Below are 60,948 nucleotides of genomic sequence, written 5' to 3' on the forward strand. Positions count from 1 at the left end.
TTACATTTAAATGGACCCATTTCTATTAATCTGTGCATTGCCGCATGCTGTGATTTACCACTAATTCTCTGGCATCCCACTCCTCCAGTGGCTGGCTACACGGCATCTCCTAGACTCTGCCTTCCTTCTCTCTGTATCTCTGTTTGGATTTCCTGCGTAGCTATAATCTGCTGGACACTTGGCCAAATCAGCTTCTTTATTAAGCAATGGCAGTAAAACATATTCACAGCATACAGAGGGGCGTCCCACATCACACAACTGCATTGTTCCTGGCCTCTCGGGAAATGAGAACATTCAACAAAAGAGTATACAAAAAATAAGGAAATGCAAAGCAGTCTTCCTCTGGATTTCTTGAAACGTGGGTGATATGCAAAAATGATAACTGCACAGCAGAAATAATGTCCTCCAAGACATGTTGGGTCATTTTGTGGTGCTTTTATGTCTATTGTGGGTGTTTTGCCACTACGTACATGCAATTCTCAAAGTAGCCAGATGAGGGCAGTGGATGTCACCTGGAATGCACATTAAAGACGTTTATTTGCTGTCTTTGCTGTCAGGTGTGTCTTCTTGGACAGCCAAAAGAGCTCTTAATGCACAAGCCACCTCTCCGATCCCTGCTCTTAACTCTCTCCTCCCAGTCATATGTGCTCTGCTAGTAGACTGGATCACCGCAACCAAAGACAGAAGTTTCTTGAGACTTGTAGGGACAGGTCCACGGAGTAGGCATGCTAATTGTCTTAGGCTGCCACACATCCATGCAGGGCTCACAGAGGTTCAGGACCCAGCCCCAGCATCTCTGACTGTCAGACTGGAACGAATGTTCTTCAACTCTCATCTAGGATGACAGTGCAGGTTAGGACTGTCTAATCAAATGCAGAATTTGAGAAGACCCTGTTGGGGGTAGAGGTGGGGTAAGGAACCCCTCTTGATAGTCTAACTAAGCAATATTTGGAGGAGCCTTATGACTAGCTGGAGTAAAATGATCCTGTAGCAGGGGCTACATACCTCCTGTGGAGAGTGTTTCTGTGCAAGACTAGAAAAAGGGACAGAGATGGTAGATAAACGATAGATAGATAGATAGATAGATAGATAGATAGATAGATAGTAGATAGTTCACAAGACAGGAATCAAAGTCCAAGCTCAGCTGTGCTGTGAGGGAACCACACAGAGAGAGGGCTCCTGGGCCATGCACTGTTTTTCTCCTGGTCCCAGAAAGCACACCCTAACTGGGTACCACCTCTTAAAGATAATTGGTTGGCAAAGATTCCCCGTCACCTCCCCCTTTTGTCTAAATAAGAGCAATACAAAACTATATACAATAGGAACAGATATCAAGTATAAAATTACAACCAACAATGTTAAGCAAGGAACACATGAAAAATGTGAATAGATATTCTATTCCAAGAGTCTAAGTATTGCATTGGAAATAGGCTTGGCTAAACCATAAGAAGATGGTAACCATGACTATCTAATCTTCAACCCCATCGAAAGCCTGAGAAGGGAGATAATATTACTTGAGTAGGCAGGAAGTGCAATCAAGCAGCTTCCAGAGTGAGCAGTATATTTCAGAGACAATTGGCTACCTGAGCAATCACCCAAAGTCTCATTTGCTATGTTAAAGCAACCAACTTTGGCTAAGGCCTAGTGTAACTGACAGACCATTTTTCAGAACTGTCTTACCCTGTCTTGGCAGGGTTTGGCAGTCCTTTTCCTTGTGTCCTGCTTATCCAGCAGATACCATGGACTTTGTCAGTGGCTGAGGCATGGGCAGTTCCTTACCCAAAAGCTAATTGTGCCAAGAAGAAAACAAACTCAGAGTGGAGTGTCTTTGGTGCTCAACGTTCTCTTGGGCATAGATTGGTGCTATCCGGAGCAATCATGTCTCTTAGGGTTCAAAAGAACCCTAAATTATTTGAATGCCATGTTCTACAGATCCTTGAAGTGGTTGAAGATTACCTATCTAGGCAGAATACAATCTCTATGTATCTAAGGAACCTAATTATTCTAACTATATGTATAACAAACATGAACAACTCTTGACCTATAATATTTAATACCTATATAATTTAAGATTAAGACTTCATGTCAGAATATTAAATAATCTGTAAACAAATGTGCAACAAATGAGGACAATGACCTTAAAATGTAAGCAATATATAAGTATCTTGATCAGAGGTAAGAATAATATATAATGCAATATGAAAATATACCCTAAAATTTGTATCAATATACAAAATGTTCTAAAGAGAGATAGAAACATGCATGTATACAATCTGACAGAATAACTTTGCATATGGGTACAAATATTGTAAACAGAAATAACAAATATAATTTGAACTTGTATCAATATACAAAAAAGTATACCAATGTAAATTATCTATAAATAATAGCTCACAAGTATTCGCTCGATTACCCACTATTATTGTTAGTGAATAAGTTCACACTAATATCCCATTCAATTTTCCCCTCTTTTATTCTTTTGAGTCTACATAGCTTCCAGCCTAACCCTCTACCTTAGACAAGTAATAGTCAACAACCACTTTAACGGTATCCCCAACCCTGAGAACAAACTTTGTTGGGAGAGGGGACGTCATCTTCTAGAATTGCTTCCAGTTGTCATGGGAGTGATGTTCTTTTTATGGGATTTTGTAAAAGTAAAATGATGGTTAAGTTTCAAGATTACTGTCTAGTATAATGATTTCTGAGTAGTTAATAGGGCTTTTTACAAAGTTCTTATTTGGAGTTCTGGCCAGAACGTCATGAGAAGGTGCATCATTTCAGCAGCTGGTATTCAAAAGACAGTCTTGTAGTAGCGCTGTCAGCATCATGATGACATCTCAACCAGATGGAATTGTTGCTGTGGGGCTCCATCTTCTTACTGGAAACTTCAAAGATTACTGCAGGAAAAGCATCTTTAGTAAACTCTATTGCTCATTGTGAAAAACTTAAACATCATTCATATAAACATACATACAATATAGACAAAATAGGCATAGAAAGTAAACTTTTTCCTAAAATCTTCCTTCTGTCCCATACCAGATGGCTCCTGACATAAGACAGGAACTCTGAATGTTCCTTTTAACAACACACTTGTATTTAGAAAAGGACAGAGCCATTGTCCAACTCCAAATCCAGCTCTATATATTCATATATATATATATATATATATATATATATATATATGTTTTGATCATCTGTCCTCATAAGTCATATTCCTTTTTCTTGAAAATCTTTATTGGATAGTTATTTTTCCTTCTGTCAGCATCAAAACATCCAGGGTCTCTTGAATTTTTGAAGAAATGTATTTTCCTATAAAGACAAGAGCCTGCCCCAACCCTATATGATTTCCTCACCACCTATATAGTGGTTACCACTGTGGATGATCCATCATTTCTCTTTCTCAAGAGGTTTCTTTTTCAAAGCAAATCTTTACTAATTTTGATGGTTTTTATAGTTTTTCTTCTCCTGTGGAAACAAGGGAGAAACCTTTTCCCCAACGTAGCACATCTCCCAGTTTCCATTGTGAGGTCAACACTGCATTGAATCAATATACTGATTGATTCAATTCAGAAGTTTTTTTTCCCCATTATCTCTGCTGCCATTGTTCCTTTCTCATTAGTGTTAAGAAAATTCAAGGTTAATAAAGCATTATGCAGTCTATTTCTGGGGTATTTTCCATCCCTTTCTGTTTGTTTAGCATATCTTATATAATTCAATTTGACCTTTCTATAACTGACTGACCTGTAAGATTATTTGGCATACAAGTAATATGAATTATATTATAATTAGCAAAAAATGTTTCATTTTCTTAGATATATATGCTGTACCATTGTGTGTCTTTATTTGTGCAGAAATACCCATGATGGCCATAACTTCTAATAAGTGTGTAATTACCGAATCAGCCTTTTCTGAGCTCAAGGCAGTTGCCCATTGAAAACCTGAATACGCGTCTCTGGCGTGGTGCACATATTTTAATTTTCCAAATTCCATAAAGTAGAACACATCCATCTGCCAGATCTCATTTCTTTGAGTACCCTTTGGGTTACTCCCTGCAGGCAACGGTGTTTAGTTCTAGAAAGAGCAAATAGGACATTTCTTTATAATCTCCTTAGCTTGTTGCCAATGTAATAGAAAACTTTCTTTAAACCGTTGCTATTGACATGATGTTTGTCATGAAATTCTGAGGCCTGCAATATGCTTCCAATCAGTAATTGATCAATTTCTGCATTACCTTGTGCTAGGGGACCTGGCAGACCCATATGAGATGGACGTGTGTTATGTATATAGGACAAAGCCTATTCCTGATTTTTCCTGTATATGAATGAATAATGAAGTCAATTCTGTATCATCTGGTATAAATTCAGTGGTTTCCATATGCAAGGCAACTCTTTCTGCATATTATGAATCAGTAACTATATTGAGAGGTTCTTTGAAATCCCTTAGCACCATAAGAAGAGCATATAATTCTGCCTTCTGGACAGAATTATAAGTGCTTTGTTCCACCTTACTTAATTCTTCTTATTTGTAACCTGCATTCCCTGATTTATTTGCATCTGTATAAAATGTACAGGCTCTGGTTATTGGTGCATCACATGCAATTCTGGCAAGAATCCAAGAAGTTCTCTTTATAAGGTTAAGTCTATCGCTGTTGGGATAATTGCTATTAATTTCTCCCAAAATATTAACACAAACTCTTTGCTATGATTCATTGCCTACCCATAACTTTTTTATTTCATCAGTAGTGAAAGGCACTATAATCTCTGCTGGGTCTCTACCTGCTAGTTGATGAATGCTCAATTTACCTTTTATAATTAATTCAGACACTTTTTCCATATAAGTTTTTTTTTAATTTTTTACTTGATTTCTGTGGTAAAAAGATCCATTCTAAGGTAATATCATTCCCCTGCATTAAAATTCCTGTGGGAGAAATTCTGGAAGGCAATATGACTAGAATACAATTAAGATTTGGATTCACCCTATCCACATGTGCCTCCTATAATTTCTCCTCAACAATCATCAATTTTTTTTCTGCTTCAGCTGTTAACTCTCTGGGACTATTTAAGTCTTTGTCACCATCTAAGGTTTTGTTTAATGAATTACTAGATCAGGTATTATCCCAACAGCTGGTCGTAGACTGGAAATGTCTCCTAACCATCTTTGAAAGTCATTAAGAGTCCACAACTGGTCTCTCCTAATTTGTGCCTTTTGTGTTCTAATCTTCTGTAAACCTATTCTGTAACCTAGGTAATTAACAGAATCTCCTCTCTGAATCTTTTCAGGAGCAATTTGTAATCACCATTTAGGTAAAACTTTCTTTACTTTTTTAAACATTCTTTCTAAAGTATCTACATTTGAATCAGATAATAAAATGTCATCCATGTAATGGTAGATTATAGACTTAGGAAATTGCTTACATATTATTTTCAGTGACTGACTATGCATACCAAGATGGTCTCAAACTTACAGGGAGCCTCTTTTTTGCTCTGTCTTCTGAGTGCTAGGATTACAGGTATCTGCTATCCCTTCTGGCTCACGAGTATCCTTGCTGTACCCCCGGTGAAATTACTTTTGGGGACCAGGACCTCTCTCAAACTCCAGAGAGTCTACAGTAGTAAGAACAGGAATCATTGAATACCCAGCTGATCACTGAGTGATGGGAAGCATGGTCATTCCTGCCTATATCCCTTGGATGTTACCAGACACAGGTTTTCTTTCTACTTGAAACACAATGTTAAATAAGAGGCCATCATCAAATGCAGAAGATAGCAACAGTTTTCTCAGTGAGCTATTAACCCGAACCTCAGCTCTGCAGTCAGCAGGCCCTCTAATGCTACTGTGTGTTGTGGGTGTGGTATGTGATCAGAGGGATACACCAGCCTAGGCCAATTCCTGAAGTTCTTTTGCTGTCACAAGAATACCCTTGCCAGACAGGTTCTTCTGTGGACTGTCTTGCTGGAAGATGTGAATACTCTGAGGTTCTTTGACTCATGCTACTAACTAGGCCCATAGACCCAAGAGGCAAACACATCTCTCAAACACATCTCCTGTGGTGATAATATATATGTGATAATATATATTATATATCAATATATATCGATATATTATAGATCCATGATAATATATGACTCCTGTCTCTAGGTCAGATGTAGCAGGATCAGATGTAGTCAGCCGCTGAGTTGGTACTTGGTCTCTTTGATGAAGTGTTCCATCTTGTGGACACAGTATTAGATCTGTCACTGGGTTGAGCATTTGTGGATGGCAGTGGCTAAATAACCCATGGGTAACTACCATCCCTGGTTCCAAGGCCACAGCTGTGGTTTGCTCGTCACGCCAGCATTGGACTGACTGATGGCTGAGTCTGGGTGATATCAAATTGTCATATAAACAATAATGGTTTTTTCTCTTGGGGTGCTTTCTCGTAGATGCTGCTGTGTAAAACAAGAGACTTGAAGGCTTCATCCCATTGGCTTTTGTACACCCACATGCTTCTACCCCAGATTTCTTTCATGATGAATCTTTATGTTTTAGTCTAGAGAAGAAAGATGGTTAGGCAAACAGTGTAAATAATTCTGTATGTAAAATAATGTGTATCATATGACGTCCGCAGTCTCCCACCTGGACATTCTACTGTATCCTGGAGAGCCTGGAATTCTGTGATGTCACCAGTGTTGTGGCAACGCCAACTGCCCTTGAGGCATTCGTTCAGTGCCTGTGTGGTTCACCCACAGCCATGCTGAAACGACTGAACAGGCTGCTTGGGAGACAGGATGGAGAGCGCAGGGAGGCCAGAGAGAGGCACAGGGAAGATGGCCTTCAGTCTCCGAGTCACACATCAAGAAATAAATGGTTCCGGAGAAAGCGCAGTGAGTCCTGGGCAGGGGACAGAGAGATTCCTGAAGAGGAAGACTTAAGTTGATCCTTTCAGGAGTGGGACTCAGGAGGTGGGAGTCTTCTCTGCTTTTCTGAGTTACTAAAGAGCAGACCCAGAGTCGAGGATTTCTGATGGTGTGTTTGGCAGAGAGCCAGGGATGGTCAAGGCTTCAACTGCTGTGCTGGGGGCCCTCTGCTTTCCCTCTGCCTGTGTGAGGGAAGCACAGAAGGACCACCGAGGTTCCAGTTCCAGCCCTGCCCTTCACCGTCACTGGATTTCTTTGGTTTCTGTGTCACTAAAGACAGGGAGAGTAAAGTCCCCCGGACAAAGCAGGAGGTTCTCACATTTTACATCACAACCCCTTGCAGGGCAGGAGCCACCAATTATTGCTGCATGTCAGTGACCCCTAAGGTTTCTGAATTCCTCTCCTCTCGCTAGCCAATCATCTCTCCTCTGACCAGAGTGCAGGAATGGGCTATCACTCTTCCTGGAAATGTTTGTTCCTGGTGTCTGGGGGCTCCCCTGGGGATGCCCAGGCCTTAGGTATATTCAGCCTCACCTATGAACCGCTGATCATGCCTTTGCTAACACTGTGAGGGCTGGAAAGTATTCTTCTGAAGCTTTTGATCAATTTTTCATTATTACCCATGTGATTTATTATTGTTCTGAAAGGACACCCCCAATCCCCCACCGCCCCACACAATGTTTCAGTCCCATGGGTCTTCTCTGATGTGCTTGTCCACTGTATGGATCTGATCGTCCTTCCCCATCATCCTGGGCTAATGTCTTAGCATCCTTTATTTCTCATCTTATTGATTAGTCGTCTTAGGGATGGCAAGAGCCATTCCTGGGAAGTCTCTGGAAAGTAAAATTAGTCCTCCACCCAGGATGAGCTTGTGAATTAGAATGAACTAGATTCTAATCATCGGGGAGACCTCTGGATTGAAAGGAAGAGGTGCTGAAAGGCTTTGGCTGTGACTCAGGAAAGGCTCCTGGAAAGGGTAGCTTGGTTTTTTGTGAATTGGGAAAGAGTTATCTATCAGATAGGTGATGATCCCAAAAGTCTCTTGTCTGAACATTCTGTCGTATCCTGGAGAGCGCTTGGCATCTTCTATGGCAACACCAGTGTGGTGGCAATGCCAACTGCTCTAGAGGCATTTATTGTTTATACGGTTCACCAAGAGATATGTACAAGACTAAGTACACCAACTGGCAGAGCGATTTCTGGTTTTCTAAGAAGAAGGTGAGACTCAAATGGGACCTTCTAGAAATGGGGTTTGGTAGGTGGGACCATCTGAAGCAATGGGCCTGTGCTTCTTCTCTGGGTTCCTAAAGAGCAGACCACAATTGGAGGATTTCTGCCAAGAGTTAGGAATGGTCAAGGCTGCAGCCACTGTGCTGGGAGCTCCTTACTATAATTCTGAGTGGGAAAGAATGCAGCAGGAGACAGTGTCACTGTGAGTCGTCAAGGTTGGGTGTTCCTGCACTTTCTCCTCAGTGGATATCTGTAGGTTCCATGGGTGTCTGATGTGAATATCGGGAAGGGAAACTCCCCATCCCTGCACTCAGGTCTGAGACACTTGGTTGCTTTTAGTCTTGGACACAAGTTAGCTGGTCTGGGAGGTGAAAATCACGAGGGCATCAGGACCTTCCTGCATCTCATCAGACAGGAGCTGACATTTTGAAACCAGCATGACTGGGCTAGCCTGTACCTCCCAGGGTCAGTGGGGCTGCAGTAGGGACTGATGTGTTGTGGGATATTTTACTCTTTTGGCTTTCTTGGGGGACCCACTACCAAGATCCCAAATAAATCACACACAGAGGCTTTATATACTTACCTTGGGATGTTTCTTGTCAGCTTTTCTTACTTAAATTATCCCGACTACCTTTTGCCTCTGGGATTTTATCTCTCTTTTCTGTAAACCTCACTTTCACTCTTACGCCATGGCTGTTGAGTGAGTTAGTAGCTGGCTCCTGGAGTCCTCCCGTCTTCTTCTTGGGCTCCTCCTATTCTCCTTTCAGAGTTCACCTTCTGTTTACACACTCTGCCTGCCAGCCCCACCTATCCCTGTTCCTGTCTCGCTATTGGCTGAACATCTCTTTATTAGGACCCTCAGGTGTTTTAGACAGGCACAGTAACACAGCTTCACAGAGTTAAACAAATGCAGCATAAACAAAAGTCACACAGCTGAAAATAACATTTCTAAATATTAACGGAAATATCTAGCAATGGTGATTGGGGAAGGAGACAAGGCTTATGGGCTCCAACTGGAGGACAGTTGTTCTGTTCTTTGGGGGTCTTCATGCATTCCCTCTTCCTTAGGCCTCTTTTTGGGACTCAACATGATCTCTCACAGCCCCGTACCATCTAACTGGACAAATTCACTGATAAACGTCTACCTACAGGGAGTGCTGGAAAAACATCAACCTCAACCTCCGTCAGTGAGCAGGAGCAGAAGAAGATGAACAAGGTCGATGAACTGACCCTTCAGCTCCAGATGATGACCAATGAGAGGAATGAACTTCGTGCAATCCTGGCCAATTATACCAACAATGATTTGAACAACAGGTAGTCATTATGTCCACTTCTCTGGTGACTGTTTTGACCATCCTGTGTCCACCCCTCATTTCTCATGGCACTTGAGGCTGCACCTCCAAGGTGTCCTCCTGCCCAAACTACTTTTCCCATGTGCATCTGAGAGGCAGAACTGAAGCCTGGGCAGGAGTGAGATGGGGACACAGTCTGCTCTGCCTCCTCTTACTGAAAAGCAGAGCCTGCAGCCTGAGTCACATTTTATGGATGGGGCAGTAGTGTGTGAGCTCACAACATGCATTTCAAAGAGGCCTGGATAGGTGTTGGCTTGTGGGAGATGCTGGGGCTGAGTTCTTGGGGAGTCTTTGTTTTTGACTGGGTGATTTCTTGCTGGTTGCTTGGAGAGCAGGGCCTGGTCCACTAGGTCCATCTCAGTGTGTGATTGGGAGGCCTGCAGCTCATCTGGGAAGCTATCTGCTCTTGTTTCTTGTACTCTGAGATAAAGTCACCTACCTGCCTGTTTCTAACATCCTAATTGTGTATGGGTTTATGTGGGTGAAGGCTAAGGGGCCCAAACATTGCCCATATGGCAGTGGCAGGTTTTGCCTTTTTCACTTCTCTCTCCCTTGATAAAACATTTAATTGCATTCCTAAAATTAGTCCCCAGGGCTCATTCCTTCGTTGGCCACTGACTCATTCCTGAAGACAAACACTGAGGTTCAGAAATCAAAATTCATTATTTGGGTGTTCTGGCTTACCTGTCCAATCAGGTCTCACCAACTCATCCTAGCACAGACTTCCCCTTATCTCATTAAAACCCATGGCTGGAAAAAAAAAAAACAAAAAAAAAACAAAAAAAAAAACAAAAAACAACCCATTCCTTGCCTTCAGCCCTTGCCTGATTCAGAGGCAGCTCCCTCCCCCCCATTCAATGATTGCTCCTCTGAGTCACTAAATCTTCTTTGTGCTGTGATGTCTGAGTGTGTTCTGTACTGTCTCTGAGGGGTTCCCTTATAGTGTGTGTTTGTGTGTGTGTTTGTCCAGATGATGTGAGTCAGAGATTGGTAGTAGGGCCGATGATTTGTTTGTCTCAGAGTCTCAGGTGATATAAGTGCTGAGGCCAGAGAGTCCCACTTTGAGCATCCCTGCCCTCATTCTTCGAGGTTGCCTTGGTGACTGAATGGAATTCCCTGGGGAGTTTATAAAGTCATTGTACTATATGGTTTCCTCCATGGAAATCCTGATTATGAGTTCTGGGCATCCCTGTGAAAACAAGAACACAGAATAAACTTTTTTTTTCTGAAGACAGGAGACATGTCATTACAGGTTTCATGTAGGCCCAGACCCGTGGCACAGACTCCTGGGACATCTTAAAAAGAGCTAGTTTGTTCCTCCAGGCCTACTAAAGAAGCTCATGTAGCCCTGTCTGTCTCTTGACGCTCTGCCTTTCTGCCACTGGGGCAGCTTAGCAAGTCTAAGAAACATCAACAGGTCCTAGTACCTAGGATTAAGGATGTGACATCCAGTGGACTAGGATAATTCAAGACACAGCCGTAATTCCTGTGTTCATGGGGTTCTTTGTTCCTGGGCCCATGCTCTACGATAGGCTGAAATCTGAGCTTGAGGAGCTGAAAATGGATCATCAGAAAGAGATGTCAGAGCTGGAGAAATTCCACAAGGAAATTAGAGAGAGCTCATACAAGTCCAAGAAGCTGACTGAGGAGATCAACTCCTACCGGTGAGTGTCTGATTGGATGGGACCCCTGTACTTCGGAAGGATAGCTTCTTCCCCCACTTTGCCTTTGAACCAAAGTGAGGGCTGTGGATCTAGCTTGTTTACCTTGTACTTGTCCTCCCAGACTGATTTCTCCCAAGTGCAAGGAGTTCCAAGAGCCCCTCCCAACGTGATCCTGTCAGCTTCCAGAGCTTCTAGATAGAAAACATGGTTTGCACCATGAATGGTCTCTGGGACTCTGACTCTGGGACTCTGACAGGGGCTTACATAGCCTGTTGCTATGGGACACAGATGTGGAATGTATTCCCCTTGGGTCCTCTGTCCTCCCTCAGACCATGTTTGCTCTATACCTGATGATGGTCTCCCAATACCATGATCAGTGTAGGATCGGCGTGTGTTGGGGGTGCAAGTTCTTAGAGGTGCATCACCTAGGGGACACTGGCCTGGCTAATGTGGTCTGCAGTCTGGTGTTATCTGAGGACACGGGACCTTGCAGGGAAGGTGGTATTAGTAGGTAGGAGTGGCAGATGGAGGTGGACTGGAGCTCATCATTGCTTGTGATGGTTAAGCACCCTCCACAGCCAGCTTCTGGGGGAATGGACACAGATGAAGGAAAAAGTGGGCATGTTGAACGAAGACAAGAGAAAGCTGAAAGCAGAACAGATTTCCCTGCAAGAGTCCTGTGAGGAGACAAGGAGGCTCTGTGAGGAGGCCCATGAGAAGATCTATAAACTCTGGAGCAAGCAGCAGCGGGTAAGCTGAGGCAGCAGGAGCAAGCTGCCCACCTATCTAATCGCACATACACATATGTACACCATCATGTAACCGTCCACTCAGTTACCCAGCTGACCACCTCCATTCTGTCTAATGGTCCATATCTGGGATCCTTCACAAGTCTCTCTGGGGAGTAACCTCTTGGAACACACAACCTGACTGGAAAACAAACCATCCTGCTCTGGTAGAAGATGCAGTCCATTGAGGGAGATTAGTAAATCACATATCACACACCTACATGTCAGTACGGTAGGAAGGATTCTGTGCTGGGAGCTACATAGGGAGAATCACAGAGCTTTGAGTGAGTGTGTGAGTGAGGACAAGGGCCTGGGGATCATTTGCTTGCTAGAACAGAATATTTCTGTTCCGCTTAAGCTACCAGGCCAGAGCTCTTTGGATCTCCTGTCTCCACACAGGTAGAGCTTCCTATCTTTTTCTGCCTCATCATCTTATTGCTAAATGGTTCTTTTGGTAAGAAAGAGAAAGGACTTGGTGTTTTCTCTCAACTTTTACACATTTTCACTATTTTGGAATTAATGTGTTTTATAATACAAAAATTCAAACCCCAGAGCTTTCTTGAAAACAAAAAGTAGACTTCTTTCCTTTCACCGAACTGAGGTAACCTCCCAGGAAATGTCTGGTTTGTCTCGTTGGCTTCACAACACAGAACCTGGCAGGAAAGACCAGTTGAGGATGTGTGTCCTTCTCTGCTCTGGGTGAAAGGTGACTGTCCACTAACGACTTGCCTGCATCCTGTTTTGTTCTTCTTCTCATCATTGCCTGCTACCATTTTTCTCTCACCATTGTCTAATCTTGGTTCAGTTGGTTTTGTCCTTGGATCTTGGCCTGGATTTTATTCTTTAAGAAATTCTGAACTTAAATAAATCAATGAAATTCTGAACTGCAGAGGTGTCTCCCTCCAGCAGAAGTCCCATAGCCACGCTGAGCTGTGAGAACAGGCTGTCTTAGTGCAGCCCACTTAGGCTCATCATAGTCTACAGGACTCACTACATGTTGTGTCTGCAGCGCTCAGAAGCTGCTTTCATTCCCAGCTTCTTTACGCTGAGTTAAAGTTGGCCTGATGAACGTTGGCAGAAATGAGGACCCCCCCACCCGGCATTGCTATGGTGTGAAATGGTGTAGCCCTGGGAGAAGCTATGTATAATTTTTCAGAAACTTGGATTGCAGTCACAAGATGACCCTGTGATCCCAGAATGAGAAGGAAAAGTCCACAGAGAATCTAGGGGACACCTGGGTTATAGAAGCATTCCTCAGAGCACCGCCAAACCAGAAAATATTCAAATGTCCATCATTGATGAGTAAAAATTCAGTGAAATCAGGCCCTTCCATGGAATACTGTTAAGCAGGAAATAATACATGCACTCATTTGGCCATGAGTCAGTCAGCCTTCTGTTACTTAGAGAAATCCCTGACATAATCATCTTACTAGACGGAAAGGTTTATTTGACTCCTGGTTGTAGAGATTTTCTGGTTTTCTGAACTCATTCCTTGAACTCATTAGGCCAAAATTGAGGTAACCTGTGGTTCAGAGAGCTCCTTTTGGAAGAAGCTGCCCCCCTTGGAGTCACTGGGAAGCACTGAGTGAAAGCAGGGGGCTGGTCCACCACCAGGCAGTGGTCCTGTACCACGGAACTAAGCCTTCATTGGACAGTCTGGAAAACTGGCTATGCAAGCGTGGCTAACTGGGTGAAGGAACCCTGGCATCCACCATTTTGTGGCTTGGGTTTCTAAGGCAAGCACTACATTGACTGCTCTGTCCACTGTGTTCTTCTCCCAGGGACCAGGCGTGCATGTAGTGCCTAGACACACAGGCAGGCAAAACCCCCACACATGTAAAGTAGAAATAAAATGAAAACTTACCAAAACAGAGACAGAGTTCACAATTCTCACCACATCACCCCATCCCTGTGCCTGGGTTAGGATACAGATGGAGAGGGTGTGGGCTAAGGAAAGTAGTTAACTCTCTTCTCGGTACAATCCCAGGTGATCTCTTCCTCCATTAGTGTTAGCTAGGAACTACACATGTGGATGCAATGCAGTGTGCTTGTATGTGTGCATCCATGTACTTCTGTGTGTTCAGGAGTGTGTGTGTTTGTGTGTGTCTGTGTGCATGCATGCACACATGTTTACGTGGGTGCAGACAACCCTGTCCTAAGAACACAATTTTCTAATGATTAGGAACAACAAAGACTGGAGAAACATCTTCATTCCCTACTGAAGCCGAAGGAACTGGTTACCCAGCAAAAGGACACGGCAGGAAAGCTGCAGCATCACTTCGCAGAGTCCCAGACGAGGTAGGAGCACGGACTGGCGGAAGATGGAGCCTAGTGGATCCCCTGTACCTGGATCTCTGTCCTCTTTGGGTTTTATTCATTTGGCAAGGCTCCCAGCCACAGCCAGGGAAAGAATACCTCAGAGTATCGAGTTGGCTAATACCAGGAACTTTTGTCCAGGAAACAATATGTTTGGTTATTGGTCTTTTGAGGATCGTGTCCCCTTCTTCTCTTGTGAGAAGCAGGTCAATTGTGAGGGACGGTGTGTCCTCTGCCACTTTATTTTCCTTCAGGAACATCACATTGAGAGAGAAGTTTCTAGTCTGTGGCTGATTTGAATGCAGCCCACTCCAGCTGGTTGCAGGCTCTCTGCAGGGTTCATCAGTTTCCTGTGAGAAGATTTATTCTGGCCATAAACAGATTAGGAGCTGACAAATTAACCCCATGCAGGTTCTGAGCTGTAGGAATAATCAGAGCCTTCTCTGCAATGTTGTGTAGGCTCCACAAGAGGGCAGACATGGAGTTTTACAGGTTGTTCACATTGATCTGGTATCCAATCATGGCCCGGATTATCTTTCCTGAACTGTGACTCAGACATTGACATTTCTCCAAATTAATGTTTTTGGGCTGTTGAGAAAATATACTCTTTTTTTTTCTAGTCAGCACAGTGTATTTTCCAGTTCAACTTTTAGCAGTTTTTAAAAGTTGCGAAAACATCCAGCCCAGGGTCTCTGTGACTCTTTTTCCCATGGGGGAAACAGGGAATGAGCTCAGCTAAAAGGTGATGCTGGATTGTGTAGCTAGTGGGGGCTCAAAATCTGGCATGGCAGGGCCCCACCAGGCCTCCGTCCTTGCTGTCCATCTCCTCTAGGTCTGAACATCTCCAGCATGAACTGGAAGAGACCACAGCCCAGGAGGAGAGGCTCCTGCAGATGGAGCTGCTGCAGCAGGAGCACTATGTGCCAGGCAAGTGAGCCACCATGGAGCCCCATTCCCACCAACCTGGATATTCATGGTGTGGGTTTTCTTCCTTGACTTTATTTTACTAGAGTTGAATAGGTCCTGATTTATTTTTCGTGCCAGTGTCCCAGAGAGACAGTTTCTATGTCTGATTTCCACTTCTTCTCTGACAGCACCTCTTAAGAGAACTCAGAAGGCTGGAGAAAGCCAGAGACACCTTGAAGGCATGACATTCTACACTCCAGGATCCAGGCCTCCTCTGAAAAAGCCGCATACTTTCTGCTGTGAATTCAGCATTGAGGAAACCATCAACCTACCATCAGAGGATCCAGCCGCAATCTGATCCACCTCTGTTGGCTCACATCCAGAGAAAAGACTACATCATAAATAAGCTTGAGATTCAGAGGACACCCCATGAATTACACAGAAGCCTAACATCCATCACCTAGTGGCCCTGGTGTGGGTAAAACAACATGGAGGGAGTTATGTGGGTGAAGAAGAGTTAATCTGTCAGCTACTGTCAAGGGCTTTGGCAAGCTGACTCCATATGTGATGTGGAATCTGACAAGGAAGACTCTGTCACACTGCTATCCAGACAGACCACACCCAAAGCCTGAGATTCTCTCTCTAGTGCAGAGCTGACGCTGACCCCATATCACGCACACGTGTTGGTGACGATAATTCCCTACAGAGACTAATCCACTTCCTCTTGTCTCATGTTATTGATTTCCTTTTACTTAAAGAAAATTCCAAAGGAAACTGGGAATTTTGCTTAATTTTGTTTGGTTGGTTGTTTTTGTTATGTTTTAGATTGTTTTGGTTTGGTTTATATATTGGGATATCTGCATTAGTTTTTTTGGTTTTCTTCATCTTAGTGTAAGGTTTTGTTATCTTTTGTTATTTATTTTGTTCTTTCCATTGTTTTAATAGTTTGTTAAGGTTACACACTGTCTATAATGACCGCTGTCTTAAAGCCCCCATTGAATAAATGAATGTTTTATGAATAAAAAGCAATTTCCAACTTTCCACTCTTAAGACTCTTCTTTAGTCAGGTGAGCTGTCACACCCTTGTAAACCCACAACTCACAGGCGTGGATCTGTATCAGCAAGTTCCAGGCCACTTGGGCTGCACAATGATTTCCCAGCCATGGGCTACACAGGCAGATGGCACCTTGGGTATGGATACGGATGGCATGGCCTGCTCCGTCTATACCCAGCAGTCTACAGAGAAACTAGACATATCGCATCCTCGGGGTCATATATTCAGCTTCAGTAGAATGTGGTGCACACACTGTACAACATCATGACATCATCATGCAGAGAAAACTAAAGGGAAACACAACTAACGGTAGCCGAGGGTTTTCTGTGTTCTGCGCTGTCCGATTGATGCCTATAAATAATTACTCTGAGGCTTAATATTAATTATAATTGTTGGCAAATGACTCAGGCTTATTACTAGCTAGTTCTTACATTTAAATGGACCCATTTCTATTAATCTGTGCATTGCCACATGGCTGTGATTTACCACTAATTCTCTGGCATCCCACTCCTCCAGTGGCTGGCTACATGGCATCTCCTAGACTCTGCCTTCCTTCTCTCTGTATCTCTGTTTGGATTTCCTGCGTAGCTATAATCTGCTTGGCCCTTGGCCAAATCAGCTTCTTTATTAAGCAATGGCAGTAAAACATATTCACAGCATACAGAGGGGCGTTTGACATCACACAACTGCATTGTTCCCGGCCTCTCTGGAAATGAGAACATTCAACAAAAGAGTGTACAAAAAATAAGGAAATGCAAAGCAGTCTTCCTCTGGTTTTCTTGAAACGTGGGTGATATTCAAAAATGATAACCGCACAGCAGACATAATGTCCTCCAAGACATGTTGGGTCATTTTGTGGTGCTTTTATGTCTGTTGTGGGTGTTTTGCCACTACGTACATGCAATTCTCAAAGTAGCCAGATGAGGGCAGTGGATGTCACCTGGAATGCACATTAAAGACGTTTATTTGCTGTCTTTGCTGTCAGGTGTGTCTTCTTAGACAGCCAAAAGAGCTCTTAATGCACGAGCCACCTCTCCGATCCCTGTTCTTAACTTTCTCCTCCCAGTCATATGTGCTGTGCTAGTAGATTGGATCACCGCAACCAAAGACAGAAGTTTCTTGAGACTTGTAGGGACAGGTCCATGGAGTAGGCATGCTAATTGTCTTAGGCTGCCACACATCCATGCAGGGCTCACAGAGGTTCAGGACCCAGCCCCAGCATCTCTGACTGTCAGACTGGAACGGATTTTCTTCACCTCTCATCTAGGATGACAGTGCAGGTTAGGACTGTCTAATCAAATGCAGAATTTGAGAAGACCCTGCTGGGGGTAGAGGTGGGGTAAGGAACCCCTCTTGATAGTCTAACTAAGCAATATTTGGAGGAGCCTTATGACTAGCTGGAGTAAAAGGAGCCTGTAGCAGGGGCTACATACCTCCTGTTGAGAGTGTTTCTGTGCAAGACTAGAAAAAGGGAGAGAGATGGTAGATAAACGATAGATAGATAGATAGATAGATAGATAGATAGATAGATAGATAGATAGTAGATAGATAGTAGATAGCAGATAGCCCAGAGACCTAGGGCAAAACCTTTTTTTTTTTAGACCAGTAGTGTTGGTTTTACCCTAGGTCTCTGGGCTATCTATTACTGACCTATCTACTATCTATCTGTCTATCATCTACTCTGGTTCTTGGTTACCCAAGCAAGTGCTGGGTGTGGGTTCCTTCTTGTGGAGTGGGCCTGAAGTCAAATCAGACACCGGTTGACTATTCCCACACGTTCTGTGCCACCATTGTCTTTCATATTTTGTAGGCAGGACATTTTGTAGGTCAAAGGTTTTGTGACTGGGTTGGTTGGCGTCTGCTTTTCTCTTTCAATAGCCCACAGAGTACCTTCCCTCAGCCAAGAGTCTAGAAAGTAGGGATGCAGGCTTCCTGTATGACCCAGCTTGACTTCCCCATGTTCCATGTGTGGATGTTACCTCAGCAATGGGACCCACTTGCAGTTTTTGGAATTGAATGCAGCCCAGTCCTTCCACTGGAATCCTTGCCTGGTGAAGGAGATGGCCAGTTGAGACTCCATTACTAGGAGCCATCACTAGTAATGGAGAGGGCAGAACAAAGAAAACAAGCTTTCCCACTAATGGGTTATTACTAAGACAAAATACCAGATAGGAACATTCAGAGTGAGCCTGCATCAAAACCAGGGGTAGGGGTGTTGCTCAAAGATGGTGCTTACTATGCCCTGGTCTCAGGGTGATTGACAATGAAGGCGATTTTGTGTTTCCACCTGAGACAGCGTGATCGACAGTGAAGACTCCAAACTGCAAACTGTAATAATAGTGTTTGAGTTTCTCCATGTCAGCAGGACTTGAACTAGGGAGACTGGGAGACTGGAGTCTATGTCAAGATATTAGCTAGGCGTGGGGACACGGGGCCAAGAAAGCAGCACACCAGACGGGAAGGACAATAATTGCCGTGACTCGGATTCGAACCGAGGTTACTGCAGCCCCAATGCAGAGTACTAACCACTATACGACCACAGCGAGCCACGCCGAGTGATGTGCTCTATAGCGGATGCTCACCCAAGCCTCAGTCAAGCTCAGCCTGGCGCGGACCGGCCTGTTCTGCAGAAATGATTTCTCTAAAGCCGCTGGGTTGGGAGCGGCGCCGAGTGCACGCGTCCGTGCCTCGGTTGGGTGGTGAGGGCAGTCGCTAACTGAAGTCTGTGGGTCGATACCACTCCTGCAGGTGTAGTCCAAGCACGTGACAGCCTTTCATTGCCCTCCTCTCCGTGGAGGCTGGGGCTGGGCCACCTGGGGAGGGGGCGAACTAGCGGTCCAAAGCCTTCCCTAGACGCCGCCCACCAGCAGAGACCAAAACCGTCACCGCCAGTCCCCAGACTCCATACCAAACACAGCCGGGCCTGCCCGTTTCTGTGATTTATTTTGGTTTTTCCACATCCCATGGTTTTCGAAATAAATCGGTTCCAGGGTTTTGTGATTACGAATTAGGCTGTGGTCGCCTAATTCATATGCATATGAATTGTCATATGCATATCTTTAGCCATTGGTGGAAAGTTTACCTATTTTATTAAAATCTGGCCCGTTTCCTGTGCTTTGGTGACTTGTTGTCCATAATTTTCCTTCATTAAGGAGGATCCCCACTCTCGGTCATCCCCAAATAAAACAAAGACGGCAGGTGGGGGTTGTCCACAGGTGCCCCCTCAGCACTCCTACTCCCCCCAAAAATTAGCTTTGTTGTTTTTCCTGCCAGAGGCCAGGCCATAAAGAGACAGCGTGTGACAGGTAAGGAAGGTCTTAAGTACGTGAGCTGGGTTTTTCGTGGGCTTCGGGAATTTCTGAGAAGGATGTAGGGATGTGCACTTTCCAGTTGCCAAGTTAGCACACAAGTGGCTGCAAATTTGGAAACGTTAAACGCCCAAAAGTTGTAATTCCTGGGTGGCTTTGAACCACCAATCTTCTGATCAACAGTAGAACCCACTAACCGACTGTGCCACAGCCACAGTTCATAAGGCTCTGCCGCGTCTCCTCTGTGATTTCGGCTTCACTGCGGCGGCCACACCTGCGTTGCCCACCTTGCGGGGGGCCCAGCATCTGCGTGTTCCATGGCCGCTTCCCGAGCTCACGCGAACGTTATGGACCCGGCACCTCTGGGACGCTGGGACCCCGCAGCTACCCGGGTGTCGGGGCCGCGGGGATTCCACGCTGGCGGACTCACCGTCCAGGCTCCCAATAGGACTCCGCGAAGGAGACCAAGTGCGCTTAGGGTCTGATCCTTTGCAAACCCGGAGCACGGACACGCGAGGAGCTGGTCACCCCAGGTGTGTGCTGGAGCCTCGGCGCGGCCCCGCGTGGGAAAGGCGAGTGCGGTGCCAGTGCTCAGGCGGTACAGACGGGTAGGAGAAGGAGGGACTTGACCTGGAGTAGAGAGTCACGGGGGTGGTTGCGACTGTGACCACACACCGCAGGGATCTGAGGCGGAGCCGGGTGGAACCCAGTACGTCTCCGCGAGAATGGTGACTATGAAGAGACTGGAGTTTGTGTTTAGGGAGATAAAAAACCACGAGGGGTGTTTCGTTTTGTTTTTAATTAGCCAGAATTGCTTCTTTTTTTTTTTTTTTTCTTCTTAGTAACGGTTGCTGTCTTTCAGCTAGAGGTGTGCGGAGTCAAGGAAGGTGTTGACTACCAGGCCAAAATCTAAGATAAGAAAAGATCACTTAAGGCAAAATGAGTCACTTAGACACATACTAAGAGAAACAAAAATAGACTGTAAGGAGAAGGAGACAATAGCTATCTCTCTTTAAAACGAAGATAAGAGGGGAGAGCGCGAACGCAGTCCCCCACTAGCAAAAGTTATGCAGTCGAGTTTCACACACTTGGGGAGATCGCAGGGGTCAACACACCCTAAGTGCAATGGGTGAGCCTCGCCCTGGGAAAACCACCTATGTGATCATGGTATCTCCCCTGCCAGGTAAGTATGTTTTACTCACCCGCAGCCCCCACTCAGCCCCACCGGCCCTGCACTCTGAACTCACGGTCACTTCTCCGCTTTTTCCAGGATCGCCCCGGACGCGCACACTCGATTCGTGCTCTCCGCTGCCACCCGCAGACCCGCGCTCTCTTCCACGCCGCGTGGAAATCCCTCGCATTTCCGCAGAGATTGCGGATGCAGCAGCCCCTGCGCGACCCTCATCTGCATAGACCACGCCCCCAACTGACACCCAGGGGTGACACTACACCCCTCTCCTTAGCCCCGTTGGCTTGGTGAACTTTCTTGCTTGCCGAGAGCTGGATGGAGTGTTGCAGGACCAGAGACAAATCATTTTGTATTATCTCCCACCCCAAATAGCCTATGGCTGCTCACCGCCGTGGCCTAACTGCCTTGTGGCTGGTTTTGGTGCATAGCGACAGACCCCTGTCTTCCGCCAATACGAAGTCAGAGAAGCCAGGCAGCAAGAGAGCCAGCCCTACAGCAGAGGTCTCCAGCTTCGGTCGAACCTGCCTACGTCATGTCTCCACCACTGCAATTTACAAGACTCTTGATGTATGGTTTTCTCTGTTCTCTTCTACAGAAACACCATGAGACATGGTATTTGGGATGACCCGAGTCTGTGTTTCTGGTCCAGGGGACCCACTCTGCCCTCTCTGGACCTCCTCAGGCTCCTACATATGTGTCTTGAACACATACAATCAGACACAAATGCCCATACAAAAAAAAATAAGTACTCTCTTTTCTGTGTTGTGTATGTGGGGGAGTGGCAGATGTGTCTGAGCCATGGCTGGCATGTGGAGGCCAGCAAACAATGTTTCTGGCAGTCGGATCTCTTTCTGCTGTGCCTGATCTGTGGAATCTGACGTTTGACAGATTTTTATAAGAGGCAGTGATAGTTTTTAAGAACTCTAAGTCCTCGCGGTTGGGTTGGAGGTGAGCCTTGACAAAATGAGACAGAGCCTATTAGGATGAAAGAGCCGATGTAGGTCGGACAAAATTTGCCGAATATCAGGGGGTGACTGAGAATGTGGGTGTACCCCCTGAGGTGATTGAGGTAAGTCTAGGCCCTGGAGGGCTGCTGCCCTGGCTGCTTGGTCAGCTCGTTTTTTTCCCTGGAAGGAGCTGTCAGTCTGATGAGACTGGCAGTGATAGTATATTCCTATAGTTTTGGGGAGATGGGAGGCTTATAACAAGGCTATCATGTGGCCTGAGTTAGTTATGGATCCTCCTTTTGTTGTAAGAAGCCCGTGCTCTTTCCAGATAGCAGAATGGGCTGGGAGAATAGGAAAAGCATATTTGGAGTCTGTGTGAACATTTAAGGATTGTCCCTGTGCCAATTGGAAGGCACGGGTGAGGGCTACTAATTCAGCCTGTTGGTTAGTTGTATGGGCGGGGAGTGCCTGTGCCAACCCCACCTCAGTATGTGACACTATGGCAAGCCTGCCCTATGGGTTCCCTCATATAAACAGGAGGTGCCATCTGTGTGCCAGGCATAAGTGACATGAGGCAATGTGTCCTCCTGTGTGTCTGAGGGGTGGGGCAGTAGTTCCTCTGAGGTTTCTATGCAGGAATGAGATGGAGGATAGTCAGGATTAGGTTGAGGGAGAAGATCTGAGATATTGTGGAGTGGGCAGGATTGAAAAAGTGAGTGTGGCATCTTCCACTAGTGTCACTTGGAGGAAAAGAACTCGAGAAGGAGGTAAGGCTTGGAAGCCTTTATAGGGTAAGAGATGGGACAGGTTGTGGTGGGAGAAGATGGTGGTGGGTGACCCAAAGGTTAATTTCTTTGACTCACGAAAAAGAAGCTCAGCAGTCGCTAAAGCGCATATACAGGGTGCCCAGCCCTGAGTGGTAAAGTCTAGCTTCTTCTTCTTCTTTTTTTTCGAGACAGGGTTTCTCTGTAGCTTTGGTGCCCGTCCCAGAACTAGCTCTTGTAGACCAGGCTGGCCTCGAACTCCCAGAGATCCGCCTGCCTCTGCCTCCCGAGTGCTGGGATTAAAGGCGTGCGCCACCACCGTCTGTCTTAAAGTCTAGCTTCTTAGGTGTCAGGGCCAGCCTCGACAAAAATACCAGAGTGGAGGTGTAGGAATTTAGAAATATAGTAAAGAATATGAAGACGCAAATGAAAATAATAAAATGCAGAAACATATAGAATAGTTTCGGGAGGGAATTTTTCAGTGAGTACTGAAAATTCGCCCATGTTTAATTTCCAACTGGTTAATATACCCCTCAGTGGGTCTCCACAGACTGGTACATTACAGGTGCAAAGGAAGGTCCCAGCTGATGCTCTAAGACCCCAAGGGCATACCCCTCCTTTTCTGTTACATAGAAGGAAAAAGGATGAGTTAGGGAGATGGAGAGGTGAAGCCTGGATAAGGGCCTCTTGGGGTCTCTGAAAGGGCTTAGTAATGGGAGGGGGGAGAAACTCGTGTGGAGAACCTAGTGCTGCCTCCTATAGGGGGCAGGCAAGCAGAGAAAAAGAGAGGGTCCAGGAACTAAAGAAGGCAGCTATTCCTAGGAATGATTAAAATCTCCTCTGTAGTAGAAGGGACTGCAAGAGACTGGATTAGTTTTTCTTGCTGTTCCCAGTGTGGCTGCAGCAGGCAGCAGGACATGAGACCACGCCACAGGACCACAGGTCACGAAGGCAGCCAGTCCCAGGCAGGGAGCTTCCCGGTGGGTGAGAGACAGAGACCTATTAGGCACGCTATGCAGAGAAAGTGGTTATTCTAGGCGACCTGACAGCCTCACACAGACATACATGCAGGCAAAACATAAGATAAAAATAAATTATTTTTTTTTAAAAAAGGGAGAAGGGAATGGATAACGTCGTGAGAATTTGAGGTTTTAGTTGTTCCCCTCACTAGCTAGGGAAGTTTCTTCTCTACTCTGAATGTCAGTTCTTATGTGAAAAATAGTCAGCTGCCCCAGGTGTTCCTGAAGCTCTTGTACACGTACAATGCTTTTATCATACTGAGTTGGACACAACAGTGGACATCAAATGGAGACATAAACATGAACTTAATGTTAGATGACAATGTCAAAATGAAAAATAGAAATATCTCTACTTTTCTATGATATATATATATATATATATATATATAGAGAGAGAGAGAGAGAGAGCTATAACATCTGAATTTAAGACATTTTCCAGATTCTTTTTATACGTGTGGCTGGTATATACTTCTTCAAGAAGTTTATAGTTTAGGGTGAATGGCATAGTACAATTCCTAATGTTTTTGTATCTCTTACAAAGAACTTTGAAAGTTTTATTCACAATAACCCTCTGATATGGGGAATCAATCTTTGCCTTCTTTCAAAGAAAAGGTGATATTGTCAAATATCGAGATGTTTCAGACAATCCAGAGATAAAACAAGTCAATCAAATTTACTAACTAGAGGTCACCTCATTTATTATGCTTTAGTGGTACAGGGAAACTGAGGTCAGAGGTGAGAGGGTCAAGGAGAAGAAAGGTGAGGTGTATCTATAGATTGGTACACAGCCTGTCGGTGTTCAAAACGTATTTGATAAATGAATAAACTATCTGGGACTAAATATTAAAAGATTATATGCTAAAACATTAAAAATTAAAACCTTTCTATCAGATCATACACCTTTTCCTATTTTAATAATAACAAGACAAAACATAATATAGCACACAGAGTTGCATAGGTTTGGGGGTGGGGGCGGGCGGGAAGGTAAGAAACTTCAAAGATCTCATTTGGCGGTGGCAGGATCTGACGTGCCCCCGGCCGGACCAGGGCGGAGCTCCGCTCAAACTGAGATGCGGCCACCTTCTGCGGAGCTGAGTCAGGTCGGGCAGCCCGTGAAGCGACGGGAACCAATTACAGCCAAACCAGCCTGTCGACGGACAGAACGCCTCACTAGTTATTCACCGTAAGGATTCAGACGCCCCGCTGTCTCCAAGGGCAACGAGAGACCTCACTTCCGGAAACGTCTCGAACGGAGGGCGCTGCTATTCTATGTCACTTCCGCTCCCCGGGCTTTGCGGATCTGGGGAAGGTGAGTTTGGACAGGATTGTTTCTCTTCCGGCGCTGTACACTGTATTAGAGAAGGCGTTAGGATCGCTGCGTCCGCTAGTGGCAGGCTCTTCCTGCAGACCAGGCCTTCGCGTTTCTGGTCACGTAGTACCGGTACGGTGGCCGAGGAGGTTTGAGCGCGCCGGAAGTCGTCCTCGGCGCTCGCGCCTGGCTGGGCTAGAGACGCACGTGGCGCGGTGAGTGCTGCGGGGACGAATGTGGGAAGGAGCGGGCGGGGATGTGGCGGCGAGGCTTGGGCCCCTGGGCTGGGGCGAAGACACACCCCTGTCTCCGCGCTCCTAACTGGCTGTGTGGCAGGTGACGGGGCTGCGTTTCTGCTGTCCTCTTTGGGGTCCTGAGTGACTCTGCGGTGACCAGATGAATGCTCAGAGCCCGCAGTGACCAGAGGCAGCTGGCCTTCTGTCTCCCCAGGCCGGAGAGAACATGTCTTTCCGAGGAGGAGGAGGAGGAGGTCGCGGAGGCTTTAATCGCGGTGGCGGAGGCGGCGGCTTCAACCGTGGCGGCGGCGGTAGCAACAACCACTTCCGAGGGGGCGGTGGCGGCGGCAATTTCAGAGGCGGCGGCCGAGGAGGGTTTGGACGAGGGGGCGGTCGTGGAGGCTTTAATAAATTCCAAGATCAAGGACCTCCAGAACACGTCGTCTGTAAGTCGTCTTCAGAGCTTAATCTCCTCCGCAGTGGGAGTGGAGTCGGGTGGGGTTTATGTGACTAGCAAGTTTGATGATAGTCTTCGAAAGGGCGCACTGACTTAACATCCTATCGGAGCTGTGAGGAAGCGATCATGAGAACTGAAGTAGTGCGGTGGTGAACTTGAGTTTGGACTGAAAACACGAGAATTAGTCATTATTGAGTGGATAGCCCGTTCTAAAAGAGAGGAAAGAGTTCGGGAATAAGTTTCTTTGCTGTGATCCCTAGTGATACAATTGAAATCCAAAGCCAGGTTTTTAGCCTCCCTAGTCTGCGCTATTCGTTACCAAAAAGCCAGGGAAATTTGCTTTGGAGAAAGCAAGGAAAATGCCTACCTAAAGTAATTTTGAATAATTATCCGGGAGGTGGGATGGAAGTCTTGGGAAGTAAGAGGAAAGAGAGGGGTGGATCTGTATGTGTGATTGGTTTGCTGGACAGAGTGGCTAAAAGTCAAGGGGTGTTGTAGTAAACCATAGAGGAGATACTGGCAGCCTTATGTACAATATAAGGTGACATGAAGAAAAAGTGGGAGGGTAGGAGATATCGCCAACCTTTTGACATTTCAGTGTCATCTGTGAAGTTCACACCCCAGAAACATGCAGCCTGATTAGCACACACACACACACACACACACACACACACAAACTCCCTTGCACAACCCTGCAAAATCGTGTTTTAAGTGAGAGTACCATTTTGTGATGGGCCACGTTCATACCTCTTCATAGCTGACCTGAAGTCCGTACATTTGGCGGATGGATGGAAAAGAAGTTTCAAAGGAAACATAATAAGTAGGATTTGGCTAATACCGGGAATGAAAGGTTCTAGTTGTTAAGGATGGGGAGTGATTTTTGTAAATACAGTGTTTAATTCTAGGTTATAGAAACAATGGTAATTATTTTGTAATTCCTGAGAAGGATAATCATTGGAAGAAGTGGTAAAAATAATGAGTTCTAAGGAAGAAGGGGACAATAAACAAAAACAGGCTGATTGATGTTTATAGGTTGGGGAAAAGAAAGGATAGTCAGTGGACTACACTGTTTTCATTGTGAAAACCATGGCAGGGTGACTGTCTTAGGTTGGGTGATCTCCGTGTCCCAGGCATCTCATTTGTTCTGGTTAACCATGTATTAGGGTGGCTGCCTTGAGATGTGACTAGCTTCATGTACAAGGGCACAGAAAGAAGGGGAGTCTCTAAGAGGTCCCCCAGTAATGGTGTGCTAACTTAGGACCACGGTGTTGATAACCAAGCTTTGCGTTGGAGGTGAGATGTGGGAAAAGACCAAGTGGTCAGCAAGTTGGTCCGTGTCTGAAATGGGCCCATGTCTGTTTTCATTTCAGTGTTAGGCGAGTTCATGCATCCCTGTGAAGATGACATCGTTTGTAAATGTACCACAGAGGAGAACAAGGTGCCGTACTTCAACGCTCCTGTGTTTTTAGAAAACAAAGAACAGATTGGGAAAGTGGATGAGATATTTGGACAACTTAGAGATTTTGTATCCTTTCTAATGGGCTGAGCCAGTGATCTCATCCAGGAATTATTGTCCCTCCCCTCCCCAGCCAGGTAAGTATCAGCTAAAGCAAACTCACTGCTTCGTTTAGTAGATAGCAATGCTACAGGTAGACCATAAGGAAGACTGTAGGAGAGAATGCCTTCACCCACTGACTTTATGGAAAGTTCTAGGAATGGAGGCCGTTTGGATATAAGCCGCAGGATTGTATTTGCGCTGCTGCTGCTTTACAGATGATGGCGCCTCTAGACTATCATGATAGGATTGGGAGGTACTGATTTTTTTTTTTAAATTATGGTTTTTAAAGAAAATATCATTTCCTCTTGGAAGTTTCTTGATTTCTTATAGCCAGGCATTCTTTTTAAAATGCTTAAACTCAAAAGTTTATTATCTTTTTACAACTTTCTTTCTTACTTGTTCCTTAATTATAATTAATAGTATTTTTCAGTCAAACTATCAGAAAACATGAAGGCATCGTCCTTTAAAAAGCTCCAAAAGGTGAGTCAAACTCATAATTAAAATTCTTAGATTCGGAGGAGAATGGTGCATGCTTTAGGGATAGTCTTAGGGGAGGCAGTTACGGCTCCTGCACTGTGCTTCAGTGGGGCTCTGCAGCTGGTGTGTAGTAACACAGGCATTGAGTCTACGTTCCTGCAAGTGTCTGCTGTGGCCCTGGTTGGCTGGGACCTCACTTGTTGAGATTAGGTTGGCTTCTGATCTGATGTGCTCTTCCTGCCTTCACCTCTGAGTCCTGGGATTACAGGTATGGGCTTTTACACCTCTAAACTTACTAGTCTTGAAAAGTAATGATTTAGCCAGGCATGGTGTTGCAAGCCAGTAGTCCCAGCACTTGGAGCCAGAGAGGCAGGAGGGTAGTTGCTTTGAGTCTAGCTTAAGCTACATATTGAATTCCAGGCCATCTTGAGATACTTAGCAATCATCTGTCTCAAAAGCATGTAAGTTACTTGGTAGATGGAGATAGATACTAAAAGGTTCCATAGGTATTTCGTTAACATGGTATATTCTGTTTAAAAAAAATTAAATGGTTGCCATGAAACTCTGTAGTGGGGCCATATTTAATTCTAGCCTTCCTTGAGGTGGTACTTTTGAAACTGAAAGCTCAGAATTAACCAGGAAAGATTTTTACATCTCAGATATCTGAGGACAGCTCTTAAGATGTCATCCTTTTAGGTCCCCTTTTTTTTTTTTTAAATATTTATTTATTTATTATATATACAATATTCTGTGTGTATCCCTGCAGGCCAGAAGAGGGCACCAGACCTCATTACAGATGGTTGTGAGCCACCATGTGGTTGCCGGGAATTGAACTCAGGACCTTTGGAAGAGCAGGCAGTGCTCTTAACCTCTGAGCCATCTCTCCAGCCCCCTAGGTCCCCTTCTTATAAATTTGACCCAGTTGCCCTTAAGTAGCATCCACCGTGCAGTTTCAAGAAAGAAGCTAGAGAATTTTGATGTGGTTAGGCCAGTACTTACACACTGAGCTAGCAACAGCAGAAGGTGGGTTCTGCATAGAGAAAACTGGAGCATCAGGATGGCAAACTGCAGAAGGCTCTGATGGGTCTAGACCGTTTAGCGTGGGTGGGGAAGGTTCTTGAATTAAAAGGCTGGTGAGATAGGAAGGAGCTTGATAAGCTATGAGACAGATTAGGTTTTAGTTTTAGCATTGTTTCTAAATAATAGGGTGAGCTTGATCTTTACGTTTGTGCTTATAAGAACACTGGCGAAACCGAAAAGCCCGTTGGAAAGGGGTGAGCACTCTTAGAAAGGGCCAGTCCTGTAGGCTGTACAAAGCCAGGGATGCTGTGGGCTAGATGTAGAGTCCACGAAAATGAGAAGAGGCTGCGGGGATGTGAACATACATGAAAAATCAGTGGGACTTGGTAATAACTCAACCAACCATTTTTTAGAAGTTTGATTTTGACATCTTTGTGGGTTATGATCCCACTTACTGACTTGGGCAGCATTGGAGAACATAGGTTGAGGTAGGATGGTGAATTTCATTTGGGGCACAATGAGATAGTCAAAAGATGAGGACTTCACAGGACCGGAGTATAAATAAAACTGGGAAGTTGTTGATATACAGACATAGGCTATGAAGAATGGAAGCAGTAGAGTTCTCATGAGAGCCTCAGGCCCCGTCCCAAATTTAAATGTCTTAGTGCAGGCTGACACAATTGCAAGGAAAGGGGAGGGGCACATGCATGTTGTACACACAGTCCCTAAAGTAGAACAGTTTTCAGGGGGGTGCACGTAGCACTCAGTGGGTTTAGGAACAGCGTGTTAGTCGGGTGTCAAAGAGCTGGGGGAGTGGTGGTTCCAGAAGCCAGGTCAGAACAGAAAATTAGGTGGAGACAGTGACTTGCTGATAGCAAGTGGCACTGATTGTAGATAGCTCTGAAAGGGGTGTTTGGAGCTGAAGAGCCTAGAGAGAGACAGTGCTGAGGGCTTCTCATGGCTGTGTGACTTGAAAGTAGAAAGTTACCTTAGAGACCCTTGAAGCCATGCTGATCCCTGCCTTTCTTACTGCAAGATTACTTGAGGATTTCTATAGTGATATAAGCCCTCCCAATCCCCATCCCTTGTTTTCTATTTTGTTTTCCAGTCTACTGGTGTTTTGGAGTTCAGGTTCTCCTTAGCCAGCCTAGGTTGTTACAAAGTCTAAAGATAGCATTTTGACCTAATTGTACTTTCTGTGATGGAGTTAATTCAGTAACAGTTAGTCACACAGAGCACTGAACACATTGAATATCCTGACATATCTCAGGAACTTAAATTTAATCTCATGTCAATTCTGATCATTTTTTTCTTGTCAGCTCTCTTAAATGAATATGTAGATTTTTGGAGACATGTATCACTAAAAAATGAGATTGAATTGACTCTAGTTTTTTTGTATGTATACAATCTAAAGCACTGATTTATGTATCTTATGATCTCCATGGAACTTTATAATTGGCACTACATTTTTATACATAAGAAAACTAGGTAATTAGAGGGGTGGGGGAAGTCCTTGCTCAGAGCTGTGTATGGGATTTGAACCTAAGTAGGCTGGGCTATCTAACTGCTACTGTTCAACTTTCAGTTTTATATAGATCCGTATAAGCTGCTGCCATTGCAGAGGTTTCTACCTCGTCCTCCTGGCGAGAAAGGACCTCCCAGAGGTGGAGGTGGTGGTGGCAGGGGAGGTCGAGGAGGAGGAAGAGGAGGTGGTGGCCGAGGTGGTGGAAGAGGTGGTAAGTTATTGTGGGGTTTCTAATGAGGATTGATTTATACAGTACACTTTAGTTTAGCATGTAACCAGACTTCCCTTACCTTTATTTCTCTTACATATTGCCCATATTGTTTCCACAGCTTCAACAGAGGAAAAAATTTAATTTTACCTTTGCAAGATTTCAGACCCTTGGATTATTCTTGTTTTAATAGAGATTTTAATAGAGACTGTCACCCATTGCTTAATAAGAGATTCATTTTGAGAAATGCAATGTGGGCAGTTTCACTATGTACACTTAGACAGATCCTCATGTAGAGCGTGATCGCTCAGCATGGCTTCTTAGTGCAGTGGAGGGTTGTAAGGTGGAGGCTAATGCTGGTGAAATGGGGCAGGCTGCTTTATGATTAGCTTCTTGCGAAAGGGATGTACTGAAGAGTCACAGTATAAAGGGAAGTAAAGCAGTTGTTTTTAACCACTGTCAGGCATTGGCTGCTGGACACAAGTAAATGTGCTGTGCTCTTAGATGACTAGGCTTACATATTCCAACAGTACTGTGAGCGTGGGAGTCATGTCTTGCTCTACAATGTGAAAATGTAGGGTTTTCTAGGTCCGTTATTATTTTAGGAGACTTATATGTTATGCATGAAGCGCTATTTTGTATTTTATGTATAAAAATTTCCTAACCAAATTGTAGTTTCTTAAGTTATCAATGAGTATTTTGATTTTATATGCCAAGGGCTACCCTTATGTCTACTTAATGTCTAAGCATATTCTTTTAATTTTTCTAGCAAGTTTTCCAATGACCTTCATGTGCATGCTCTAGCACGCATACATGCACATACATGTACATATATACACATACATACACATGCAGAAAATACATGTGATGTGGAAAACAGGAAAGGTGGTGATCTTGAGTTAACCCTACTGCTCCACTTGGGAAACTGCTATTTCTTCATCTTTATCTTTTAAAAGTTATTGTAAAACACAATAGATGAACCTGTATTTAGTCTTTATGATTATAGGAATGGCACAAGTTTTACAGCTTATCAGAAAATGAGAAGCATCATTATTTAACAAGTATTTCTTTTTTAAGGTGGCTTTAGAGGTGGAAGAGGTGGAGGTGGGGGCTTCAGAGGAGGAAGAGGAGGTGGTGGATTCCAAGGTGAGTATGAGGAAGATGCCTTTAAATAACTGGATTTGTAGATCGATGCTGTCTGTTCGTTTCTTTCCGTTTAGGTTTATTTCTCTTCCCAACAAGTATGGCAAACACTGGGATGTTCTTGGCTTTAGCTTAATTTATGGCTCCACTCTCTACCATTACTTACTAATTTCTCACCAAATTACTTTGTTATGTTAACCATTCAAAAACAAAAAATATATGAATGGCAGTTGTATTTGGTAATGTAAATTTATCAAACATTGTAGGAACTCCTGTTGAAGTTGAATTTGGGTATTAGCGCTGTAACAAGCCTTCTTGATTTTCCTTTGATCAGGAAGAGGACATTAGATGTGGCAGTTGGCAGACCTCACGTCTTCTGTTTTTTCTGCGTGATCTTCTGCTGTGATTGAAGTCTGTCTGGAGTCTTGAGGATGCCGCTCTGTCAGTGGAGCTGAGTCGTCTGTCAGCACTGGATAGAAACAAGTGGGGCAGAACAGTCGTTTGTGCACAGAAAAAGCATGAAGACCCCGCTTTGTGCAGTACCTGGGACTTAAGCCTGGTGGGTGCTTAAGGAACAACAGGACTTCTCCTCTGAAGTATACTTTGAATTTTTTAAATAAAATTTTTTATTTCTTTAACTTATTGCTTATTGATCGAAACCTATTTGTTGAAATTTGGAAGAACAAGCAAAGCTTAAACCCATTGAATTACAGATAGAAAAGGTAGGGTGGGTGAGTTTTGTTTAAAAATACTCTGATTCTAAAAGGTACCAGATAAGCTCAATTGAACACCCCCTTCTCACCCCCCACCCACAAGTCAGCCAGTTGGAACAGTACTTTAAAATCACTCAGACGTGAGCTCCTCCTTCAGAATGCCTTTTGGATAGGGGCGGAACAGCAGCCTTTGCTGTTCTTCACTTTTGTGTTTTATAATATGCAGATTAAAGCTGTTTCAGTAACCACAGTTAAGAATTATTTTAAAATTTTTATTTTGAGTCTATTAAGATTTGAGTAGCTCTGTTCATGTGAAAACTATAGTTCAAGAAATTTAGGAATAGAAATTTATGGGTCACTAAAGGTTTTCTAAAATAAAATTTTTAATGAAAAGTTACCTTTATTTTGACAATATTTGACTACCTATTACATTTTTCAAATCCTGGGTTAGGGATGCTATACATGAAATTGGCTTTGATTGCCGTTGCTAGTGTGTTGTCAGAAATTAAGCACCACAGCAAGTGAGGGTGCCTCAGTATGGAACTGAGTGCCAGCAAACAAGCCTGCCTCAGTATGGAACCAAGTGCCAGCAAACAAGCCTGCCTCAGTATGGAACTGAGTGCCAGCAAACAAGCCTGCCTCAGTATAGAACTGTGTGCTAGCAAGCAAGTCTGTCTCAGTATGGAACTGAGTGCCAGCAAACAAGCCTGCCTCAGTATAGAACTGTGTGCTAGCAAGCAAGTCTGTCTCAGTATGGAACCGTGTGCCAGCTGTAGGTTCTTCTTTTTTTTTTTTTGGTTTTTCGAGACAGGGTTTCTCTGTGGTTTTGGAGCCTGTCCTGGAACTAGCTCTTGTAGACCAGGCTGGTCTCGAACTCACAGAGATCCGCCTGCCTCTGCCTCCCGAGTGCTGGGATTAAAGGCGTGCGCCACCACCGCCCGGCTTTTTTTTTTTTTTTTGGCAGCTGTAGGTTCTGTTACTCCCTTGTTGGTTTCTTCTCAAGTCTGTTTTAGCATGAGTTACTTATTCTTAAGTGCTTGTTTTAGCAGTGTGAAATTGTGTTTTTGTGTCTAAGTTCTGCCTTTTTGTTAATGGAATCGCAATGCTATAAATACATAGGCGAAAGCAAAGGCCTGGTGGCAGGAGCAGGTGAGCGCTCACATCTTTATCTGCCAGTGGGAATGGCATGGACTTTTGAAAGCTGAAAGCTGGCCTCCAGGATACACGGCTCCTAATCCTTCCCCAGTAGTTTCACTGCTAGGGACAAAGTATTCAAACATGAACCTAAAGGAACCATTCTCGTCCACTTGATCAGTTTGTGAAGGGCATGAACACCCAAGGATGGACGCAACATCGGCAAGAGTCGTGAACATGGCAAAGGTGACAGGATTGTAGAGACTGTACACAAACCTGGAGAATACACACTTTTTAAAATTAGTTTATTTGAGACATAACTCATATCCCAGACTGACCTCAAATTCTGTATACCCAGTGCTGGGGGGTTGTAGAGTGCAGTGCCATGCGCAGTGAAACTTATCTTTTTACCTTACATGAACAATTAAGTGGTTAAACATTCATTTCTGTATCTCACCCTTGCTGTTTTGTGTGGATTTTTGTTGAAATATTTCAGTTCAAATCGAATTCAAATCGACCTCACCTCCTGAACTTTTGGGAGATTTACATGATAGGTTTACATTCAGTTATTAAAAATAAGTACTGTTTAATCACTTTAAAAATTCAAATACTGGTCAGCCAACCCAACCTGTTCCCTAGACGGAACCCTGCAACAGAAAGGCCCTCCAATGAAGTGATGAGCAAGTGCAGCCCTCTAGTGGTTCTGTTTCATGCTGCATGGAATTTGGTGACATTTGAGCCTTGCTTTGAAGCTCTAAAAGTAACTGAGATACTTATACCCCTTTACCATAGCAATGCATGCTCATACTAGGTTTTTATGTGACAGTATAGACAATTAGGATTATCCTGTACTTGATAAGCTGAGTGGTTGACTAAATAGTGTGAACTCATGCATGCTAAATCGTGGGAGAAGTAACTGAGGTGGCATAGAGTAGGTCGTAACCATGCAGTGGGACATGTGGCTATTAGGCTTAGGCAGGGATTTATGGACTGGTATTTCGGGGGAACAAGCTGCACCATGTGTGTTTGTGTGTTACATATAGACTGACATACTGGTTCCACATGGTAGATCCCCTCGTTTTTGTTTGAAAGGAAAGAAGTTCTTAGGGTATAGTTTAGTGTGACTAGATAAATACATAAGCAAAAAAAAAAAAAAAAAAAAACATTAGGATTACGCCAGGTAGTATTGGTGCCTTTCATGGGGAGATTTGGAAGTATGGGAGTCAATAGAGTATTCAAATTTTTAGGAAAAGTAAATACAAAGGGAACTGAGGTGAAGAATCTCAACCAGTTCGTGCAGTTCAGTCTCTAGTACAGAAATGCAGCCCTTCTGAAGATGTAGGGAGGGCTTGAGTTCAGGCAGATGAGTTCCTGAAGATGTGGGGAGGGCTTGAGTTCAGGCTGCTCCTGACTGCCTTTCTGAGTTGGGTTTATGTGTTCTGTGTTTTTGTTTTTGTTCTTTGAACAGGCTGGTTTGCTTGGTAATCTGCTGATAAATACAAGACAGGAGCCTAAATTTCTTAAGATGTGTGGTGGCTGGGTTTCTCTTTAAGAAGATTTCCCCTTGTTCTAGGAATTAAAATGTTTTCCTCTTTGGCCCAATTAAGTGTTAATGGAGGGCCTCTAATGAAAATGCCTTTCTTTGAGGTCTAGAAGTGGAAATGATTTGTCCTGAAAGAACTTTCCTGACAGGCTGCTGAAGCTGATTGCGATCGCCCGAAGGCTCTTCAGAAGGTGGTCTGGACTCTCCAGAATGCTGAGCCACACTTTAGATTCAAACACTTCAGGCTTTAGGAACGAAGGCGACTCTGTGTTTTCAAAGACGGAACACAGCATCATTGCAGCTTACCTGATTGTGGCAGGTATGGTGTTCACTTAGTTACCTGCTTCTTGGATGGGACAAAGAAGAGGTGTTTGGTACAGGCATGCAGTGTGGGCTAGCTGGTAAACAAGGGGACTGTACCAGTCGGAGGAAATGCAAATGAAGGAATAAATGACAGCAGTGTTATACTGCTTCTTGACATGGAAGATTTTTTAATCAATGAGAGCAAAAGGGGCAAGAAAAGCTCTATAAAATGAATTTTTAGAAGAGAAATTGTCCATATATTTGGTTCTTACATTAAATGTAAACATGAATACTGCGCACCATGGTAAAAGCATGCTTTGTATCATTTACCATTCTCATGCATAGTTTGCATAGTTTTCTTCTTGGTAGACTTAATATTGAAAGGTACTGGAGGAAGAGTTTGAAAGAGAAAGGGTGCAGATGAGGCATGCAAATTCAGCTCCTCTAGCAGGCAGTCGTGGGAAGCAGGGCTGTAGGGGGTAGCTTTGAAAGATAGTGCGCCTTTTTACTCTTCCATGTTCTCATGTGTGAAATGAAGATAATAAAGGGATCTGTCATGATTGATAGGAAGAGTATATTAAATGTCATCGAGACTCCTAAGGGGCATAGATAGTTGTTGGGCAAATATGTTCTTGCCGTACAAATATTAGATTAAGATAAAGGCTTGTCTGTAGAAAAGAGCATGAGGGAGATGACAAAGTCTGTGAGTGTGGCTTTTACAATCAATCACTTCATCCCAAACTTGTAGGCAGTGGCGAGTTTTAGTGACTGTTCTATTGGGCTCATTGCTTTTTGCATTGACTTATGAAAATTTTCAGTCATGTTTCTAAAGACAGAGATACATCTCTGTGTGTCTACTTTACAGCTGTTTTGTGTCCACTTCATAGTTGACTTGGGCTCCAAATAATTTAATTTTAGTGCTACAAATTCATTTGAATACTTCTATGTGGTAAGAGCAAATAGTGGGTCTGAAATTCCAGAATCACATGGAGACACTATATATAAGTTTTGGTTCAACTAATTGTAGGTGACAGGGAAAATCCAAAATTTATCTGGTATTTTGGAGGCTGAAGCAGGAGAATTGTTGAGTTCAGAGTCTAGTGGGCTACATAGTGAGATTTTCTCAAAGGGGGAAGAGTCTGCTCACCAGATCAGTATGCTAAGGGATTTCCTAAGAAAACCTTGTAGCTGCTTTTTAGTTTTGTTTCCCAAATCCACACGGGTGAGGAGCTTCTAAGTGGCTACCTGGCTTTGAGCAGGTCTTTTTGTTAACCCTAGGTAGGTCGGCTTTGTTAGGAAGCATCAGAGCATGCAGTCTTTGCTTGTGCTTTTGCAGAGGAACTGGAGGAAACACATCCCACCTCTGCTTTTGTGCTGTGTGTCAAGTGTCTCTTGTGCTTCCCATCCCCGCATTTTCCTCTTTTAACAAAAATCCATTTGAGCTCCAGATGTTGAAAACCGAGGGAAAGGGTGCACTTGAGGATCATTCCATTTGTTATTTTGGCCATGGAGCTATGGAGATTTTTTTTTACTGTAGAGTTTATTTATAAATATATGATTTATTTAATTTCTTTTGAACCAGGAGCTTGCTGTAGTGTGTGTTCTAGCCTAGAGCTATCTATGTAGCTAATGCTGGCCTAGATCAGGGTTTTCCCACTTCTGCCTTCTGAGTATTACAGGTATGTTATCACTGTGCCTGGCCTAGCTTTATTAATCGGTTCTTACTTAACTGTCTGTGTGTGTCTTTATTAATCGGTTCTTACTTAAGTGTCTGTGTGTGTCTTTGTGAATGATCGCCACATGTATGTCTACAGAGGCCAGAAGAAGGCGTCAGGTCCTTGGGTCTACAATTGCAGGGGATTCTGCGCTGTTCCACACAGGTGATGGGAACAGAATTCAAGTCTTGTGTCTAGAAGAGCAACAAGTGCTCTCAGCCACTGGGCCATCGCCACAACCCCCTAGATTTAATTTATATTTTAATCTTTCATTTATATACTTTTACCATTTTCATTGCTATAGACATCTTGTTAATTTAGTATGCTTGAGTACTCTATCTTCACCGCTTTAAGCTGAGAATTGAGAGTATGATGAATGGATGGATTTGAAATAATTCATCATGGATGAATTGTAAAATTGTGGTGAGAGGTTGGCTGAGAAAGATGACTGAGTACCAGACAGTACTGAACCACATAACCTGCAAGGCTACAGCGAGTCCCTGAAGGGTTGAATAGAGACAGTATCTGATTTCCATTTCAGACATATGTTGTGATGGTAGCTAAGAGACCATTAGGCCACTGCAGTAATCTGAAGTTGGAGCAATTGGGGACTTAGTGGAGGCACAAAAAATTAGACTCGTTCAAGAGCTAGAAGGTAGAATTGATGATTTGCTATGCGGCTGGGAAAGAAGAGGGGGCATCAAATTTAACTTCTAGTGGGGGTTGGGCTGGGGTGTGCTACCAATTGATGATGTAGTTCACTGAGATAGAAACACATTTGGGGAAAAACAAGTGGGAGGTGGGAGGTGGTGTCTGAGTTCAGCTTTTACATATGGCCTAGTTTTACAACACTAATCTCAGACACAATGAAGCCACGCAGAAAGTTGAATTAGGAAAGAAAGGGGTCTAGGACAGAGGTGGAAAAAATATATTTTAGTGTGGTGGTGTTGAAGAAAAACTATCAGGTAGACCAAAAAGAGATGGGAGGGAGCTAAAGGAATGGGGAGGGGAATGATTTAAAAAGGTGGGAGGGTAGGGCTGCTCAGAATTTAGACTGACAGATCTGCTATCCACTCAGCAGAAAGTCTCTGCAATTCGTGAAATAATGCAGCGTATAAGTTAGCTAGAGAGAAGAGAGAAAAGAGGCAAATTATTTGTTTAGTACCAACATTATATTAGAGACTCTCCAAAATGTAATTGCTTTCTTGTGGCTATGTGCTGGCTAGGCAGCAATTTATGTGCTGTATTTAACCCTTTTTGAATCCAGGTTATAATGTGTTTTTCTCTTTTTTGCCCCCCATAATAGTTTTTGTATGTTTGCTAAAAAGATCCAAAGGATTTTGTCAAATTTGCTACTATTGTGCTTTAACGAATAATAGAAATCGGGCCCACTGGAGTTAGTGGCATTCCAATCATCAAGATCTTGCTGTATGGCACATACTCGAGATAGAGTTCATTAGGAGCCTGAGGTGTATAAGGTAGGGCAACATAAACGCTGCATGACATCACTCAAGAATAAGAATAAGCAAGCACTCTCGGAACCTATGGAGAAGATAGAATCCCATGGATAGGAGGCTGCTCTGAAGCCATATGTTCCAAGAGTGCTTGCCTGAACTTTAAAGGGTGGCTAGCACTTTAACATTCAGAGGAATAGCGCAGGGTATTTCAAATGGGAAAATATGAAATCAAGATTTGTAGCTTGATGTATTTGCAAAACTTCCAGAACAGTGGGCTTATTTCATAAGCGTGGAAAGAGGATAACAGCAGATTAGGGCAAAGAGCCTAAACGATCAGGTTAGGACACCGGGCTTTTCATCCTTCAGTACTGGGGACCTGGAAGCTTCTGTAGAGCTGTTGCTTATTATTTGATGCAGCAAGCATAGCAGCCATGTGGAGAAGAGAGAAGAGGAATACGGAAGACTGGTGTAAAAGGATGCCAGTGAGGAAGTTTTGATGGAAGTACCAAGGTAGAATGGAAGTTCTCTCTTAGCCGGTCTTCTGTGTGTTGGTGTTTGGGATTATTCCCACTGGTTTGAACAGTAGCTGGGGAATGCTCATTAAGTAGTTATTTTCCTGGGAAACACGATTCTCTTCCTTATGTTGCATAACAAGTCCTGTAATGGTTGCAACTTCTCTGTTGAAACTGATTTTGCAGCAGCCTCTACCACTGGGACCTGAGACTGGCCTACATCTATCTGCCCCAGGAAAAACATATGCATCCTTTCAGCATGGAGAGAATGTTGAACTGGCTAACATTTGCACCCAGTGTGCTCAGTGATGGTTCTTATTGTTAGTGACCACACTAGCATGCTGGTTAGTAACTTTAGTCCTCAAATTATACAGCTATCTAGACCTGTCCAACTGTGGGACACTGAAAACACTGAGTTTCTTGATTCCAGGGTTGAGAATCGGATAGCTATGGTGCTATCACCTGTGATATTCCAGTGAACCAGAAATCTGTCTCGGCCTGTTGTCTGGATGGTCAGGGATTGCAGTATGCATTCTAGTATAGTGTGTGTGTGTGTGTGTGTGTGTGTGTGTGTGTGTGTGTGTGTATGTGTGTGTGCATGAGTCACATGAGCTTACTACTACATGCTTAATGTGCTTAATAATAATGAATCATAAAAATATGAAAAGTGACAGAGATGGTGTTAAGATGGACTGCTGTTTGAGGCTTGAGGAAGGAAACTAGGCAGAGTGAAGAGGGATTTAGTCTGCCACAGGACAGGGTGGCTGGTTATTCTTGTATCCTAAAGACCCTAGTGCATTGGAGTTATGGAAAGCTACAGGGGGAATTTAGGGACAAATAGTCAGTGGGTGATGACGTTTGAACCAGCCTCCAGTGCTGGCTTCTGCAGTCAACAGGGTCTTTGTGTTCTAATTCCATTTTCATTCACAGAAGATGTTACAGTCTTAAGAGAAGTGGGACCTCTTCAAACAGAAGGACTAAGCTGAATTGCTATCTTTTTTGAAGTAACAAATATTTAATTTTTATTCTATTCTAAATATTAAAGTTAAACAAAACGCATGGTCCTTTTGTGTGTGTCCTAGGTATAATAAGCATTCTCAGCAACATAATAGTTCTGGGCATCTTCATTAAGTACAAGGCACTGCGGACACCTACGAATGCGGTGATAATTAACCTGGCTTTCACGGATATCGGGGTCAGTAGCATCGGCTACCCCATGTCTGCTGCTTCAGATCTGCATGGAAGCTGGAAATTTGGATATACAGGCTGTCAGGTATTGGGGAACATTGGAATAAAACAAGATGAAATAACAGATTCAAATTTAAATGTCTTTTTAAGAATCTTAAGAACTGGGGCTGGGGAAGTGGATCAGTGGGTGGTAAAGTGCTTGCTTAGGAGCAAGGTGACCTGGATTAGGATGCTAACACCTGTGGAAAAGCCCAGGGTGGCAGCACACAACTTTAATTCCAGCTCGAGGGAAGAAGAGGCAGGCAGGTGACTGGATCCAGAGGCTTCAAGGCAAGCCAGTTTAGCCAAACTCCCTGTTCAGGGAGAGAGCCTAACTCAAAAAAATAAAAATAAAACAAAACAAAACTAAAAAGTGGTGAGCAATAGAAAAGACATGTCAACTTCTGCCCTTCAAATGTTCACACATGGGTGTGTGTACCTACACACATGTGTACAGGCATGTACACATCACACGTACAAAACAACAAAAATCCAGTAATTTAAAACAAGAGATTGCAGGACAAGAGGTTTGCTTTTGTGGAAAATAGCGTCAGCAGTGATTGAGGATATATTTATTTTTTAATAGTTTATACTTTTTTCTCTGCCCCCTTCATGTCCTCCCTTCCCCCTCACTCGCTCTCGCACACACTCTGTAATCCACTGAATGAGATTAGTGTTGCCTATTGAGTTTTAACTGAACTTGTTGGCTTGTGCAGGTAAACATAACTGTTGTGAGTTCACGGGTGTATCGGCCATGTCATGTCCGGAAGATAGCATTGCATAGTGGTCTTTCTAAACATGTTCCTACATTCTTTCTGCCTCCTCCTTTGTGATGTGCCCTGAGCCTTTTGTTGGGGAGGGATTGATAAAGCTGTCTTTTTTTAATGCTGAGTACTCAATTATTCCCAGCAACTTATTCTCAGCACGTGGACCAGTTAAGAGCCTTGCGTGAACTGACTACTGCAGAAAGAAGCTTCTGCTGAGGGCAGACAGGTGTTTAGAAGGCAGTTAACAGCTCGCCCATTTGGGAAGACAACAGTGATAGGCACCTCCTTTTTGACCAGATTTATAGAATGCGTGAATTCCTTCCTGTAGAGCAGGCCTCAAATTCAATCTAAAAGTGACTGTTTACCCCATAACCTTTGTTCCACTGTCCACCAGATGACCATTTAATATGTTTTAGGTGTAGTCTAACAATGAGACAAAACTACAAATAGTTAGGGCTCGCAAGATGGCTCAGAGGGTAAACATTTGCTGTGTAAGCCTGACAACCCGAATTCATTCTCTGTGTTAGAAGAGAACCAACTCCCAGAAACTGTCCTTTGACCTTCAAACCTGTGCCATGGCATGCACATGTTCACATACACAGTGCATGCACGTACACACACACATACCATATATACACAATAAAAATGGAAATGTTTCATGGGAGGGTTTTGGAATGATGGACTGTTAACGGTTTGTTTTTCAGATTTATGCTGGATTGAATATCTTTTTTGGAATGGTAAGCATTGGCTTGCTCACAGTTGTAGCTGTGGACCGGTACCTGACCATCTGCTGCCCTGATGTAGGTAATGGCATGTTTCTTGTCCTTCTCAGTGACGTCATTCATTATGTAACACCTTGATATTTATTTTAAAGTACAGACGATGGTTTGTAATCAGACTGTCTTACTTCTCTAGAAACGTCTGTGCACAATTCTTGATGGCTCCCTACAACCCTTAAAGCACAATCTAGATTTCATTAGGCATCCTATAAGGCCCTGGTTGCCTTTCCAGCTTCATCCAGGGTCATTCTTGGGTACTTTCACCCTTTGGGACTTTCGTATGTGTCCTGGAAAGCTATTGTTCATCCCTATGCGCTACACGTTTATCATTCAGGTTTTAGGTTGCCATTTTGTCAGAACGTGAAGCCTCATAGGTAGCTTCGTGCACTCTAAGGAGTTCTGTAGAGAATGCATTCCATTGAGTCAGCAGTGGAACCAAGTGAGTCCTGTCATTGTGAACAACACTAATGCTGAGTGTGCTTCTCAACAGGAAGAAGAATGACCACCAACACTTACCTCAGCATGATCCTGGGTGCCTGGATCAATGGCTTGTTTTGGGCTTCGATGCCCATCATGGGGTGGGCTAGTTATGCCCCAGATCCTACTGGAGCCACCTGTACCATAAACTGGCGGAAAAATGATACGTAAGAGATGTGTTTACATTTTATCGTCAGATGCTCTCCTCCTCCTGCCCATGGGGGTCCTTGTATAGGCTGCGGCAAAGGCTTCTTTGGTAGTGTGATACAAATGGAGACAGACGAAAGAGTGGATTATGCTTGCTTATAGGTCAAGCTCATCTGGCTCCTTCAGCCCCCTTTCTTTGATCCTTTGTTCCTTCCTCTGTCCTCAGGCAGCAATGGCGACACCCTCCCACTCTTTACTCATCTTAGAGTGGGGGTCCCTGCAGGGATTTGCCATGGGTTAATGACACCCCTCATTTCCGTGGAAATGAGGATCATTTAGTTCACCAAGGAAAATGAATGATGACTCAAAAGCAAAACAAAAACAAAGATTTTTCTAAAGTAGTTTCTGTAAAGAGTCACACGTCAGGCCATGCTTCAGCTTTGCCATCACACTGAGAAAGCGCCGTCGACAGTATGTGAGTGTACGTGGCTGTGTTTTAGTAAACCTTATCACAGAGACAGTCGACTGGCAGGAACGGATAGCTCAGAGGCCGTAGTTTAATGCTCAGAGTGAAGTATGAGATCTAAGTCAAACACACTTCCTAAACATTTAACAATAAAATGACTGTTACCATTAATTCTAGCAAGTATTTCCTCTTTCCCTTCCCATGATCGTTTTTTCTTATATCCAGATCTTTCGTGTCTTACACCATGATGGTCATTGTGGTGAATTTCATTGTGCCTTTGACAGTGATGTTTTACTGTTATTACCATGTCACTCAGTCCATGAGAATTTATACTGCCCGGAACTGCACTGCGTACCTCAACCGAGACTGGGCCGACCAGGCAGATATAACAAAGGTAAGAAGCCAAAATCCTTGAAATGTCGTTGGTAATAAAGCTTTGACTTTGTATAGCTGGAAAGTCCTGGGGCTTCTCCCAGGCTCCTTTCCTTTATCTGTAATTTTACTACTCAGCTCTTTCTGCTGGTGTTTGTCCCATATTATCGAATACTATGCCTATCTGTTCCTTGGATGTCTCTGTGTGCTATGATCCCTGGACTTCATCCTGTAGATTGTGAGGATTCCTAAGTCAAACCTGGTCCTGCCCACCCCCTTCTTTCTAAACCTGAGGTGTGGTAGCAGTATTTGGTTAGATTAAAAAGCTTTCTCTCTTCTTTTGGTATGTGCAAACATACCAGACACAAGGTTCACATTGCCTTCCTCTTGGAGCTGATCCTTCCTGTACCCTTGAGAGCCTTGATTCCCCGGGTCAGGATGCTCTATAAGCAGAGACTTTTCCTTTATCATACAAACAAGGGGCAAAGGGCTCCTCTATACATTATTTGTACAGTAAGTAAAATATGCTGTCAAATGGCTCCCAATGGAACTCACTTAAGATAGGACTGTGTTTCCAGATTGAGTTTAGGAAGTTTGTTTGGTTGAAATTGGTGGGCAGCTGTCAGTAAAACCAGAAGTGGGTTGGGGAGGTTTTGCCTGCATATTTGTGTGAAACCAGCATTGTGTGCTTTCCCCAGCCCACGACATGAAGGTGTTCTTTGCAGTTATGCTACCCTCTTAGCAGCAATGTGACGTGTTGCTCAACACAGCCACTTGCAGTTGTTGTCATAGAAGGCTTCAGGAGCTGAAACAAAGAGTAGTGAAGGCAGAACCCCAGCTTCTTTTACATTACCAACAAAACTTTAACCTAAATACTCATGCTACTGTACATTTTAGATGCTAGCCTTGGTGATTATCTCTTTTTTTTTTAGATGTCTGTGATAATGATATTGATGTTTCTGTTGGCATGGTCCCCTTATTCCATTGTGTGCTTATGGGCTTGTTTTGGAGACCCCAAAAAGATTCCTCCTTCAATGGCCATCATAGCTCCACTGTTTGCAAAATCCTCTACATTCTACAACCCTTGTATTTATGTTGCTGCCAACAAGAAGTAAGTAGTGTTTGATATGTTTTTGAACAAAATGATAGCACAGAAAGAATATTAAAGGCCATGTGTGACTAGTGTCTAGGACTTTCAGAGGCAAATGACAGAAACCAATGCCAACTGTCACAGTTAGGGTTTCTTATGCTGTGCTAAAACACCCTGGTCAAAAGCAACTTGCCGAGGAAAGAGTTTCTTTCAGCTTACAGTTCTGTATCACAGTCTATCACTGAAGGAAGTCAGGGAAGGAACTCGGGCCAGAAACCTGGAGGCCGGAGCTGGTGCAGAGGCCATGCGGTAGTGCTGCTTACAGGTTTGCTCAGCCTGTTTTCTCATAGAACCACCTGCTCAGGGATGGCACTGCCCACAGTGAGCCGGGCCCTCCCGCGTCAGTAGTCAATCAAGAAAATGCACCATAGCCTTGTCCCCAGGCCAGTCTGATGGGGGCATTTTCTCAGTCACGGTTCTCTCTTCCCAAATGACTCTAGCCTATGTCAAGTTGATATCAAACCAGCCAGCACAACCACCTAATTAAGGTTATTTGGCTATTGAAAACAGCCAAGACCTTACATATTTAGAGCTCTACTCTTGTGACAGACTCTTCCCACACGGTGGCAGAAATATTCTTGGGCAACCCAGACCCAAATTCTACCAGCTCAGCAAACAAAGACAGCCTTTATCTCAAATGACCATGTGGCAGGGAAGTTCCTGGCTGGTCACTGGTCAGCTGGGTTTGAGTGGTTGCCCCGCCAGGTATGTGGAATAGTGTTTTCCAAAGAAAAGAGTAGACAGGCAGCAAGCCCAGACAAGGCACTTGGCTTCCGTAGGAGTGGCCAATCACAGACTCACTGAACTCCTGGGTAAAGTTTAGATTATTTCATTTTCTGTTACTGTTGGTTAATGAACCAATTTGTTGTGCTGAATCCTGGTACACCACAGAATGCCACAGCTGTGTCTAAGTGTGTGTGCTAATGCAAAGATGTGAGAGAAAGAACACACAAGCCTTAAGATGAGGTAGAGCACACAGAGGACCAAAGGACATATTATAAGATCAGGATCTGCTGGAAGTTCTCTGGGCAAGACCAGCCATTCTCAAGCCCCCTCAGATCCAACTGGCCTTTACACAGAGGACCAGATTTGTGTAAAATAATAATTTAATTCAAACAAGTAACTGCGCTTGGCAGTTGATGTGTCATTTTAAACATACATAGGTATTGAGTTTATCAGATGTCTCCATGTTTGTCATCAGTGATACAAAATTGGCCCTGAACTATCCATCTGTCCTGTATATTTATAAAGGCTCTCAATTGGAGATGTTGACATTGGGTGCAGTGACTTATTTAGAGAGGCCCATCAACAGTAATGACTCTTTAGACCAATATAACCATAGACCCTTCATCCAGCAACTGATGGAAACAGAGGCAGAGACCCACATTGGAGCACTGGACTGAGCTCCCAAAGTCCAATTGAGGAGTGGGAGGAGTGAGAATATGAGCAAAGAGGTCAAGACCATGATGGGTACACCCCATGGATAGGAGGAGGGGAGGGAGTGGGAACTGGGATTGGTATGTAAAATGAAAAGAGATAGTTTGTTTTCTTTTTTTAAAAAAAAATAAATAAAATAGAAAATAAAAAGAAAACAAAAGAAAAAAGTTTCATGTTACCAGAGACTAACATTTTTTCTTTTGTTTATGACAGGTTTAGGAAGGCTGTGTTTGCCATGTTTAAATGCCAGCCTCACCAAGCAATACCTGAGACAAGTTCTGTACCAATGGATATGCCTCAAAGCCCATTGACTCCTGGAAGAGTCTGAAATGCGAGAAAAGAATATGACATCAAATATTTTACTTGTTTGGGTTTTTTTGGCAGTACATTGATTTTGTTTTAAATATGAATTCATTTAGATCAAGTGCGCACAGACACCATTGCCTTATTGACAGCAGTTTCCTCCCTCCCAGTCAGTACAGCTCCATTGTGCAGGAGTTGCTGCAGAGCCTTCACTGTGTCCTCGAGGAGAATTGAGTAGCTGCAGCCTCTCCTCTTTCTCTTTAGAAGGCACACATTACAGTGTGTTGATGGCATGTAACTTGGCTGAGTTTCCATTAGACAAGAAATGGCATCTAGAATATTAGAATATTTTAATATTAGGAAAAGTTAATAAGAGACTGATCTAAATTACAATCCTGAATAATTAATTGCTGAAATGAGTTGGTCAATGTTTCCAGCTATGCAAAAACATTTTAGTATCTCTAAAGTTTGAATTTAGAATCAATTATTAATTCATATTATTTAAACATATTCAAACATTAAATACAGCTGCTTTCTATCATGCCAGTCTATTGTTCATATATGTTTTATAGTAGTGTAACATCTGTCATTATATCTGTTATGGTAGTGTAACATCTGTCGTTATATCTGTTACAGTAGTGTAACATCTGTCATATCTGTTATAGTAGTATAACACCTGTTGTTATATCTGTTATAATAGTGTGGCTAGGACCGATTCTGCCTGTTGGGTCTGCCCCATCCAACATGGCAGAGGTATGTTCACTGCGTCTTGGAGCCATGCTAACATCCCTAGCTCTTGGGATGCAGTGGGTCCTGTGTCACCATCAAACAACTTGTAGCACTCTGCTCACAAACCCTAAGTGCTTGGTAGCAGGACCTCTCTGAAAGATCCAGCAGGAACCAGGAAGCCATTTCTTAAAGGAGCCGTGCCTCTGCTTGTGGCCAGCCAACAAAGAGAGCCTATCTGAAAAAAACCAAATGAGGCTACCAAGAAGCTATGCTTGGCTTCTGTTTTTGTTGGTCTAGAAGCCCTCTATTTTTTTCTTAAGCTTTTTTAGATCTTATGTGGATCTATGCCCCAGATGGTGGGTACCATTTGTAAACAGAGACTGCTTTTTCGTTTACCTGCTGCCTGACCTGAATAATCACATAGAAACTATGTTAATTACAACACTATTTGGCCAATAGCTTAGGCATATTCCTAGCTAGCTTTTACAACTTAAATTAACCCATTTCTATTAATCTGTGTATTACAATGATGCTATGGACTACAGGTAAGGTTCCGGCATCTTTCTCCTTTGGCAGCTACATGGCATCTGCCTGGCTCCACCTTCTCCTTGCAGTCTGTTTAGTTTTCCCACCTAGCTCTATTCTGCCCTGTCATATGCCAAAGCGGCTTCTTTATTAATCCATGGTAATAAAACGTATTCATAGCATAGAGGGGAATCTCACATCAGGATCTCTTAGCTGAAAGGTCAAAGTTCTCCTGAACATGGCCCCAGAGAGACTTCCTTCCTCAGCCTGGTCCCAGAGAGACATCTCATCTTTTTGTAATTCTCCTGTGACAACATTAAAATGTGTTGTACTCCTGAGAGCTTTGTGCCAGGAGCTGCTGGCTTGTTCAGCCCCTGCAGTTAAGCTGCTTACAGAGACAAAATGACAGCAAGGGTCATGAGAGCAGTTAGATGGGAGAGACAATAGTCACAGAGCAGTTAGCTGGCCAGCAGTATTGGACACATTATCTAGAGAACTGACTGTGAGTTCTAGTTTGCAGAGCTTTGAGTTCATGTCTACCAACAAAGGATAACTTCACTTCAATATAATGAATGTAAGCTGTGCACTAATATTTTAAAATATTTTAACACTGTATCAATCAACTAATTTATACAATGAGACTGACTATAATCATTGAATCTGGTTCCCTGTAAGCCGTTGGGCTAACTAGCTTGATACTTTGTCACTAAACAGCTTTTCTATACTTAGTTGGCCACGTCCTGCTTCTCTAGGTCAAAACCTCCATAAACCTGATAATATAAAGACCATTTTGGTCACTTAGTGAGCAGAGTTCTGCCACCAGCTTATTTTCTTCCTCTTGTGCTCACTAACTCAGAGTTACCACCCATCACTGTGTCTCGAGCACTGGGAAACCTTGGGATCGTTTTTAAATCCAGTCTTTTTCATCCCCACACCCAATCAAGTGATTCTTCCGCCTCTATTTCTCAAAACCATATTCTCCACACTTTTACCAGAACAGGGAGGTTGTGACGCACGGCTGTTCACTTGGACCATAGCTAGTGGTGCCTACTTAAAAGCCTCCAGCTTCCCTCCTGCCTGTTCTAAACCAGGGGCTCTCAACCTGTGAACTGTGACCCCTTGGTGGTGGGGGTGTCCAACAACCCTTTCCCATATCAGATATCCTACATACAAGATATTTACATTATAATTCATAACAGTAGCAAAATGACAGGAAGTAGCAAAAATAACTCTTATGTTCGGGGTTACCACAGCATTAGGAGCTGTGTTAAAGGATCGCAGCATTAGGAAGACTGAGAATCACTGCTCTATACCTTTCCACACAGCCACCAGGAAATCCATGTCATCTGTTGACCTGACGAGCCACTCACAGCTTAACCTTTATGTTTTTGTTGTCTGGAGGCTGAGTGTGGCTCTTTAACTGGGTATCTAAGGCCTTTCCTCTGCTCCCTCAGCCTCAGATGCTTAGCTCTGAGCAACAGAAAATGCTTGTGCTTCCCTGAGGTTCTCTTGAAGTTTCACACATACACAAACACACACAGACAGACAAACAGAGCACACCTTTTCCCGCTTCTCTCTACTTGCTTGGGAGCTCAGGGGCCACCCAACAGGAAAGCTTGGCCTGATTACACAGTCTGAACACGATGTTCCTTCGCCTCCTCGTTGGCCTGTGTCTCCATCATTTGGCTTCCTTAGGTATTGCTTAGGGACCAGGTGTTGCTTATCTTTGTCCCTTTAGAACTTGGTTCGGAGGTTGGCAAGCACTCATTAAATATTTGCTGAACAAGTGAATTGTATAGTCTCTGAACAGCTGCAATGTGATTATTTTTTAGAAGGAGCAATGTTTTTCAGACTGTATTGTCTATATATGAATTCTATGAGTGCTTGATAACATTACATAATATTCTTATTTTTATAGAACTCATTCTTCTCATGTCTAAACATGAGAGTCACATACTATGAAGATGAAATATTTTTATTATCATCATGAATTTCACTTATTTTGTGTGTGGAGGTAGATTTTAGGTTAGATTAAAAGTTTATTCCCTGTAGCTGAGTGAGGTAGTGCAGACTTTTAATCCCAGCAGAGGCAGATAGAGCTCTATGAGTTCAAAGCCAGCCTGGTCTACATAGTGAGACAATGTCTCAAAGACGATTTTGTTGCTAAACATTGTTAAAGACATGCCAACTGACCTTCTGAGACTCTTCTTTAGGGGGTGTCCATTATAAGGCTGACATCCAGTTTGTTATGTACTGAGGACTACTTTGAATATCTGGTTGCCTGCCTTCACCTCTCAACTGCTGAGACTATGTACATACCTCCATACCCAGTTTTATGTGGTGCTGGAGACTGGACCCAGTGGTTTGTTCATACCAGGAAAACACTCTTCCAACTGAGCTGAATCCGCTGCCCTCAGCTCATCTCTAGGATTTTGGTGCTCCAAACATGGAGTGAAATATGGTTTTAAATAGAAATAAGTACCTTCACTAGAAATGAACATGCTTGGGGAAATCATGTGGATACAGAGATGACCTTGGAGAGACTCAGGACATACTGTCACTGACACATCAGGCGAGGATTCAAGAGTCTTCACACAACGGCAATGACATGGGTCGAGCTTACTTGGATTTGGGAGATGAGCAGCGCCGGGCAACGCTGGTAACTCTATGTGAAGTAAAGTCACACTTGCAGGTGAGGATGTACAAATAAACTACCAAAAATTGTAGCTTAGGCCAAGACACTGAGCTCTTGTTTTTTATATTTATTTATTTACCTATTTATTTATCTATTTATTTATTTATTATGTGTACAGCATTCTTTCCATGTGTGCCCACATGCCAGAAGGGGGCACCAGGTCTCATTATAGATGGCTGTGAGCCACCATGTGGTTGCTGGTAATTGAACTCAGTACCTCTGGAAGAGCAGTCAGTGCTCTTAACCACTGAGTCATCTCTCCAGCCTGACACTGAGCTCTATTTAACATTGGACATGCTCTTAAGCTATGGTGACAGTTCCCTCTACAGGAAAGGGGCCCGATAAGGGTTCCTTGCAAATCTAGACATGGGCAGCTATTGAAATTTTCCTGATGAGTGAGATCTTCACTGCTGTGGCAAGCGTGTTACCTGGTCGAGCCCATATTCAAAGGCTGGGTGGATTGATCCCCTGCAAGACACTTGAAGGTTAAATAGCTGCAGATCTCGGCTAATCTGGCTAAGCTGCTGATGCTAAATGTCGGCTGGCATCCTGGCACACCAGCTTCCACATGCTCTTGACTCGCCTCTTACCTTCTGTTCCGAGGGCCACTTTGGAGCTATGTGGCTCCTTGCCTGTCTGTGCCTTGTGCTGTGTTTTCTGGGAGGCGTGAGCTGCACCTGTCCAGCGCAGTGCACCTGTGATCATCACGGCAGGAACGACGGCTCGGGATCAAGGTATGCCCCTCTCTTTGCTGCTAAGTATTCTGACTGTCCTGGTGAAGAGGACACAAGCAAATCATCCTGACTTTATGAAAGCAAATTGTTTATTAAAAATCAGGGGAAGTTTAAATTCCATGAGTCTTGGTTCAGTTTTTCTTAGCTGGTGGCCCACTGTCCTATAATTTTTATTGTGAGCAACAGTTCACCTCTCAGATGCCTCAAAAGATTCTCTGAAATTCCAAAAGAACTTTCTGTCTTGCAAAAATTTATTACACTCACATGTACAAAACGCTCCTCTCTGGAGATCAGCGTTCAGTGTAGGGTGGGAGGGGGCAGGATTGTTACAGAAAGAACAAGAGAGTGAGGCTGGGTCGGAGCTGCAAGCTTATCCATGTAATCTGCTTTCAGAGTTTCGCATTTCATCTGGAGACATTGTCCACTAACACCTTGGTAGCAGAAAGACCAAGAGTGAAGTCAGTGAGGTTAATAATTAGTTTTTTTTTTAAAACAGAATTTACAAAAGTAAATTATGTTTAGAAAATAGCACCTGTTCAGACTTTATAGGCCCTCAGAGAAGTTATTAAGCCTCTACATTGCTTTAACCTAGTAAGAATTATAATTCCTTTAGGATGCACAGGAATCCCTTAACGTGCAGGCAAATACAAAACGGACTCTTGTTAGTTAGGCACAGTAGACTCGGGGTGTTTTTTTTTTTTATTTTAGAATATTTGCTAAAAAAATAAATGAATTCTTGGGACTTTGACAATTGAAATAAACAATTAATTCTTGGGACTTTGACAATTGAAATAAACAATGAGTTCTTGAAACAAATTTTAACAGAAGAAAATCACAACTTTAATTGAATAATGATTAGAGCTGAGGTACAGCTCAATGGTTCAGCTCTTGCCTGGCATGTCATCCAGTATCTGCCTCTTTGGACAGGCAGGATGATTAATAAAGAGACGGGTATAATCTGTATTTCAGAGTCCTAGCGTGAAAAGTCCTCCATAAATACCCATTGAACACCATGAAATTGCTCAGATTTGATCAACTTTACTGTGAGAATGGCCATTTTATGGTTCAATTTAATGGTTGCCATATTATGATAAAGGTGAGGAAGGAGATGATGATGATGACAATGTGGCATTATTAATAAATAGATTTTCCAGACTAACCAAATGTTTTGTAAAACACTAGTAGGGAATTAAAAATAGATACATGTTTCAAATAAGGCTTTATTTTAAGATGAGTCTTGGAGAGTCGATCTTCTGACCTTGCTCTTGTGACACCAGGTCAGTGTTGTGTAATGACCTGGACATGAATGAAGTCCCTACAAACTTCCCCGTGGACACCGTGAAGCTTCGAATAGAGAAGACTGTGGTCCAAAGGATCCCCACAGAGGCCTTCTACTACCTGGTGGAGCTGCAGTACCTCTGGCTTACTTACAACTCAGTGGCCAGCATAGAACCTGGCAGCTTCTATAACCTAAAGCAACTGCATGAGCTGCGTTTGGATGGCAATTCCCTGACTGCTTTCCCTTGGGCGTCTCTGTTGGACATGCCCCACCTGAGGACACTGGACCTGCACAATAACAGAATAACCCGTGTGCCAAATGAGGTGGTCAGATATCTGAAGAACCTTACCTACTTGGATTTGTCAAGCAACAGAATAGCCACACTGCCACCAGATTTCCTGGAGAGCTGGTCCCATTTAGCTGTGACACCTTCTAGAAGCCTGGAACTTCCACCGAGAAGAATTATTCTTGGTGAGCTCACAAACTTCTGGGCATCTTATGTGTAGATATCTTGATATGCATGGTTTTAGGGATATGTGTGTGTGTATGTGTGTGTTTGTGTGTGTGTGTTGCTTGACAAATCCAAGTAGGTGTCCACCCACCCCAAGATCACGGAGGGACTCTGCTTTCTTTATAGGCAGAATCTTGCAATTTATTTTTCACATTATGTCTGTTATCTTATACGCTTATGACTACTATCCACCTCAAAACAGTCTCTGTATATGGCACAAAGCAGGAGTAGTGGTTTGTTATTTTCTGGAGGTCGGGCTGTCCTAGCCACCATCATTTGTTGAAGACTCTCCTTTCCCATTACATGGCTGCCCAGCAGTCTCCACAAGCTAAACGAGGCCTCAGCTTGGCTGTGAAGAGCAGGGCTTGCAGAATAAGCTTTGTACAAGAATCTGTTTCTGTCTTTCCTCACGTGTGCATGCACACACCTACATGCACACACACACGCACACACACACACATACACGCACACACACACAATCAAAGAGCCTATGTAACCCAGCTGTTCTGATGCATGAAACACATTGAATTTCTCTTTCAGAAGGCATGAAGTGGCCCCATCCGAGAATAGTCATGAAATAAATTAATTAATGCAAAGGCTGTGATTGTGGTTGGTGTAGTTCCTTCAAAGAATGTAAGTAATAGTTTAACCCTGGGACTTTTTGTACCTTTGTCCCTATGAAAAAAACACAAGGTGGATGTGTGACCGCGGTCAGTCCTTGTAAAACTGTTCCTATTCACATCTTAAAAACTGTACTTTGACCTTAGATGTTTCAAAACTGGAACGAAAAGGCTTCATGTTTTTGATGGATTGAAAACTCTTTCCTCCTATTTAATTCTTTGAGTTCTGCATGAATCCTGGTTACGGCTCCCATGTTGGATGAGTGGCTGGATAGAATTTTCTCCCATTCTGTCAGTTGGTTGTCTCTTTGCTGCTAATTGCTTCCTGTGCTGTGCAGAACCTTTTAGTTTGATACAATATCTGTTAGTTCTTGCTATTATTTCTTAAGGTATTGAAGTCTTATTCAGAAATTTATTATTTATGCTTATATCTTTTTTTTCTTTTTTTAAATTGTTTTTATTGAGCTATATATTTTTTCTGCTCCCTTCCCTTCCTCTCCCTTCCCCTCCTACCCTCTCCCATGGTCCCCATGCTCCCAATTTACTCAGGAGATATTGTCTTTTTCTACTTCCCATGTAGATTAGATCCATGTATGTCTCTCTTAGGGTCCTCATTGTTGTCTATTATGCTTATATCTTGACATGTTTCCTCTGGTAGCTTCTTAGTTTAAGGTCTTATATTAAAGGTTTTTGGTCTCTTTTGTAATGGTTTTTTTGTACAGGCTGATTCAGAAAGATCATTTTAGAGGCTTTCTTGTTTACCAGATTATAATATTTAATTTTTCCGAAATCTTCTTTCTTCTAATTAAGTGTATTTTTTCCTAAGTAAATCTGCGGCTGAAGAGCTACATTATATATACATTCTGGGAGAAATTATTGCATTTTGCATAATGTTGTGGAGCTTTCTAGAATTAGGATTTCAGCCTAGGTGTTAGGTTTCCTAGACATACTCAGTTATTCAATATGAGAAAGAAACAAAGAAGTCTGCTTACAACACAACTGGGTGATCCTTCAATACTAAAATATTAAAAGAAAATTAAAATATTAAAAGAAAAGAGTGCAAATTGGCATTAATTATCAGAGCAGTCACAGAGTCACAGGATTTAATGTAAGAGGGAAGAACTCAAGGTTATGCACCCACAGGAGAAAAACAAACTCCTCCAGTAGGAGATTAAAAAGTAACCAGTCCTGGCAGAAGAATGAGCCCTCATGGCCTGCTGTTACAGGACCCATAAGTCACAGTGGAATCATTGCCCTGCAAACAGTCAATTCAGTGTCCAGCACTCCTAGGCCTCCTGAAATCACAGTTCTCTGTTCCCTTCTCATCTCAGGTCCCATGTTATCGCAAAAGCTGTAACTACAGGTCCCTAAAGCCAACCTTCTTCTCAAGTTTGTGACAAGGCCACCGCTTGCAGGAAAGCATCTTTAGAGACATTTGCCCAAGGGTCTCTACTCTGGGTCTCTCCTAGACTTTCCAAGTCTCATTGCAGGTTGTTCTGAAAGCCTTTCTTGTTTTTGGTAATTTTGGAAAGGCTGAGAATGGGCCCAGTGACTTTGGGTCTTTTATACTGAATGGTTCTTCAGCTGTGACCACCTTTACTAACAAGAAGCTCCTCTGTTCCCACAACAACAGCTTCAGTATTCTTCCTGGATATTTCCTTAAGAAGAGAACAGAACACTAGAAGTTGTTAATACTTGTAGTTACTATTTCCCGACCTTTACTCCAAATACTAACCTTTACCCTCTCATTTAATCCCAATGATCCTATGAGGAAGTTGGTATTATTATTATTATTATTATTTTCATTTTAGAGGTGAAGAAGCTGGGGCACAGAGGGACTAGAAGCCAGCAACCTCAGCTGACCTGCAGGTGACTGTACTTTGTCCTTCCCAGAGCTTCATCTGTTAGGGAGATAGTGTGCCAACCTTCTGCCACAAGACAAGCTGCGCTGCCAATTTAATCAATCAGGGCGACCTTTACTGTTCCTTTCCACTCTGTGTTTGTGTTTTAGGTTTACAGGACAACCCTTGGTTCTGCGACTGTCACATCTCCAAAGTGATTGAGTTGTCGAAAGTTGCTGACCACACTGTTGTACTTCTTGACCCTCTGATGGTCTGCAGTGAACCCGAGCGCCTCGAAGGAATCTTGTTTCAGAGGGCAGAGCTGGAACAGTGTCTGAAGCCGTCAGTGATGACCTCAGCTACCAAGATCACATCAGCTGTGGGTAGTAATGTCCTGCTGAGGTGTGATGCCACTGGCTACCCCACCCCACAGCTGACGTGGACCAGATCCAACAGCTCACCAGTTAATTATACAGGTACGATTAGTATTCCGGTGTGAACAAGTTTACAAAAATGTGGATTTCATTTCATGGGTTTTTTTTTGTGAAAATTTTATTTTATTATTATTTTTCTTTTTTACATCTTTTTTAAAAATTATTTATTTTATTTGCATTAGTGTTTTGCCTGCATATATGTCTATGTGAAGGTGTCATAACTTGGAGTTACAGACATTTGTAAGCTGCCATGTGGGTGCCTGGAATTGAACCCAGATCCTCTGGAAAAGCAGTCAGTGCGCTTTACTGCTGAGCCATCTCTGTTTTTTTTTTTTTTTTTTTTTTTTTTTTTTTTTTTTAGACAGGGTTTCTTCTTCATGTGACTCTGGCTACTAGTTCTGTAGATCAGGCTGGCCTCAAACTCAGAGATCTGCTTGCCTCTACCTTGGAATGCTGGGATTAAAGGCACATACCTCCACATCCGGTTCTTTTGTACAAATTTTAAATGGCTGGTTGATTCTTATAACACCAAGCTTCGTAGTGCTGGTTTTGTTTTCAGGGATGGAAACCGACTCCAGGGCCAGACAAGTGCTCTACCAGCAAACTATACCTTCAGCCTGCAAATTCAAATGAAATTTGGTTTTGGTACTTGGAATCAAACCTAGGGCTTTCTGTGCTATAGTCCTAGCTCCCTGGACACAGGGGATTTCAAGAGTACATTTTATTGATCAATATTTTCTCACTTTATATAACTACTTAGAAAAGAATTAGACCATAGAGCTCTTTTTGCACATCCAGTCCAGGTAAATAAACGAAGGCCACCAAGGCTTTTGTCCTGTTCAGTTACCTTGGATACACTCACTTTAAAGTGAAAAACCTTGGAAACATTTTTAAAAAGACTTTTATACAAATTTTGAACAACTCTATTTAAACACTCAATTACACAGAGTGCTTACTATGGGGCAGAAATATAATTTTTGGAAATATTAATTATATAGGCTTTTTAAACCCTGTGGTGATCAATCCAGGGTTCGACTCACATAAGCAAAGATAAGATTAGTCTTGGGACTCTTCAAAATAAAATGACAATTGAGATTGAAAAACATAAAGCTTGATGGAATAAAAAGTGAAGGTCTAATAGTCCTGTAGGCTGCTGACATATGGCTACTGAGTTCACATCTGGGCTATTGGTACCCTGCTTTACGTAATATTGTCCTCCAGGAAGCTTCTGTCTTCATTTCAGATAACATTCTAGTGTTTAGCTAAAAAATATTGCAATTTTCTGTATATTTCTATATATTACTCTGCAAACAAGTGAGCTTATAATTCTCTAGTTTATCTGAGTTTATTATGGAGTGGATGACATCCGGGCAGTGGTGGCCCACGCCTTTAATCCCAGCCCTCAGCAGGCAAGGGCAGGCAGATCTCAGAGTGTGAGGCCAGCCTGGTCTACAGAACGAGTTCCAGGACAGCCAGGGCTACACAGAGAAACCCTGTCTCAAGCAAGCAAGCAAGCAAGCAAACAAACAAACAAACAAACAAACAAAAAAGGGGACAGATAGTTTAGAATAAAAGTCATAGCTCCCTTATGCCAAAACATGACCTTTGGTGCCTACTGGGTATTTGCATAGATGCATTAAATTACAATGAGAAAAAAATCTTGAGAAACCATTAAGTAAAGCCTTTTTGTTGTTGTTGTCTTCCTGCGTAACCCTAAGTCTTATGATAAACATTTTATAGATTCACAATCAGAATTGGAAGGAGATTTTGAGATTAGTTTTTCTAATCCGAATTTTTCCCCAAACACAGAGACTTGAGTCTGTACATATCAGTTTCCTTGCGTACAACTGCGTGCTGCTGGGGAGACCTGGATCTTCTGATTTCCATCCCTAAACACTTTTAGGGGGTCATTTCCCAAACAGACAGACCCGGCAGCTCTGGGCAGGTCCCAGACTTCATGTGAACCATTTTCCTCATCGCCGTACAAAGTGCCCTTTCCCCCTGCTGTGTGAGAGGGACGCACACAGAATCTCTGTCAATCCTAGCTGGTATGAGTGCTCCTACCTGTCACAGGGCTCTCGTGTGTTCTCTCCTAGTAATCCAGGAGTCTCCAGGAGAAGGAGCCAGATGGTCCATCATGAGCCTGACGGGCATCTCCTACAAGGATGCTGGGGATTACAGATGTAAAGCCAAGAACCTAGCTGGGACGTCGGAAGCTGTGGTCTCTGTGACCGTTGTTGGCACCGTTACTACCACCCTATTACCAGACACTTCAGAAAGAAACCCCGGAGAGCGCCCTGATGAGGATCCTCAGCAGGGAGCAGGAAGCGTGCCACCTCTACCTAAGTCACGGTTGCCACCCGGCCTCTCTTCCACTTCTTCCTATTCCACTCCCTCAACTGCTCTGTCTACGTCTCCACCACCTCCTTCTTCCTTCTCTTTGCCTCCTGTCTTCTCTGCTGCTTCTGCACCCACGAGTGTAAAAACCAGCAGCTCGGAAAGCACCGTCAGGACGAGCCACCAGCCACTCCCGCTCCACCCCGGCGGGAAAAGCTATGCAAAGCTAGAAAAGAACGGAAGTAAGTTTCCGCCCGTCAGCGCGAGTAAGAAAGAGGAGTTGGCACTGTTGGATCAGGCGATGCCCACGGAAACAAATGTCTCTGTAGCCGACCTCAGGGTGGCCAACGAGACTGGAGTGAGCGCGACTTTGACGTGGAACGTCACCACACGGGGGACTGCTGTGACTGTGCTGTATTCTAAGTACGGAGAGAAGGACCTGCTGCTAGCGGATGCAGACTATGGGGAGAACCAGGCAACCATAGATGGCCTAGAACCCGGCAGTCAGTATGTGGCATGTGTCTGTCCCAAAGGAGTGGCTCCTCGGAAGGACCAGTGTATCGTGTTTTCTACCAACGGAGTGGAAGAACGTGACTCCCAGTGGTCATTCCTCATCGTGGTGACCAGCACTGCCTGTGTTATAGCTGTGCCCCTAATTTGTTTTTTATTATATAAAGTGTGTAAACTACAATGTTCATCAGACCCTTTCTGGGAAGATGATTTGGCGAAAGAGACATATATCCAGTTTGAGACTCTGTCGCCCAGGTCACAAAGTATAGGAGAGCTGTGGACACGGAGGCACAGAGATGACACAGAGAAGTTGCTGCTGTGCTCTCGGGCAAGTGCGGACTCTCAGCTGAACTCTAAGTGTGACGATTATAGACCAGAATACTATTGCTGAGGTTGTGCAGGTGCAATGACTGTGAGCCAAGAACCGAGGGATCTAATGCTGTCACAGACCCTCTGTTGGATGACTTTTGGACAGACTTTCCTATCATCTGTGAGAATCACAAACGCCATTTTTTGATGCATTTTTTTAATTTAGTTGAGAAACATCTCAGCTATAACAACAAATGACCTTTATTTTTTATTACACGAATGATGTCCAAGTAAATAATTTCTTAGTAGTATTTAATAAGCTTATAGTAATTTTAGGGCAATTTAGTTCCTAAAATAAGTTTATAAAAAATACAATAGCTAACCTTTTCATTTGAAAGAACACATGTTAGCAGTCAAGAGATGTTAGCATTGCCAGTGAAGGCTGGCAACCCTGAATGTTCAAAGTGCTCTGAAGAGTTTGCTAGGAGCGTTTGCCGCAGCTGCCTGGCATGCGAGCGTGAAACCCTAATGAATCTTGTGTCCACATACAGTTTCTTCCCTAATCCTTTAAAGTGAGGTATCAGTTAAATTAAGTACAACATGAGGATAATAACAAACACAGCATTTCTATAGCACTAGTGGCTGTATTTTAACACAGTACCTAGCGGTTATATTTTTAACACAGTTGATAGACTGTCTGTATGGGCCTCATGATGTGTTAATTTAAGAATGATCTTCTTAATTTCTTTCCACCCCTCCCATCTCATTGTCTTCCTTCATCCTTTAAAACTTCCCTTTTAAGAGACAGAAGATGCCCAGCCACCAACGAACTGCAAGCTCAGCTGTCTTCTGCCTCCCTTTATTTTTATTCTCTGGGTAGAAGGAAGGCCTCTGAGATTTCTTTGCTGTTGTTGTTTTTGTTTTTCAGGTATAGTGGTTTGCTCCTTTATTTATTTTTTCTTTTTCATGGGGTTGGTGTTTTCCGTGTATGCACACCTGGGGACCTCAATGTGTGCCCAGTGCCCTCAGAAGACAGAAGTGGGCATCGAGTTCACTGGGACCAGAGATTAAACATTACTGCATGATGAATGGGTCAAAAAGAAATTAAGAAACAAACACAAAATACACAAACAGGAGGAGCACTCTCAAACTCTTCCTATACAGCCAGTTTCATGCTCATACCTAACCAGATAAAAACATGGCAACCAAAGAAAGAACGCAGGGAAGCAAGAAAGCTAGCAAATAATCAGGCGAGGTAGAAAGAAAGAGAAGAGGCCAAATAGCCCTTGTGAACATGGATCAAAACATACTCAGTAAAATACTTGCAATCCTAGCACAGGCATACATCAAAAAGACTACCTGCAGCGACTGAGTTGGCTTTTTTTCCAGAGATGCAGGGTTGGTTCAACAATGCAAGTAATAATAAATGCAATTGTCTTAGTCAGGGTTTCCATTGCTGTAATAGAATACCACTAGCAAAGCAACTTGGGGAGAAAAGGGTTTATTTGGCTTAGGCTTCCACATCACAGTTCATCATCAAAGGAAGTCAGGACAGGAACTCAAACAGGGCAGGAACCTGGAGGCAGGATCAGATGCAGAGGCCATGGAGGAGTGCTGTGTACTGGCTTACTTCCCATGGCTTGCTCAGTCTGCATTCGTAGAGAACCCAGGACCACCAGCCCAGGGGTGGTAGATAGGTCCGCCCACAATAATCACTAATTAGTAAAATGCCCTACAGGTTTGTCTGCAGCTCAACCTTAGAGGAACGTTTTTTTTGAATTGAGTCTCTTTCCTCTCTGATGACTCTAGCTCGTGTCAAGTTGACATAAAACTAGCCAGCGCAATAATGACCCACATAAATGGGCTGAAATGTCCTAGAAGGGTGTTTTGACATTTGGAAAGAGAAGTGTCAGTGGATTCATTGGAGTAGGTCCAATGAACACATGGGATAAAGACTTCATAAATACTATTTGGTTTTTAAAAATAACCTTTCCCAAGTATTATACACATTATAGGAGTGGCTGTAGTGTGGCTATGGGGATTAATAAAGGCCACAGTATGCAGCCGAGCATTCTGGAGGACAGACACTGCAACTCAGCAGTGTGTTGCCACCTGGCCTGGGGATATCCCAGGAGACAGGACTACCACAGCACAGCCATAGTCGTGACCCGTGGTAAAGAGCTAGCCTTTAAGAGAAATTCTATTCTGTTTACGAAAGAAACACCTGGAAAGAGGTATGGCTGAACATAGACGTGAGGAAGGGAAGCATCCATCAAACTCCGAGAACGGTCTCTGGGCTGGGATTTCCTAGTCTGTGTCATCTCTTTGAAGGAGTGTGGCCATGCCCCCAGCATGTGGTCCCTATCCATCTTATACAGCACTTCCAGAAAGAAATGCTAACCAAACTGACTGATCTTTGATGTTTGGTCCAAGGAGAGAAGCTGGCCCTGGGCAAGCAGCCAATGCTGATACCTGAAAACCGGTGAGAAGATGGGATTAGGGACTTCAATGAACGATGACCTCCATTCCCAAGGGAGGACTGAGAGAGTGACTGGT

General features: G+C 43.5%; 4 protein-coding genes and 2 non-coding genes across 9 annotated transcripts in view; 4 read left to right on the top strand and 2 right to left on the bottom strand.

The window, feature by feature from the left end:
• The window catches only part of LOC121466458 (centrosomal protein of 128 kDa-like), a 20,522-nt gene extending 4,879 nt beyond the window's left edge, over positions 1 to 15,643 (top strand). Inside the window, exons 2-8 of the mRNA XM_041680222.1 lie at positions 6,608 to 6,863; positions 9,278 to 9,440; positions 11,011 to 11,142; positions 11,709 to 11,892; positions 14,113 to 14,228; positions 15,079 to 15,173; positions 15,341 to 15,643. Of these exons, the coding sequence (XP_041536156.1) occupies positions 6,608 to 6,863; positions 9,278 to 9,440; positions 11,011 to 11,142; positions 11,709 to 11,892; positions 14,113 to 14,228; positions 15,079 to 15,173; positions 15,341 to 15,510 (1,116 nt within the window). The 3' untranslated portion in view covers positions 15,511 to 15,643. The remainder of the gene's footprint in view (positions 1 to 6,607; positions 6,864 to 9,277; positions 9,441 to 11,010; positions 11,143 to 11,708; positions 11,893 to 14,112; positions 14,229 to 15,078; positions 15,174 to 15,340) is intronic.
• Positions 15,644 to 18,677: 3,034 nt separating this feature from the next.
• Positions 18,678 to 18,749, bottom strand: Trnap-ggg. The gene has a single exon. It is a non-coding gene; the product is annotated as a tRNA-Pro (tRNA).
• A 1,792-nt stretch (positions 18,750 to 20,541) lies between these two features.
• On the bottom strand, positions 20,542 to 20,705 carry LOC121453902. The gene has a single exon (XR_005975110.1). It is a non-coding gene; the product is annotated as a U1 spliceosomal RNA (small nuclear RNA).
• Positions 20,706 to 24,545: 3,840 nt separating this feature from the next.
• Gar1 (GAR1 ribonucleoprotein) lies at positions 24,546 to 32,000 on the top strand. Of its 3 annotated transcripts, none has more exons than XM_041657530.1 (7): positions 24,546 to 24,957; positions 25,193 to 25,424; positions 26,806 to 26,960; positions 27,414 to 27,473; positions 30,076 to 30,226; positions 31,301 to 31,369; positions 31,701 to 32,000. In XM_041657530.1, exons 2-7 carry the CDS (start codon positions 25,205 to 25,207, stop codon positions 31,712 to 31,714), a joined length of 669 nt encoding a protein of 222 aa, XP_041513464.1. In that variant the 5' UTR covers positions 24,546 to 24,957; positions 25,193 to 25,204; the 3' UTR covers positions 31,715 to 32,000. The 3 variants fall into 3 exon arrangements, with proteins under 3 accessions (XP_041513464.1, XP_041513480.1, XP_041513472.1); XM_041657546.1 differs by having other exon boundaries at positions 30,076 to 30,214; XM_041657538.1 differs by having other exon boundaries at positions 24,546 to 24,742.
• Rrh (retinal pigment epithelium-derived rhodopsin homolog) lies at positions 31,801 to 46,238 on the top strand. Of its 2 annotated transcripts, none has more exons than XM_041657510.1 (8): positions 31,801 to 31,925; positions 34,906 to 35,075; positions 39,826 to 40,016; positions 41,442 to 41,541; positions 42,007 to 42,160; positions 42,832 to 43,000; positions 43,911 to 44,089; positions 45,779 to 46,238. In XM_041657510.1, exons 2-8 carry the CDS (start codon positions 34,967 to 34,969, stop codon positions 45,891 to 45,893), a joined length of 1,017 nt encoding a protein of 338 aa, XP_041513444.1. In that variant the 5' UTR covers positions 31,801 to 31,925; positions 34,906 to 34,966; the 3' UTR covers positions 45,894 to 46,238. The 2 variants fall into 2 exon arrangements, with proteins under 2 accessions (XP_041513444.1, XP_041513452.1); XM_041657518.1 differs by having other exon boundaries at positions 31,865 to 31,925; positions 34,867 to 35,075.
• Positions 46,239 to 49,099: 2,861 nt separating this feature from the next.
• On the top strand, positions 49,100 to 59,907 carry Lrit3 (leucine rich repeat, Ig-like and transmembrane domains 3). The gene is made up of 5 exons (XM_041657500.1): positions 49,100 to 49,814; positions 50,421 to 50,551; positions 51,829 to 52,301; positions 54,973 to 55,278; positions 57,333 to 59,907. The coding sequence occupies exons 1-5, from the start codon at positions 49,731 to 49,733 to the stop codon at positions 58,472 to 58,474; spliced, it is 2,136 nt and encodes a 711-aa protein (XP_041513434.1). The 5' UTR covers positions 49,100 to 49,730; the 3' UTR covers positions 58,475 to 59,907.
• The last annotated feature ends 1,041 nt before the right edge of the window (positions 59,908 to 60,948 follow it).

The sequence above is a fragment of the Microtus oregoni genome, unplaced genomic scaffold (assembly GCF_018167655.1).
Source record: "Microtus oregoni isolate MIOR12 unplaced genomic scaffold, Mior012 000000F_ref0000247, whole genome shotgun sequence".
NCBI lineage: Eukaryota > Metazoa > Chordata > Mammalia > Rodentia > Cricetidae > Microtus > Microtus oregoni.

Coding starts and splice junctions, on each gene's coding strand:
- Rrh (XM_041657510.1), top strand. CDS start 34,967: ATGCTGAGCCACACTTTAGATTCAAACACTTCAGGCTTTAGGAACGAA. Junction 42,161..42,831: donor AACTGGCGGAAAAATGATAC/GTAAGAGATGTG, acceptor TCTTATATCCAG/ATCTTTCGTGTCTTACACCA. Junction 43,001..43,910: donor ACCAGGCAGATATAACAAAG/GTAAGAAGCCAA, acceptor TTTTTTTTTTAG/ATGTCTGTGATAATGATATT.
- Lrit3 (XM_041657500.1), top strand. CDS start 49,731: ATGGGTCGAGCTTACTTGGATTTGGGAGATGAGCAGCGCCGGGCAACG. Junction 50,552..51,828: donor AACGACGGCTCGGGATCAAG/GTATGCCCCTCT, acceptor TTGTGACACCAG/GTCAGTGTTGTGTAATGACC. Junction 55,279..57,332: donor CTCACCAGTTAATTATACAG/GTACGATTAGTA, acceptor GTTCTCTCCTAG/TAATCCAGGAGTCTCCAGGA.
- Gar1 (XM_041657530.1), top strand. CDS start 25,205: ATGTCTTTCCGAGGAGGAGGAGGAGGAGGTCGCGGAGGCTTTAATCGC. Junction 27,474..30,075: donor CCTTTAAAAAGCTCCAAAAG/GTGAGTCAAACT, acceptor TTCAACTTTCAG/TTTTATATAGATCCGTATAA. Junction 30,227..31,300: donor CCGAGGTGGTGGAAGAGGTG/GTAAGTTATTGT, acceptor TTCTTTTTTAAG/GTGGCTTTAGAGGTGGAAGA.